Genomic DNA, 72,089 nt, shown 5'->3' with positions numbered 1-72,089 from the left:
GGTCCCCCCTCGCCAAACTTTCACAAAAAGCATTCGTCTAGCCAAAACCACTATCAATAATTTCCCATACTCTTTATGTGTGCCTAAACGTAAACGTAGATTCCATGAACAAAGCTTCTTTCTAGAATTGCACATCTGTGGAACTCTCTTCCGATTGCCTGTTTTCCAGCTGACTACAATCTGATTGTCTTCAAGTCCAACATAAACAAGTTCTTGATGAACCATCCCCCTATATAATCCAATTTATAAAATTTCCACTACTTATGTTTAGTACGCTATAATCACATTGACTAATGTATATCCACTAACCATTATCCTTGATGGCCTCCAGGTCTTGATAGGTGGTGATTTCTGTATAAAAAAAAAAGACTATTTTCTATTTTTTGAAAGATATTGCACCATGTTTTATATAAAGTTAATACTCAGTCATTATGAAGGCAAAGTTTAGAATGATAAATTTATCCTTCAATTTGAGAGTCATTTCAATGATTAATACACAATAACTGAATAAAATGGGTAAAACATCTTTGTTTAGAGATGCGCAAGTTCAAATTGTTCCAAAGGATAAATAGTAGTCTTAAAAAATCGTTTTCATAAATCACAGACATTGTGTACATATCGATATGATAACAGAATTTTTTAAGTGAAAATTTAAATAAGTTGTGGCAATAAAAAAAAACTTGTACAAAGGTCATTATTAAAGTTAATTTAATTAAATTTATTAACACATTTTTGCAAGTACATAGATGCAGATCTACTAAAAAATGTACACCTGGAAATTATATGAGAGTGTTCCTTTAAACTTGGAATTTTGTTTTAAATCATTTAAATGAGCTCCAAAACACAAGTTTACAATTTTTTATGGAATCCATCTGTTTAGTATTTGCTAAACTTTATGAAGTATGAGCACTATGAAAACTAACATTTTTTTTTAAGTTGAAAGCCTATGTAGTGGTGATGTACACATTTAGCAGAGAAATGATTTCTTTTTAGTATCCGTCATGTAATTTCTAAATTATGAAAAATGCAGCAACAAAAACTGTATTGCAAATGATTACTCTCTTATTTTTTTAATTTTCTTTTTGTTTTGATTTTCTAGCTGCCAAACATTTAACCACTACTACAGAAACTCTGAGAGATCATTTAAAAATTCTAGCCATCCTCCTAAGTACAATTGTTTAAATCTCTCTTGCACTTGGTTCACCGGTTATATTCACCAGGTAGATTTTAAGTTCTTTTTCTTGAATCTAGTGGCTCTTATGATTACTAGACAGATCCAAATTTTCCTAAGGTTTCGGTACCTTTTCAAGTACATAAGATATTATTATTTTGCTTTCTTCTTCCTCTCAGTTGTGTTTAAGCCAACATATTTGAGGATACTGACTTTAACTAGAGTTACTACTCTTTCCACCTTGTCCCATAAACAATATGTCAGGTTTAAGAATTACGTTTTTGAAGATTGTAACTGTTAAGATTGCCATCTTAGTGGGTAGTGTAGGAGTTATTTCCTATGTTTGTTTTTTTTTCTTCAGATATATACTGATGAGCAACGAAAAAGTGTGGAAGAAGGAAGAAATCGATTTTTCAATATTTTTCCATTAATTTTTGTTAATTTTCGCTGAAAATTTCTATTTTGCAGATCATGATTATTATAGCATATAATAAGAATTGGAAAAATTAATCCTAAAAATGGTAAGACCATATCTTAGCAAGAATATAAAAACCGAATTGCAAGATTAAGGCAGTCCAAAATGACTTACAAGCAGATTTTTGATATTTTAAGAAAAGAAAATGTGAAAATATATCTTTCTGTAGTGAAGCGAATTGATCAAATGTTCGAAGTCAAACGCTTGGAAAAAGGGAAATCTGAATCTGGTTGCCCTTGAGCATCCACTTTGAAGGACGGCCACAGGCTTAAATTAACTGTTTTGAAGGATCGAAAGAAAACATATGTTGACTATAGCAAAGAATTCAAAACAGGGGCTGGAAATTCTCTTTCTAGCATACAATATCTAGACTAATGAAAGAAATGGGTTTTTCCTCTAAAAGGTGTGCAAAGAAGCCATTTTTATGTAAGAAGAATATCAATGATAGAAAGAGATTTTTCTCAGATTATGGTAAGAAAGATACAGACTGGTTCAGGAAAGTTTTCTCGTTAGATGAATAAGGATTTTGTCTTGTTAGTGATGCTTCCGATGCTTCCAAACGGTACAATAGAAGAACTGGAAAAGGATTCTTGCCAAGTTGCATAAAATCAACAGTAAAACACAGGAATGGAGGGATAATGGCATGGGGAACTTTTACTGCAGCAAGAGTTGAGGAACTTCTTAGATGTGAGAAGTCAATCAATGCAAGGACTACATTCGAATATTAGAAACAGGACACAGGACTGTTACTAAGTATCCAAAAGCTGAGAATATCCCAGAACATAATTTTTAAACATGATAATGCCCCTGCATACACTGCTAAAGTAAAAAAAAAATGATTTTCTGATAATTCAATTGATGTGATATTTTGGCCAGGTCAAAGCCCCAATTTAAATCCAATTGAGAATATTTGGTCCATAATATCTCGTGCATTGGCTGGAAGAACTTTTGAGAACAATGACAAACTGTGGGAAGCTATGCAACGCGAATGGAAAAGCATCTCCTCTTCACAGTGTTCCACTTTGGTTAAGAGCATGTCTAAAAGGATTGATCTTTTAAAGAAATCAAAAGCGAATGAGATTCTATCCTAAACATTTATCAAAATGTCTTGTTCTGTGTTATTAGTCTCGTTTAAGTTTCATTGTTCAATTGTTCTTTGTTCAATATAGCTTTTAGTGCAATAAAATATATAAAATTTGTTTGGCCCATTTATTTTTTGCTCACGAGTGTATGTTCCCAGGACTTGTTGATACACTTAACATTCAATGTTTTGAATATGATTTCACTCTAGTGTGTACATGCATGTGTACTGTTAAAAATAAATTGTGAGTAAATGGAAATGAACATATTTCACAGTAAAATGGTTTCTCCCATTTTTTTTTAAATTTTATAACAATTAGTTTTAAGAGATCAAGAGGCTCCCTCTGAAGCTAACAATTTAAATTTATATCCAAGGGCTCTTTTAATGATAGATGATGTTCCCTTTATGGTTACTAACTGTATTTCATTACAGCTCGGTCTTCCAGGGATTGCTTCTAAGTATTTCTGAAAATTCTCTTTTATCAGGCCAGTTGCTATCATACCTGGTATGTTTATTTCTTTCAGATACAATATAATTTTGAGATCATTCTTTAGGTGCTGATCTTTGTTATTTTTTACCGTTCAGCTCTATTAAGGCCATAGTCATTTGGGACTGTGACATCAATATAGAACGCAGTTCAGGTTTGTTCCATATTATAATGTCTGGTTTGATGGCTTTGTCTTTTATGTATCTACCCACATGTATGTCTTTGTCACAGAATACTGTTACTTTTTGTTTTATGTTACTGATGATGGTTCATGTTCCCAGATGTTCGACGATATCAAGTTACATCTACTTCACAGATATTCCAGTGGAGGTATTTACATATTTTGTTGTGGTGGACAGTGTAAAGTCCATCTGCTAATAAAGATTGGGCATCCAGATATTAGGTGGCTTGGCCTCTCAATTGCTGAGTGGCAAAATCTACACTGGCCATTTGCTTGTAGGCCAGCCATTTTTTTTTTTTTTTATCGATTTGTGAGTAAGCCCTGATCTTGACTGGCTACAATGAGTCTTTCTTCATCAAGTAAAAGTCTCCTACTCTCAAACCATTGGAGTGAAAGAATCTCTGTCTATATACTCCTGGTTAAAGCTCCTCCAGGAACTTTCCTGCTCTTTTTGTTCCCATCCTTGTTTTCTTGTGTCTATCTCGATTTCCATGTATTTTTTCTTTTTTTTTCTTGCATTTGATGTACTGTTCCATACTTACTATAGTGGCTAGATATACATGTTTTATTTCAGTGAGGCTTTTCTTGATAGGCATATCCTGTCCATACACCAATTTCAGTATATTATTTGATGTAAGGTTAGTAATTTCCTGGTCTTTGTATCTAGCCTATTGATATTGTATTGAGGCCAGTCAATAATACCAAAGTCATAAGAAATGACGGGATTGCAAGTTGGTATATGGCAGTAATTTTGTTTTGGGAGCTTAATTCAGACTTGAAGATCTTTTTAAGGCGCATTATGTACTCTTGTTCCACCTTAGGTCTCATTTTCTCATTTTTGTACTCAGTATCACATCTTTTAAGAAGCTTACTAAGTTGATCAATTGAAAGGTACAAGAGCAATGGTGACAGGCTATCTCCTTTGAAGATATCTTGCTGGATACTGAACATTGGAAGCGGTATTGTTCCTTACATGTGGTGTAGAGCAATGAATGTTTGCCACATGGTCATTTGCTTTATAAGGAATGTCCTTATGTTCTCACTAGCATAGATACCTGGTATTGCCCTGGTCAAGATGAAGTTCTATTTGGACACACCTGCTATACTAAGAATATTGAGCACTTTCATTGTATACAACTCTGATACCCCCATAAAATAAAAGAACGGAAAAAACACAAAAATGTAATCGTCCCAAAAAAGAAGCATGTGACAACTTCCTCACCAGATATTTTGGCAGAAGGGATATGAATAGAAAAACTGTTCTCTGGATATTGAGCACATTTTGTTGTCCATGCGCTGGAAAAAAAAGCCACTTGCCCCACCACCAATTAAAAATAAATGAATCAAAACAACTTTTCTTTCAATATAGCAGTATCCATGTGACCACAAAAAAAAAAAAATGAGCCGTTCAAATATGAGAAAGGGGAAGAAAGCAAAAACTTACAGATAAATGCTTTGGGCTACACAGTCATGAATGCTTATGACGTCATGACGTTGCAAAATAAGCTTTTTAAACAGTTTTATTTTGATATGCATGTGTGATTTGTGAAAAAAAAACGATCCCTCCTTCCAAAAAGTGGTCCAGCTGACTGGCACAGAATGGATTTTTTTTCTAATTTTCACATATGATGCATTCGGGGCATTGCTCTTTCAGATGGTACTGGTTTCAACCCAGTCTGATGTGAATGACAAAAGTTTTTAGCAGACATACAAACATACACTAACACACAGATGGCTCTCCTTTATATAATAGACTAGTGGGGGTACTCGATGCTGCCCGGGTGTGTCAAGGTGGTGAAGTAAGAAACCCAAGGGTGGAGAGAGATTTAAAAAAAAAAAAAAACAGTTGTAGTAGCGGGGTGTGGAGATGGAAAAAAAAGTGGAAGTAGGCAAACAAGTTTGAACCTGTGATGCGAAGTAGGAAAAGAAAGCAAAAAAAAACGCAACATTAGCTGATGCATCCATCATGAAAGCGAAAGTTGTGAGCATTGAAATTAAGGGTATTCAATCGAAAGTAGACGATGACTTGCAAAAACATTGGTGAAGAAATCAATCCCTCCTTGTAGAAAACTGCCCAGTTGAGGGTGAAGGAATTAATGTTTTGGGACAATTTTTTTTATATTTGTCGTCTGAAAGACCGACCTTTAAAAAAATATTGATTTTGTCACATTCTGATGCATCCGTCGGACGGTTTTTGAAGCCATCCAAAAACACAAACACACACACATTTTGCCTTTTATATATTAGACTAGTGGTGGTCCCTGGAATTGTCTGTTTGTGTCGAGGAGGTGTAGTAAAGAACCCCAAAACAACAGAGGTGTTAAAAGTGTCAGTAGCAGGTGGGGATCAAAACACAATAGGCAACCCGGGTGGAGAGAGGTGTTTTAAAAAAAAGTGGTAGTAGGTAGGACGGCTTGAACCCGTAACACAAAGGAGGAAAAGAATATGTAAAAAATGTAAAGTCTTAGCTGCTGCGTCCATAGCGAAACTAGCAGTCGTAAGCATTGAAATTAAGGCTAGTCAATTGAAAGTAGACGATGACTTGCGAAAGTGTCAACAAAAAAAGCAACCCGTCCTTGTAAAAAACTCCCCAGTTGAAGGTGAAGAAATTAATGTTTTTAGCCAAGTTTTCAATATTTGCCATACGAAATACTGATTTTGTCATGTTCTAGTGTGTCTGTCAGAAGTTTTTGCGAGACATACAATCACACACACACACACACATTTTTCCCTTTATATATTAGACTAGCCTAGGTGCCTGGCGTTGCCCGAGTGTTTGGAGGTGTGTATTGAGCAACAGAAAAAAAGTAGTAGTAGGTAGGTAGGCTCGAACTTGTACCACAAAGGAAGAAAAGAACATTAAAAAAAAAATGTGATGTCTTTGCGGCTGTGCCCATCACCAAACCGGAAGTGGTGAAGGTTTAAATTAATGCTAGTCAATCGAAAAGAGGGGATGACTTTCGAAAATATTGGCAAAATAAATGACCCCTTCCTGTAGAAAAGTGCCCAGTTGAGAACAAAGGTATCAATTTAGCAAAATTTTTATATTTGTCATCTGAAGGGTGAAGTTTCAAAACGATATTGATTTCATGAAAATACGTCAACTCTGGCGAAAGTTTTAGGCAGACATACAAATATACATACATTTAAACAGGTGAGATTTATACACTGCTGATCAAAAATTAAAGACCACTTAAAAAAAAACTTTTTTAAGGATAGATTTTAAACTCTTCTGACTTAAGGTTACCAATACTACAATCTAAAAGGTTATGGAAACAAAAAGCTACATTCCAAAGATTTATTTTTAAAATTTACATTTTTATTAAATTAGGCTTTTTACACATGATCAAAATTATAAGACCAGAGACAAAAATTCTATTAAATTGTACAAAAAGTGTATGAAAAGTGCATGAAAACATTCAACAATCAAACTTAATAATGAGTTCTACCACCACTGTTTTTTATGACTTCGAAAATTCTTTGGGGCATGCTAGATATAAGGGTTTCCATTAAGGTGCGGGGGATCTTGCTCAAGTTACTGAAGATGACTTAACGAAGTTCATTTTTTTTTTAAATATTGTTTGCCATTTCGATAAACCTCTCTTGTCATCCACCCCCAAACATTTTCAACTGGGTTCAAGTCCGGTGAGCATGCAGGATGCCCCAAGAGATGGACTCTATTTTCTTGTAGAAAGCTCAAGGTCCATCTTCCAGTGATGATTACAGCATTATCCTGTTGGAATAACTATCCATACTGACACAAACGATGACCCTCAATCATCAAGATGCTTTTTGTAGCATGCTAACATAACCAGCTGCTGTCTGACGACCCTGCACCACCTGGAGCTCCATCATCCCTCTGTAAGAAAAGGCACCCCATACCATTATGGGCCCTCTACCACTATGATGTGTGGAAAAAGTTTCAAGGGGCATGTTTTTGTCATGCCAATATCGCTGGACCATCTAAATTGAATTTTTTCTCATCAAAAAACAGGACTTTCTTCCACTTCTCAATGTCCCAGGTTTGGTAATCATGACCAAATCTTAAGCGGTCCACTTTGTGACGTGGAAGCAATCAACTTTGTTTACGCTTTTTATTTACCATGCCTTTTTGTTGTGTTCTCTGATGGTTATTGAACTGCAATCAGCATCTGTAACCGCCTTAATTTACCAGAAGAAATTTCTCTATTATTCATAACAACCCATCTGATTCTTCTACTCAATGCAGGAGAAATTTTTTTTGGGGGGGGGGAGGGGGGGCTTACCAAAGGATTTTGCTTTTCCATAATTCTCAGTGTTCTTTAGAAAGTTGCAAATAACAGTTTTACTGCAATTTACCTTAGTTGCTATCGCTCGCTGTGACAACTTTGCTTATGGAATCCTAGAATTCGAGTGCTCAACTTCAGTGAGTTTTCTTGCTTTAGGCATGGTAACACCTTTACACAATGATTGCTAATCTCTAACTGAACTAAAAACATTAGAATTACCATAAATCTAAAAATCTTAGTCTTATAATTTTGATCATGTGTAAAAAGCCTAATTTAGTAATAATGCAAATCTTTAAATAACATTTTTGGAATGTACCTTTTTGTTTCCATAACCTTTTAGATTGTAGTATTAGTGACCTTAAGTCGGAAGAGTTTAAAATCTATCCTTAAAAAAAGGTTTCTTTTTAAAGATTTTTAAGTGGTCTTAAATTTTTGATCAGCAGTGTATTAAGATAGACTATACAATAGATGGGCATTATACAGCTCCAAGCACTGCAATATCCAGAAGTGAAGCACATTGTCAAATGTCTTTTTATAGTCAATTCAGGCCACTGATTTTTTTTTTCATTTTTCTTAAACTTTTTCTTCTAGAGGATGGGACATCCAACCAGATGTCTGACATTTACCCCTATTTTAGTGAGTCCAACCAAGAGATCTTTTCAGGATTCTAGCCGTCTCTTTCAGTGCAATCGTTTGTATTTCACTTGCACTTGGTTCACCGGGTATGCTTGCTATGTACTTTTTAAAGTTCTTTTTCATAAGCCCAGTTGCTCCTATGATGACTGGTATAATTGTGTGGTCTTTCAAATGTGATTGTTGAGAAAATGAGAGCCACATATTTCACAGGAAAATGGTTTCTGCCTTTACTATTTATTTTACTTGAGTAATTTTTTAAGAGATCAAGAGGCTCTCACCTGGAGCTAACAATTTATTTCATTACGCTTTGGATTTATACCCGAGTACTCTTTTTAGAATTGATGTTGTTCCTTTTAGGGCTGCAATCTGTAATTCATCACAGGTTGATCTTCTAGGGATTGTTTCCAGGTACTTCTTAAGATTTTTTTTCACTAGGCCAGTTGCTTCTATCACAACTGGTATCATGTTTATCTCTTTCAGAGACCATATCATCTTTAAATCATTCTTGAGGTGCTGATACTTTGTTATCTTTTCCCGTTCAGCTCTATTAAGGCCATAGTCATTTGGGATAGTAGCATCAATAATGAGCACAGTTTTTTCAGGCTTGTTCCATACAACCATGTCTGGCTTAATGGCCTTTTTTTTCTTATTTTTTTACATAGGCATCATCACTTACAAAGGCCCAGAGACCACTTGAGGATAAGGGTTAAGAGTGTACAGTAGTCAATTGAACAATATAGTAATTGTTAGTAATAGAAATTAGGTAAATTTGTTAACTAAGTGGAACAGCTCATTAAGAACTTGTTTATATTGGACTTGAAGACAACCAGATTGTAGTCAGCTGGAAAGCAGAAAAACGGAAGACAGTTCCACAGGCGTGCAGTTCTAAGAAAGAAGCTTTTTTCATAGAATCTATGTTTACGTTTAGGCACAGATAAAGTGTGGGGGGAATTATCGATAGTGTTTTCTGCTAGACGAGTGTTTCTTGTGAAAGTTTGGCAAGGGGGGACCATAGATTGAAGCTCAGTCGAGCACTTGCCATGAAAATAACAATAAAATAGAGACAAACTCGCAACATCTCTTCTGTGAGATAGAGGTTGTAGAGAAGAAAAAAGGACATCTACGGGGCTACGAAGTCTATTTTGAACTCTATCAAGACAGGACAAGTGCTTTCTAGCAGCTCCTGCCCAAATGTGGCAACAGTACTCCATCCTTCGATGTACCTGGCAAGATATAGAGAATTGTGTCAGCAATAAGATATCTACTGGATCAATAGAAGTATCTGACCATTTTTTCCAGCGGCCTTGGCAACAGATTTAATATACGTGTTCCATTTCAGATCAGGAGTAAAGGTCAAGCCCAGAAGCTTATCAAAAGCTGAGGCTTCCCCAAGACGAGAACCATTCATTTCAATTGATGCAGATGGGGATCAGAACGTTGATGGTGTAAAGATAGAACTTTGGTTTTAGATGCATTAAAAGTAACCAGCCACTCCTTTCCCCATTGTACCACATGCACAAGATCAGAGGAGAGAGAATCGGAGAGAACTTGGTCGTTTACAATCTTAGATGTGCTACCATATATAGTAGTGTCATAAGCATAAATATCTACAAATGATGTAAGGATGTGATTTGGAAGATCATTAATGTAAATCAGCGTCACATCACGTGACCTCCTTGTTTACCTTAAATACCCTCTTCATATGAAGAGTCGAGTTCGTCTAACAACTCGCTACACCTCGACGTCTCGTCTCTGACATAAACTGTTCTCCTGTGAATTATTGTTGAAACCTGCCTTATCCCCGGAAAGGCATCTGACCACATACATACGTGGTGGCAGCGGCCAAAAATTCAAAAGAATTCAGCCTCCCTCAATAATACGTTTTACAAACGGAAGCAAATAAGTGCCCATTGACTAGGGGTCGGTGTACGGTAAGACTTTCTACAAAAAACAAAAAACAAAAAAAAAAACAATTTTTACTCTCACTCATATTACAGCAAAGATTATTAGAAATCTGAACTTTTATTTTCGTTTATTTTTTCTAAAAGCAATTGAATTTTTACACTTTTCCCCCCTTGACATTTCTACAAAAAAAAAAAAAAAAAAAAAAAAAACATCACATTTCTATTAGTAACATAACATACATACGTATGTTCTTGCCGAACGAATCTTACCTTAAAGCTTAAAGAATTAATTTAATCAGACTGTTTCTTCACTTTTATTTTCTTTCAGATATTGATAGAAAATAACGGATGCCATTTGTTAATTCAAACGTTTTCTTTACTAAACTTTTAAACTATTGAAAGGACGAAAGTAACAACAAAAAAAAAAAAAACACAATTTTTACTCTCACTCATATTACAGCAAAGATTATTAGAAATTTGAACTTTTATTTTTCGTTTATTTTTTCTAAAAGAAATTGAATTTTTACAATAGTCGATTTAATTATATGTTGTTGTTCTTATAACAACACACCTTTGAGTGAGTAAAAAAAAAAAAAAAAAAATCTCCACCCTGTTCTTTGATTGAAGTTTTCTACGGCTATTTTTTCAACTTGTTCAATTTCACGGTGATTAATTTGGAAACTTTTAAATTAAAATTAAAATAAAAGGATGTCTGCCTTCAGCACTAAACAAAGAATCCTCACTGAACACGAATCAAGAGGCTCGCTCGAAGCCTGGTATGAGCAGTTATTATACCATATCTCAAATGAAGATAAATTCGAACGCTATTTGGAGGACCTTAAAACCTGGTGCAGTGTCGCAAGTGGCATCCCCCACAGAGGCTTCATAACCGATGAACAAGAGGTTAATGGGAAAAGATTCTCGGCGGAAAAAAAAGCCATTAACCTAAAAGTACTACTCGGCTTTATAAGCATCCATGCCCCTGTTGTTAGTAGTACCTTCGTAAAAGAAGAGGCGCACAGTATTGACAAAATCTTTGATAGACTCCGTCAATACTATGATTGTCGTAAATCCGGTACGACCATAATGAACATGTTTAAATTTAAATGTGGCGCCAATGAAACAAGAGAGGCTCTCTGGGAAAGATGCTACTCATTTATGGAAGACAGCTTGATTACAAAATCTTCAGCCATTAAACATTGCGGATCAAAATTAGAAAACGATGAATGCCTAACCCCTACATTACAGAACATCACGGTGATGATCTGGCTTGATGCAATCCATCGAGAACTACCATCCATTGTTAAACAAAGATTCGCGATCACTCTAAGGGACTCCACTCTATATTCTATTAGGGCGGAGATCAGTGATGCTATACCATCCCTATTGCAAGAAATAGGGGACAGAGAAGGGAATATAGCATACTCTTCCATCAACAGAAGTAGAAGATCTGGAAACCAGAGAGGTCGCCTGACAAAAAGACCGAAATGTTGCCTCTGCGATGCAGCAAACAGACCAGGTGCAGAGACTCACTACTTCCAAAACTGCCCTTTTATGCCAACATCAGATAGAAGATTTCTTCGATCTAAAATTACTGATATTGAAATCTTATCGGAATCTGAAGAAGAAGACGAAGACTTCGAGTACCACGAACCCAACAGTAGGATGGTCCGAGTTAAACAACCTCAGAACCCCAAAATCAACAAGGTAGATATTGTATCATCACCGTGTATGGAAGTAGAAACAAAGAAAACTCGATCATTATACTGGACACCGGTGCGGAAACTAATTTAATTAGGAAAAGCGAGGCGAGACATCTAAAACTAAATATCCTGCCCACCATCCACAAAGCTAACATGGTGGACGGTGTCTCCCCCATGGAAATAGAAGGGGAAGTACACTTCAATGTTTCGAGAAGGTGTCCAATCACAAATCAAGCCCACTGCTTTCGCTTCGACGGACTTGTAGTTAAGGACCTGAACTGTGCCATTCTGGGTGGCATGCCATTTATGGACAGGAATGACGTTTACCTTCGCGCAAACACCAACCACGTTTACCTCGGTGATTGCTGTGATTTCAAATACCTCAATATAAAAAGACACGCTAATGTTAAAGCAGCAACTATATTGCGCGTCCCACGACAGACCTGCCTACTACCTGGTTCCAGCGTTGCCTTATCGATACCACCTGAATACCAGGATAAAATAGTTTCAGTAAAACCTAGATGCAATAACAACCAGAATGAATGGATCCAATGTGAGCTAGTGAAACCGGATCATGATATAATAACGCTCACCAACAAGTCCACCATACCCATACTCATCAAACGCCATGAGCAAGTATGTCAGATACGCCACACGACCCAATTATCACTATCCAGTGATACTTTGAAACCGACTCCAATAATTCTTACCAATGATTCCAAACAAACGGACAGGTCAGCAGAAATTTCTGTGGACCCCTCGAACATCCTTAGCCAGGAAGAAAAGACCATCTTCTTCACGACAAATAAGAAATATAATCAGGTATTTTCACCGGTAATCGGATGCTACAATGGAAGATCAGGAAATTTCCAACACAGGATTAATGTTGCCGTATCTCTACCACCACAAAGAAAGGGACGCATTCCATTATATAACCGGACAAATCTAGAGCGACTCCAAACCAAGATTGATGAACTATACGAACAAGGTGTCTTCGTACGCCCACAAGACATAAACATCACAGCGGAATATGTAAACCCTTCATTCCTTGTTACCAAACCTTCAGGAGGCTTTCGGTTAGTGACTGCATTCACTGAACTGAACCAGTACACCAAACCACAACCTGCTTTCATGCCCAAAGTAGATGACATCATAAGACATATTGCTCAGTTTAAATTCTTAATTAAAACTGACTTAAGTCAAGCATACTTTCTGTAGCAGAAGTAGCAATAACTAAAATGAGGGGAAAAAGAGCTTACCTCGGGTACGTCTGTTGTGTCACCAGTTGGGGGGAAAAAGAGAATTCCAAGATGGCGTCCGGGGGTTTTTATTAGCATTTACCCCATGCAACTCTCGGAAAATCACGTTTCTGTCTCATGTGATTATGCAAATGGATAATTCCCGGCCACTATAAAAGCAGGAGGCTAGAGACGAGTCGGCAGTGTCCTGCAAACTGTGTGTGTGGGTGTTTCTGGCGATTGGAGTGTGTCTTCTTTTACCACGGTTATCACGGACAGGAATTCCCTCTCTTCTGGAGGTGGGCGATATTGACTATTTTGAAGTTGTACTGTTGCTGACAGAACATTTATTTATTTTTTTTTGTTTTGCCTACTACATTTTTGTTTCAAGCTATTTCGGCCCGAATATGGCAAAGGTGCGGATAAGCAGTGATATTATCAAGCTGTTCTCTGGCGAGGGAGACGTTGTAGCGTGGCTGAAAAAAGTGAGACTTGTCGCACAACTTCAGCAGGTGGATGACGTAGCGAGTCTGCTACCTTTATACCTGGAAGGTGATGCGCTGACCCTCTACATGGAAATGGAGGAGGACGATCAAAAGAAAATAGACCAGATTGAGGCTCGATTAAAGGAGGCATTTACTGATGACGCGTTTGCAGCATATAGAAAAATAACCATGGTTAGATGGGCTGGTGAACGTGTGGATGTGTACGCCAACAAGATCAGGCAGTTGGTTGGATTGGCCGGATTCACAGGAGAAAGCTCAGAGAGACTCACAAAATTAATTTTTGTCACTGGATTCCCTGACACCATCTCAATTGCTCTTCAACAGGTGCCGAACATCAAAGCCCTGACCATGGGGGAGCTAATGTCAAGAGCGAGAATTTTGACGACGACTGGCAAACAAAATCAGGATGTGGTTGCGGCCACACGCTCACCCAACAACAGGGCCCAGAATAATCCTGTTAACGTGACCTGTTTCAAATGCAATGTTAAAGGCCACCTTGCAAGGGACTGTCGAAAACGTGGAACACGGTGTTACCGTTGCGGTGAGAGTGGACACTGGGCTCGGAACTGCTCGGGAAACGAGCAAGGGGAGGACGCATAAGCGCCAGTCTCCTTCCCAACCAAGATGTGAACACGACGCTCCCGGTGATAAGCATCCATGTTGACGGGGCGCGATGTTTGGCGCTTATTGATACAGGATGCTCCAGGACAATTTTACATGCAGACCGGTGCCGGTCTTGGAGAAAAACAAACGTAAATGTCAACACAATTGGTGGAATGTCCCATGCGTGCTGCGGTGTTGGAACGGTCTCTGTATCCACTGATGAAGGTGTGTCTGCCAGAGTCGATGTGTTGGTGGTGCATGGCAAGCCACTGGGATTTGACTTGCTTCTAGGGATCGACGCCATAAAAGCTCTAGGAGGTGTCGTTGTCAAGCCTACAGGATCAGTGCGGCTGGGCGCCAGGAAAAGTATTAAATGCGCAGCCATTTCTATCGATGAACCAGATTTCACTGCTACCTTTGACCATCAAAACCGAACGTGGACCGCATCGTGGAAATGGTCTGTGGACCACCCCCCTGAAAGGCTGCATAATCGAGTGTCAGAGTACCCAGTGCCAGCAGAAATTCGTGAAGAATACACGCAGGAGCTCCACACCTGGATAGATAATGGTTGGCTCGTGCCATACCCAGAGGATAAATTGGGACCCCCCAAAGGTCTAATTCCCCTGATGGCTGTGATACAGCAGAACAAAGCCAAAGTGCGCCCGGTAATGGACTACCGGGAGCTAAATCATTACGTAGACGCATTTACGGCCAACGCAGATGTTTGTGCGGCTAAGCTGCGTGAGTGGAGACAAAAAGGTGCTAACGTGTCTCTACTGGACCTCAGAAGAGCATACCTACAAGTCCGGGTCCATGAGACACTGTGGCCATACCAGACTGTGGAAATCGATGGGAAAAAATACTGTCTGACCCGTCTGGGGTTTGGTTTGAATGTGGCTCCCTTGATAATGAGAGCAATTGTCAGCGAAGTACTATCTCAGGAAGAAGTTATAAGCCGCGCAGCATCTGCTTACATTGATGACATTTTTGTCAATGAAGACATGGTGCCCGCGACCCGTGTGAGAGAACACCTCGCACAGTTCGGGTTGGAGTGCAAGAACCCGGAGCAGTTGAAGGACGGTGCACGGGTGCTGGGATTGGCAGTCAGGATGGAACGCAATGAACTGCGGTGGAAGCGAGGAAATGCAATTCCGGAGGCTCCCAGTATTGTTACGCGACGAACAATCTTTTCTCTGTGTGGTCGACTTGTCGGGCACTTTCCGGTGTGTGATTGGCTTCGTGTGGCTTGTGGAATACTCAGAAGGAGAGTAAGTTCGGTAACGAAGGGCTGGGATGATGAAGCAAAGGACGCCGTACTACATCGTATGATGTTTGAAACCTTAAAATCTGCACAGCAGAACGATCCGGCACAGGGAAATTGGTGTGTGGACGGCAAAGAGCTGAATGTATGGGTCAATGCTAGCTCCCTAGCAATTGGGGCAGCCTTGGAGATGTGTGAAACTGTGCTGGAAGATGCATGTTGGCTGCGACCTGAAGATGACTCTCAACATATCAACTTGGCTGAACTGGATGCCGTATTGAAAGGCATCAATTTGGCTCTCCAGTGGCAGAGCAAGGTGCTACACATAAAGACAGATTCTGTTTGCGTATACCATTGGGTCTCGGACACGCTAACTGGAAAGGCGCGAGTACGCACCAAAGCAGCAAGCGAGATGCTTATTAGGAGGCGATTAAGCACTCTTAAGGAGCTCGTGAAAGAGTACGGGCTGACAGTGGATGTGACGCTGGTTCCATCAGCACGAAACATTGCTGACCGACTGACACGAGTGCCACAGCGGTGGTTTGAGGCAATGAAAAAGAAAAACGGTCTTGACCCAGTGATAGGCGCGGTCCACACAGACGAGCTGGATGAGAGTCAAATCATGGCTATTCACAAAGATAGTGGACATCCGGGGGTGCGACGCACTACCTACTTTGTCAGGAGAAGATGTCCAACCACGACAAAAGCAACTGTCAGAACGGTCATACAGAAATGCGAGGAATGTCAGTCCATTGACCCAGCGCCAGTCAGGTGGGAAAAGGGAAAGCTGGAAGTTAACGAGAATTGGCAGAGAATTGGAATGGATATCACGCATTATGGCACCTTCCATTTTTTAACTTTAACAGACTGTGGTCCATCGCGTTTCTCCATTTGGAGGAAATTGGCAAGGCAGGACTCGGCAAGCGTGATTCATCAGTTGGAGGCAGTGTTCCTCGAGCGTGGCACGCCGCATGAACTCCTTTTAGACAATGACACAGCTTTCTGCAGCAATATGTTCCAAGCATTTGCATGTAAATGGGGAGTTCACTTGCGATTCCGTTGTGCATATGCTCCAGCCGGGAATGGCATAGCGGAGCGATGTCATCGTACAGTGAAACGAATAGCGGCTAGAATGTGTTGTCCCATACAGGAGGCTGTCTACTGGTATAACATCACACCAAGAGACGACACATCTCCCTCCACTGCGCCTGCCAACAGGATTTATCAATACGAAGTTCGAGTAAAGGAGACCAATCTCGCAACTGCGTCCCCAGGTCCCAAGAACTGCTTTTACCAGGTTGGAGATCGCGTATGGGTCAGAAGACCGCAAAATCGATGTACCACGAGGTTCGGCAAGGATCAGCCCTCAGTCGATTTTGGTGGACGGTGTGCCTCGTCACGTGAAGGATTTGCGCCCTCGCCATTATGTTGTTACATCGGAGGAAGAGGGAGACTCAGACAGTATGATGTCTTCTGAAAAGACAGAGAGTATGATGCAGGACGACGAAGAGGATTTTGAGCCATATAATGTACATACTGAAGAAGCGGAGGAAGGACCACCCGTCTTGCCTCTACGAAGGAGTACCCGACAGAAACGAATACTGCCCCCCTGCCTTGATTGTGAAACACTGCCTATGGAGCAGACTGGTGGCAATAATGGCGATGAGGAGGATGGCAGGGAGGAAGTGCTGCCTCCGGTTCTTCGGAGAAGTACCAGACAGAGACGACTGCCCCCCTGCCCCATTTGTGATCATGAGATCAGGGGGGAGTGTAGCAGAAGTAGCAATAACTAAAATGAGGGGAAAAAGAGCTTACCTCGGGTACGTCTGTTGTGTCACCAGTTGGGGGGAAAAAGAGAATTCCAAGATGGCGTCCGGGGGTTTTTATTAGCATTTACCCCATGCAACTCTCGGAAAATCACGTTTCTGTCTCATGTGATTATGCAAATGGATAATTCCCGGCCACTATAAAAGCAGGAGGCTAGAGACGAGTCGGCAGTGTCCTGCAAACTGTGTGTGTGGGTGTTTCTGGCGATTGGAGTGTGTCTTCTTTTACCACGGTTATCACGGACAGGAATTCCCTCTCTTCTGGAGGTGGGCGATATTGACTATTTTGAAGTTGTACTGTTGCTGACAGAACATTTATTTATTTTTTTTTGTTTTGCCTACTACATTTTTGTTTCACTTTCAAATACCCTTGGCCAAATCATCAATGAAATATGTCGGCATCTGTACACCATTCCGTGGTGTATATGTTTATACCAGAGCGGTGATGGGTCTTCCAGGCTCTGAATCAGCTTTAGAACAATTAATGTCCAAAGTCCTAGGCGATCTAATGATAAAAGGATCGGTGGTAAAATTGGCTGATGACCTATATGTCGGGGCCAACACACCCCGGGAACTTAACAACGTATGGGAAGAAGTATTACAAACACTACATAAGAATAACTTGAAGTTATTCCCATCTAAAACGGTTTGCTGTCCAACATCGACAGAAATTCTGGGTTGGCGATGGACCAATGGAACCCTCAAAGCTACAAGTCATCGTCTAAATACCTTGGCTGCCTGCAATCTCCCTGAAACCATCAAAGAAATGAGATCATTCATAGGATCTTACAAATTCCTAAGTAAAGTTATACCTAAACATTCAGATTTTTTAGCACCTCTAGATAAAGTCTGCGCAATGGGCTCGTCAAACGACAGAATCAAATGGACATCAGATCTGGAAGACACATTCCTCAAAGCCAAAGAACACCTTAAACAAGCCAAAATCCTAACCTTACCTAGAAGAGAGGACCAACTACAGATAATCACGGACGCAGCTACAACCTCTGCCGGCTTAGCGGCATCCCTTTTCGTATTAAGAGGAAACAAACCCCACCTCGCAGGTCTATTCAACGCTCGTAAAACATCCAACCAAGCAGGTTGGCTAGCTTGTGAGTTGGAAGCTCTGGGCATAGCGTCGGCTATCAAACACTTCAGCCCATATATAATTCAATCAGAAAACATCACCGAAGTACTCACGGATAGCCGACCCTGTGTACAAGCATATGAAAAACTCCAACGCGGCGCATTCTCCGCAAGCTCCAGAGTCACGACGTTCCTCAGTGTCATATCTCGATATCCTGTCAAATTATCCCATTTACCAGGTAAAAATAATATATCGGATTACGCCAGCCGAAATCCTATCCATTGCGAAGGAAAATGCCAAATCTGTAAATTCATCAGTGTCCTAGAGGAATCCGTGGTTAGAGAAGTCACCGTAAAAGACATACTAGCTGGTCACTGTCCTATCCCATACATGCCAGTAAACATCAGTTAAAACAAATCTTTAATATGGGATTCTATGCACTGGATACAGATAAAGCCATCAATCGCACCGTAGATAGTTGCCACACTTGCATATCACTAAAGCAGGTACCAAGTCAGTTCAAAAATCAATCGTCAACAAAACCACCTGACAAAATTGGGAGCTGGTACGCTAGTGATGTCATCAAACGTGAAGGACAACTGATATTATTAGTTCGAGAAAATGTTTCTTCCTTGACACAGGCAACATTATTACTATCGGAGAGCAGTCAATCTCTTAAGGATGGCCTAATCACGACCATATCAAGATTCCGTCCCCCGTCAGGAGATGAAGTAAAAATCAGGGTCGATGGCGCTTCGGGATTTCAAGCCCTACTCACCGATAGTTCACTGGAATCGTTCCATATTAAAATAGAGGTTTGGAGAAATAAAGAACATTAACAAAAACCCTATTAGTGAACGTTCAATATCAGAATTCCATACAGAACTATGCAAATTGAAACCAAATGGTGGCAAAATAACAGACACTGAATTGGCCATAATAATTTCCAATATGAACAGCAGATTCAGAGAAAATGGCTACTCTTCACTAGAAATTTGGACAATGAGAGACCAATTCACAGGAGAAAAACTACCAATAGAATACAAAAGCCTGATTTAAGAGAAACACCGAAATAGATTAAAAAGACATGAATCCTCAGCTAAATATAAGGGCCAAGGCAGAACTACCGAAATAAAAACCGATACTAAAGTTGGAGAGATCGTCTATCTATACCAAGATAGAGTTAAAACCAATGCTCGCAACAAATATATGGTGATGGAAGTTGAAGATCAGTATTGTACTGTACAAAAGTTTACAGATAAACAATTTCGGGGAAAAAGATATAAAGTGAAGAAGTCTGACATTATCCAAGTTGAACAACACCCTAACTACCACACCATTGATCAAAACAATACCGAAAGTGAATACGAAATAGATAGTCCCATACATGTCGAATCCGAATCATCAATAGATGAACAATCGAACTCTTCCAAGCACAGTGACACAGAAAACACACAAGATGACAGTATAGACCATAAAGATCCAACCGAAGAAACCCCCCTGGAAGTAACTCCCGAGGAAATTACTTATACGCGTCGTCCGTCATGGATCCGAAGACGTCCGAAGTTCTTGGAAGAAAATTATATATTATAAATTAGCTCAAACAAGTGCGTAAATTCGGATCATACCCGTACAACACAGAGGAAGAGGAAAGAAAGAAATAAAAGGACTCCGTCACATCACGTGACCTCCTTGTTTACCTTAAATACCCTCTTCATATGAAGAGTCGAGTTCGTCTAACAACTCGCTACACTTCGACGTCTCGTCTCTGACATAAACTGTTCTCCTGTGAATTATTGTTGAAACCTGCCTTATCCCCGGAAAGGCATCTGACCACATACATACGCAGGAAGAGAGTTGAGCCCAGGATGGACCCCTGAGGGACTTCAGCATTAATACTGTGAGCTTCTGATTTCTGCCCATCAACTACTATTCTTATGAACCTATCAGAGAGAAATGATTTAATAATTGAGAAGACATTTCCAGCTATACCATAGCTGGAGATCTTATGAAGTAAATCTTTATGCCATACCTTATCAACGGCCTTTGATATGTCAAAAGCAATTGCCCTAGAAAGGTTGCCTCTGTCGAGCAATTCACTCCATTCCAGGTCACTGTCTCCCCAACTGTACTGACATGCAAAAGTTCAAGTGCAATGTGAACCAACATCTTGCTGCCTAAATGCCTACATAGTACCCCAATAGTTGTTTCCTCTGATAGTAGCCCTCTATACCAAAGTGGCAATGTGCTTTGTTTGGGGTGAAAATGTAATAAAAAATTTAAAAAAAAATGATATTACTGTAAGCACATTTGCTGTAGATCTAGCAGAATGGAAACCATATTGTGTCACTAAGAAGGTGATTTTTGCTTAGATGGTTGATTATTTCTCTATTTAACACAGATTCCAGCAACTTACTCATGATGCATAGGAGACTTATTGGCCTGTACTGAGAGGGGGATGAGCGATCACCTGAATTCTTAAATACAGGGCATACTGATGAGATTTTCCAGGGAGATGGGAAACTATTCTCCTTAAGACAACGTTTAAACAGTTTTGTAAGTATGGGCGCTAGTTCAGGTTGAAGTTTTTTGAGTACTATAATTGGAATACCATCAGGGCCAGTTGCTTTACTCGAATCAAGGTTTTTGATTAGCTTGGCAACATCACGTACAGATATACGTATACCACATAGCGTGTTTTCTGATACAGGAGGAAATATTGGGGGTTGGCGGTCTTGGTCGCAAAGGGTAGAATTAGCTGCAAAGTTCTTGACAAAGAGTTTGGCTTTGTCTGATGCTGACGAGATTACCTCAGGTCCATTGATGATGGTTGGGATAGAAAACATGCTTCTGTTTAGGATCCTGTTTGCTATTTGCCAAAACTGGTGGGAACCAAGCTGCTGCTCAGCTACTTTAGATTTAACAGATGGAGCATATAACTCTCTTGCATTTTTTATTACTCTTTTACAGTGGTTGCTGGCAGTCCTGAAAGCAGCTTTAGTCTCAGTACATCTATTATGTTGGTAGCTATGGAAAAGGTGATTTCTGTGCACGATGGCGGAAGCACATTCTGGGGAGAACCATGGCTGGCTGTTAGGTTTTTGCTGGAATGTTTTGGATGGTATGAATCGGTCTATACCTACAATTAGCCATTCCGTCAGGTCTGATACTATAGAGGACAAATCGTTTTTAAACATGGAACGCAGAGGTAGATCTGATATAAATGTATGGAAGCTATCCCAGTCAGCTACAGAGTACGGTGGATAGGTATATCTGAAGACTTATTACACAGTACGGTGGATAGGTATGTCTGAAGACTTATTACATTTCATTTTTATCTTAACTGATACAACTGAGTGGTCGGAAGATCCCAGAGGAGATAGAATGTAACACGAACATAGCTCAGGGTAAGTTGTGAGAAAAAGGTCTAGAAGGCTGTCATGCTGACCATTAGTATCGGGCACACAGATGGGTTCGTGAACAATCTGAGTGAGGTCATAAGCAATGGAGAAATCATGACAGAACCTCCCCTCATCATCTGTCTTATTTGAGTGGGTCAACCATTCCACATTGTGGACATTGAAGTCAACACAGATGTAAATGTTAGCTGATGTTATTAGTGCTGGTTCATATTCCCGTATGTCCAACGATCTGTCGAGCTGCATCTCTCCACAGATCTTCCAATGGAGGTATTTACATACTTTGTTGTTGTGGGCAGTGTAAAGGTCATCTGCCAATAGGGTTTGGCATCTTGACATTAGGTGGCTTGGATTTTCAATCGCTGAGTGGCAAAACCTACACTAAGCATTTGTTTGTAGGCCAGTCATTTTTACAATTCATTTGTAAGCCCAGTGTATTCATGCATCTTTTCAAATCTGATTGTTGAGAACATGAAGAGGCACATATTTCTCAGGAAAATGGTTTGTCGCTTTTTTTATTTTACTTTGGTTATTTTTAAGACGTCTGTCCTGGAGCTAACACTTGATTTCATTTTGATTTGAATTCCTATCTGAGGGTTCTTTTAAGAATAGATGCTGTTCCCTTTTTTTGGTGCTGTTTGTATTTCATGTTAGCTTGGACAACCAGGGATTGTTTTCAAGTATTTCTTATCACAACTAGTTTAATGTTGGTTTCTTTAAGTGACCATGTCATTTTAAAATCATCCTTTAGCTTCTGATATTTTGTTATCTTTTCCCGTTCAGCTCTTCTTTTTTTATTTTTTTTACTTCAGTAAGTTTTAAGAGATCAAGGGGCTACCTCCTGGAGCTAACAATTGATTCTGTTATGATTTAAATTTATATCCGAGGGCTCTTTTAAGAATAGATACTGTTTCCTTCGTGGCTGCTATCTGTATTTCGTTACAGCTTGGTCTTCCGGGGATTGCTTCTAAGTATTTCTGAAGATTCTTTTTTATTAAGCCAGTTGCACCTATCACAACCGGTATAATGTTTATTTCTTTCAGAGACCATGTCATTTTTAGATCATTTTTTAGTCCTGATATTTTGTTATCTTTTACCGTTCAGCTCTGTTAAGGCCGAAATCATTTGGGACTGTGAAATCGATAATGATTGCAGTTCTTTCAGGCTTGTTCCATATAACAATATCTGGTTTGATCGCCTTGTCTTTTATGTATCTGCCCGCCTGTATGTCTTTGTCATAGAACACGGTCACATTTCTGTTTGATGTCATTGGTGATGGTTCATGTTCCCAGATGTTTGGCGATCTGTCAAGTTGCATCTCTCCACAGATCTTCCAATGGAGGTACTTGCATACTTTGTTGTGACGAGCAGTGTAATGGCCATCTGCCAATAAGATTGGGCATGCAGACATTAGATGGCTTGTGCTTTCAATCACTGAGTGGCAATACCTACACTGGTGATTTGTTTGTAGGCCAGACATTTTTCTGAATCCATTTGTAAACCCTGATCTTGCCCGGCTACAATAAGTCTTTCCTCATCAAATGGAAATCTCCCACTTCTCCAGTGTGTGTATGCATGTGTACTTTCAAAGATAATTTGTGAGAAAATGAAGATCCACATATTTCACAGTAAAATGGTTTCTCCCCAGTGTGTATACGAATGTGGTCTTTCAAATGTGATTGTTGAGAAAATGAAGAGCCACATACTTCACAGGAAAATGGTTTCTGCCCAGTGTGTACATGCATGTGTCCTTTCAAAGATAACTTGTGAGAAAATGAAGCTCCACATATTTCACATGAGAATGGTTTCTCCCCCGTGTGAATACGCATGTGTCCTTTTAAATGTGATTTCTGAGCGAATGAAGAGCCACATACTTCACAGGAAAATGGTTTCTCCCCCGTATGTACACGCATGTGTCCTTTTAAATGTGATTGTTGTGAAAATGAAGAGCCACATACTTCACATGAAAATGGTTTGTCTCCAGTGTGTGTATGCATGTGTACTTTCAAAATTGATTGCAGTGAAAATGAAGATCCACATATTTCACAGGAAAATGGTTTCTCCCCTGAGTGCATATGCAAGTGCACTTTTAAGTTTGATTTTTGAGAAAACGAAGATCCGCATATTTCACAGGAAAATGCTTTCTCTCCTGTGTGTATATGCATGTGTCGTTTCAAAGTTGATTTCTGTGAAAATGATGATTCACATATTTCACAAGAATATAGTTTTTCCCCTGTATGTGTTAGTTCATGCCTTCTCAGATTGCACTTTGCTGAAAAGGAAGATTCACAAAATGTACAGGAAAATGTTTTCTGTCCTGAGGACATGCTTTTTTTCAAATTAGATTTCTGGGAATTATCTTCATTGTGTATGCACATGTGCTTTTGTAAATCCAATTCTTTTGAAAAGGTAAAACCACACACTTGACACAAAAAGCTTTCCTCTCCTGTGTCAACTTCCATGTCGTGTGAAACAATTTTTTGCGCAATACTCTTAATTTCAATTATATAAAAGCACTGACTAGTCTTGTCTTTAGTTTTTACTTGTAGAATTTAAAAAATGCGTTTTTCCATAATTATTTGAATCTGCAAATAAAGAAAAGATGTTATTAGTACAAAGGTTTTTAATTATATTAACAATTTAAGCTTCGGTCAACTGTAGTATAGTGCATACAGAAAAAAATAAATGCTTCCACAGCTCACCTAAAATGTTAAATAAATGTTGTATAAATATCAAATATTTGGGACATTGTATTTTACAAAGAATGATACATCAATTGTACATTTGGTTTCTAATATCTTTTATGACAGGGGTTTTAAAATTTGCTTGTTCTACATGCAAACTTAATAGGTTAAATATTTTTATATATAAAATTCATTCCAATAACGTTTTCTATTTTTAATCAAAGTTTTATTAGAATTAAAACAATTATAAACTATTTTATCACTAAATAGATATAACCCCCTATGTTCGTTCACCACAGTTAAAGTAACAGTAAGCAGTTGGCACTGAAAAAAAGAGATACAGATTTTCATGCTTTTTTGTCATTGCTGTTAAATATTTCAGAACAATTCTGTGACACATACATATTTTTCTCTCCTATGAAAAAACTTTTTCCAAGGGATTATAAATTAAAACAGGACATTACAACTGTAAGTACAGCTAACATGTTTTTAATGCAGAACTGGTATGAAATCAGTTTCCACACCTCTTAGTCTAAAAAGAATAAAACTTTGTTAAACTGAACACGGTTTACATAAAAAAGAATTGTTATCAATCATACAAGTATAGAAGCGCTCCAGGCAGCTATAGAACAACTAGGGAAATTGCGAATTCAACAAGAGCTACAAGAACTACTAATAAAACTACAGGTCCATCTATATGAAATTCAACAGCATATGGAGAAGTTACCTGCTCAAGTGTAATTTGATATGCAGTAATTTGCATATCAAAATCTATACGCCAAAATGACGTAAAAAAGACCTGAAATCAAGATAGTGGCAAGTCATGTTTGGAGAATCAGACTGAATGGATTGGGAATTATAATAGCGGTCAAATGCTGAGAAGAGTCCAGTTGGATTTGATTACAAGCTATTTTGGTGAAGAACTTTGAAAACTGAAAATGTCGAGAGAATGGGAATATTATATGATACGCATCAGCTTTTAAGTAAGAGGCAGAGAAATATAAAGGTTTAAATGATTCATGTAGAACTTAAAAAATTAAAAGTGTCGAGAGAATGGGTACACATTGAATTTTTAAAGTTGAAGGCATTGAAAAAGGAGAAAGATTGAATGAGTCATGTTGAGGTTTGGAGGTGTCAAGAAGAAGAAAGATTGAAATAAGTCACGTCAACCTTTAAAAAAATTGAGTGTCTACAGAATTGATGTTGAATTTTAAAAACTCCCGGTAGGATTCATTGGATTTGCTTTTTTAATTGTCATCGTGACTCGTGAAGTGAACGTGTTGGAATATGATTTGATAAAATGCTGGAGGCACATTCAGAAGTCAACGAAAAAATTTGCCATGCTATGGATAATTTAAAATATGCGCATATTTATTTAAACACTTAATTGGTAGCTATTTTCATAAAAACATTAAATGTTCAATAGCGTTTAAATGTAACATGTTTTAAATATTTCAATACACTTTGGGCAGAAGTTAAACGATTTTTTGTTAATATACGATTATTTGTTTGATTGTTAAATGCGCATTTGAAAGTCAAAGTGAAAATTTGTCATGCCGTGTATAATTTATATACGTATTAAAAAAACAGACTTTGCGAAAATTTGATGCTATGGAGAAGTTAAATAAGCATTCAAAGCTTGCATGTGGTGATATTTTGTCGGGCTATGGAGAATTTTTATATGCAGATGCCAGTCAAACTTTCAAAATTCATTGTTTTAAAGAAGTTTGAATGGCAATTTGAGTTATAGACTCTGAAATTCGGTTGTATTTGAAAAAAAAATTGTGGTTTTTAAACAAGAACTATTTTAATTAAAGTACAATTCGAGTCAGATTTTTTTTTTATTTTTGAAAAAAAAAATCGTTTTCAAATGAGAAATTTGGTATGCTTAGCCGGTTAATGAGGACTAGCTAGGATAGACTAGTAGGGGTCCGAGTGGATAGGGTAGAGACTAGCAGGGAACCGATTGGCTAGGGTAGAGACTAGCAGGGGACAGAGTGGCTGAGGTGATCTTTAAGGATCAGGGGGAGATGTAGTTTCACATGCAGTAATTTGCATATCAAAATCTACATGCTAAAATGATGTAATAAAATATCTGAAATCAAGATAGCGGCGAGTCAAGTTTGGAGAACCGGACTGAATAGATCGGAGATTATAATGGTGGTCGAATGCTGACAAGGGTCCAGTTTGATTTGATTACATCAAGTCATAAAAAATAATGCATTAACTGAAAATAATACTGCATTTTCACAAGACTCAATATAGAATGCGATTGACAACTTCTGATATGCATCAAAAGATAAATCATTTTCAGCTTACTACAGCAAATACGAGGACTTCTTTAGTATAGACTCTTAGCATTGGTCCAACCATTAAAAAGTTTGTTTGCTATTATGTAAATTGGAGACTTTGTGGATTTTTTTTCCATGAAAAACTAGAGCTATCTTTTGATGATATGGTGGAACTTCTTAATGAACTGTTTAGCCCAAAAGTCTCTTTATTCCATAAATGATGGAAATGTTTGAATCTGGTAAAAACGATAAAGTTGACTTCATAAGATTAATAAACACTGCAATGAATTTAAACTATCAGATCTCAGTACGGACAATTTTAAATGTCTAGTATTTACACAAGGACTTACATCAGATAGAGATGCTGAAATTAGAGGGCGTGTTTTAACAAAATTAGAGACTGAACAGAAGACTGTGAGAAAATAGAAATGATTAAAAAAACACTTGAAAAATACCAAATCTGGCATGACATATATAAAAGGTAGCCATATAAAAAATACTAACAAATAAAACACAGGCTAGGACAAATGGCCACACATATCTGCTCACATCTAAAAAAGAATTTTCAGAAAGGAAAATTCCGTCCCCTTGTAATCGATGTGGAAACCTGCATTGGGTAAGAGACTGCTCATATTTGTCAAAAAATGTTTGGCATGTAAAAAAAAATAGGTCACAAAAGTTCCCATTGCAGGAATAAAATTAAAAATAAAACCCCGGTGTGTTTAATAGGAACTAAAAAGAGTAAAGGTTTACACAAATATGTGATAGTAAAAATTCTAGATAAAGAAATTAAAATGCAATTAGACTCAGCTTCAGACCTTTTGATATTAAATTTAAATACATGGAAAAAATTGAACAAACCCACAATGTTGAGATCCAACAAAACAGCAAGGCCATTAATTGCACATAAAATAATTCTGAGGGAGAATTTTTGACCAAGGTTACACTATTTTGGGAAAAACTAAAGTTAGAAATCTATATTCTAAGAAATACCATGATCTTTTTTGTTCAGACTGGATGGATTAATTTAATTTATGAGACCTGCCAATATTCACATTCTGTAAAAGAGTAGAATCAGTTTCATAAAAACAAAAAGACCAAACAGAATGAAAATTAAGACTCAGTCTAAATCTTCTGACCCAAATTCTCTTAACACTCAACTAAATCAGCTTTAGGAATCCAAAGCAAAGGGGAAAATATCAGCAACCAAATGGTATCCATTTTCCAAAAAATGGTAAAATCACAGCAAGTCAAAATTTCAAAGTTAAAAGAAAAATTCTACTGGCAAGGTAATGCCTTCCAATGGTTTCATATAAAACCTTTGAAAAATACTAAACTAAAGGAAACCTTAAAGTTAGGTGAGGAAGGTATTCCTGCTCTTAAGAATGTTAATCAAAAAGACCAAAAAGTCACATTTATTTTAGGGAAGTTTGCAGTTAAATGTAAATCAAAGAAATGACTTAAGAAAAGATAAAGAAAAACATTTACGGAAAACTAGAAATTTTTATGTTGACTTATTAAAATCGAAACCCTTAGAAATTAACAAAAAATATTGAGGTCATTGGAAGAAAGGAGTTTGGCTTTTTATCAAATCATTTCATAAATATTTAAAAAAGGCTTCCAATTCTTCTTGATCAACTGCTAAAGCTCAAAGAACAGGAAAATGTTCTATCAATCAATAATATGGAGAACAGTCATTTGGTATGAAAGAAAGCCATTCTGATCTTCTCAAATCACATGGGAAGTCAATATCCAGTAGACCAAATTAGATTGTTCCTCAGCTAGAAATACAACCCTCACTTTTGTATGTTCTTGTTAATATATTTTTCTACTCTCTTTATGTGTTCTATTTTATTTGTAACCCTTTTAACAGAGTTATAACAATATATATATATGATTGTTTTGTGTAATGACTTAAAATACACATTACCTTGGAACATTTCTACATGTGAGCTCTATATTAGGGTCAGTCAATTTTTCGCTTATCTTTGAAAATAAACTTGGCTAGGCCCTGGAAAGCTGTATATTAGTATAATAAATACTCATATCAAAACTTAGATCGCTTACTTGCATAGTTATTTGAGAGAATGACATTAAAGATCGTCTATATAAATAAACTGTACTTGCAATAACCCTTATCCCTGAGTGGCTTCCGGGCCTTGATAAGTGGTGATCACTGTAAAAAAAAAAAAAAAAACTGAAAATCTTTGGGTTTTGATATATTTAGCATCTAATTCCAGAAAAGGTTGTCATTTCGTTTCATTAAAATAAAATGAATAAGATTAAACAAATAATAGAAATAAAATTGAAAAATTCTCTCCCCTCCCATTACCATTAGCTGCTCATTCTGCATGCTACCTCATTAATTAGTTGAAACAGTGATAACATTTTAAAAGATTAAAAGAACAGGTAATTGTTTTTTGTTATAAAGACAAAAAATATGTATCCTCCTAGATTAAAATTAGGCAATTATTTTATTTAGAAACCACAATTTTAATTTTAACATCTTTCAAAAACCCATGGGAGAGATTTGAAAACATGTGCCATCCAAAAAAAAAAAAAAAATGACTATTAATTACCGAGCTTGAAAATGTAAATTATGTCTATTATAAAATGAATTGTGTACTGCTAACATATTATATCAAAATTGCTGCATATAAGATACCTTGGAAGCAAAGTCCAGATTTTACAACACAACACCTTTGCAAGAACGAATAAACAAACATAAATAAATCTGGGTCGGCATTTTTTCTTTTATTTAACACAGTCATTTATTACTGTTATTTTCCTGTCTCAACACCACATTAAAAGTCTCTCATTTCTGCTCCACTACATGCTGGCTGTAGACGGCCATTTCTTATACATCCATCTTTGTTGATTGCACTCTTTCTTCTCCCTTCATTTTGCACGTTTCCTTCAGCATCAGCTTTGCTTTTTTCTGACCATGTGGTGTCCTTTTTTTTTTTCTTCAGACGCAAGACTGAGCACACTTGCTAATTTGCATATGCATTCAAATGCGTGAATGCTTGCCATCTATCCTTTGGCTGCTGCTGCTATTTTCATATGTGCACTGTTACAATCATACAATCATGCCTTGCTTCAAACCTTACAAAATTTCAGAAGCTTCTGTTAATTTAACTGTCCTTTTAAAAGTTTGAGAATATGAAAGCAAATCTGGAAACAAGTCTATTCATCACTGACTCCAAAAGTTAATCTGTGTAAAAGAAGAGGTAGAAAAAAAGAGTGTGGTGAACGAAACAAACAACGACTCGGTTGAAAGTAGAGTTGTAACGAACACAAGCTATTCCGGCATGACATCAGGATTTGACCCCAAGCTAATTCCCCTGTTTGATGGCAGTAGCACTGATCACTCAGTGCAGGAATGGGTGGAAAAAGCAGAATTAATATGTCAGCTCAGTGGGGTGAAGCGTATAGAATGTGTGGTCCCAATGCGCCTCACTGGGGGAGCATATGCAGTATACCAGCAGTTGGCTGATGAGGAAAAAACAGATTTTGCCTACATCAAGCGCGCCCTTTTTGTTAACGAGCATCTACCCCCCCCTCTCTGGTTTTCTTACTCTTTCTATTTTCTCTCTCTCTGTCTCTATAAGAGAATAGAGAGGGAGAGAGAGAGAGAGAGAGAGAGAGAGAGAGAGAGAGAGAGGTGGGTAAACGTGGAGGTAGACACGTTTACCAGAACCAAAGGTCAGCTGACCAAATTACGTATGTGTGACGTGGTTGGCTAGATCTGTGAGATTTGATTTGAGCTTTGAAGAAGACGGACGGTTTTTTCCGTGGTCTCCCCCTCTTAACTAGGGAGGGGGGAGACGAACGCTGACGTGTGTGAAGAAGAACTAACACAAGCCGATTTCACTTCCACTTCTGCAGAACCTCTGGGGAAAGTGAAATAAAAACTATAAAACCATTTCATCGTCTTGGAGTGATAAATCTTCGTCAAACAGGTATCAAGTCTCCCTCCAGGATGAGAAATTTCCAGATGGTTCAACAGCGAGAAGAAACAAAGGTATGTTCAGAAATTACATGTCACACACACGATTCCCTTTATGATAATCAAACACACAACCATTTATATTAGAGACAATCACACGGAATCTTTCTTATGTTATATAGAAAACGTAAAAAGTGCCCCTAAATGAAGAACTCTATATAACATATTCAAATGTAACGAAATTTCAATTTGGTACTCCTCAAGGATAACTTCGATGATTGAATATATAACATATTCGTTTTGGTGCTCGTGACTAAGTCGCATCACCGATGCGATAATCGAACCTGTGTTTAAGAAAATACAATGTGGAAGCATGGAGATTTAGTGTCAAGAAAAAAGAAATAGACTAAAAAAAAAAAAAAAAAAAAAAAGGACAAGAAAAAACAATAAAATGTATGGAAAAAAAAGAAAAAGAAAGAACAGTAAAAAAAAAAAAATAGAAATCAACACACACACAACGTAGGGTCCATTAAAACACTAGGCGAATTAGAAAAATAATTAAGAAAAAAAAAAGAAAGAAAAAAAAAGAAAAGCAATACACACATACAACCTTTTCACGAAGAAAGAAAAGGAAGACATACAGACACATAGATGTAAAACTTTATATATAGAAAATAGTTAAAAAAAATGTTTATCGTATTGGGAATTAGCTCGTTATGAACGAAGAAAAATATCACTTAATGTCAAAAATTAGAAGAGAAAAACAAAGAATGGCGTTATTCTGAAAATTTTTAACAACAGCCAGTGAGAAAACCAAAAAGAAATAAAAAGAAATAGAATATATGACTGTAACGAGCCTTTACCACAAAGATAAACATGTCAATCACAAATATGTTGTTATGAATATTTTGTGTCATTTTTAAACTGTGAACTAAATGTAACTTTTAATGAAAAACAATATGTACTTTTGATGAAAAACAATGGATAGGTTCTGAAATGTGATTTTTTTTTCCTTTTTTTTTCACTAATTGAACGATTTTATTTCTTAGGAATTTTTTTTTTTCTTACATGGACAATTTTAGTTCCATCGAGTTGTCTGAGACTTTATAAGTGAGTCGTTTTATTTTATTTTAGAAACGACTGTATTTTAATTGTAAATGTCTAGGTATTTTTTTGTAAACAACTGTGATTTTTCTTTAATTTTGAATTCTGTGGAATGGTAAAAGATGATGCACTATGCAGCCGACCTAGTTGCTGACGTGGACAAAATTTTGTTGTTAGTGAGATGGGACTTTGTGATTGCTGATAGGATATTTTTGTATTTTTTAATTTATTATTTTTATGTAATTGATGTGTTGTCAAACGGTATTGGCAGAATTTTCTTGTTCTTTGACATGTATTGTTTTTTCGCAGAATGGTGAGGTGAAATCTTTGCTTGTGGGGTCTATTGAAAGAATGATTAATAAAAGAAAGAACGTGTTAATTAATTAATTAATTAATAATCATAATAGTAATAATAAAATAGGGAAAAGAGAAAGAAATAAGATTTAAACAGTGTAATAAATGATTTTAAAAAAAAAAAAGTTTCGGAAGAGTCAAAGGTTCAGTCGGTATTAATTTCAATTTTCGAAAAGTAGAATAAATGTTCTATTCGACATGAGTGACGTTTTGACCACATAAGTAAGGGGAAACAAAAGGATAAATATAGGGTTAAATAAACTATATGAAGAAATGAAAGAAAAAAGTGGGGCGTGAATGGAATTTAAATTCTGTGGCAAGCATGTTAGAATTTTGGAGAGGTGTTGAATTACATGGGTAGTTATTAATTTCATTATTCTCGGGAAATGATTCGAATTTTATTTTTTTTTATCGTGATTTCTGTTGATTTCGAGTAGAATCAACATGGAGCAAGTTTGAGTACTTCATGTGTGGAAATCCGATGTTTTCCGTGAAGCTATGTGTCTTCAAGGCATATTGCGCTTACCGACTTTGGAAAAAAAAAGTTTTTTCTGACATAGCAGTAAACGGAATGTATTCTGTCCAGCGTGAGCGGATCTAGTTGTAATCAACTTCAGAGAGCAAATGAAATGCCCTCTGACATGGTGTAAGGGGCAGAGGGGGTGCAATGGCTGACGTGGCCATTATGTTACGAATCGCTCAAGAGAAGATGAATGAAATATGTATGCAAGTACTTAGGAAAATAAAATGTTACCCTATTGTGAATTAAAGGTACCAAAATTTAAAAAAAAAAAAAAACATGCTGGGTGAATTTAATTGGTATTATTAAATTAAATTATTTTGGAATAGATTTGGTTGGTTTAGTTATATTTTAGGGACGTTTAGCGCGTAGTTGCATTTTTTTCATGAGAATTACAAGGCGATTAGGCTGTAGAAAGCAGTTTTTTCTGTTGTTTTATTTTTTTTTATAAGCCACGGTATTGTCACAAATTAGAAAATTTGGCAGGGGAAATACTATTTTAGAGTAATGAGTACCCTGTTAAAACAATACTAGTGGTTCCAGTGAGTTGGAAGATGCCACGTAGGCCCAAGCAACGGCAATAAGTCTTGTCCAACAAAAGTCTGGCGTGCGAGGTCGCGATAATTCCTCAGGGTACGGAGCGACTGGACAGTCGGTACCAAGCCTAATCACGGGAAGATAGAAGAAAGGGAAAGATGCAGATTACGTAAGGGACAAGATAGAGCCTTATTATTTTTTTTATTTTTTCAGAGGAATGTGTGAGGGATATCTGGGTTGGAATCTTGGGACTTGCTGGGAATGCGGAAAAATCACAAAGGGAAAGCTACTTAGTTAGAAATCGATGCGCAAGTAAGCTTTGCCGCATTAGTTAGGGAGTGATGATTCCGTATCTTGTCGGGTTCCAGGAACTCAAACAGGCTCCGAGTGAATCAGTGTGAAGGTGTATCTTGGCTTAGACCAACCAAGGGAGTTAGTAGAAGAGCTTTGTGAAGTCCCGAAGTAGTAGATAGAATAGAACAAAGCTCCAGTAATAGGACCACTCAGAGAAAGACGTCAGGGCATTACAGTAAAAGAAAAAAACTGGGACTTAGGCCTATGCTGAAAGTCGAGAACGCGAGTGGGATGGTTGGGTCGGTAGAGCATCAGACTTTTAATCTGAGGGTCTGGGGTTCGAGTCCCCATGCGATAAAGCTACCACCAACATGGAGCATCCGACGTTCTGGTCGTAATTGCGATATGCTGGCCCCATTTCGAAAAAGTGATCGAAAATGGAGTCTCCATTTGTTTGGCCAAGTGGTACAAATAAAGAGCAGAGTCAGTGGAAAATATCCAACAATGCGACCGCCTAGACAAGATGTATATCTGCAAAGCTGTATCTTTGTCTAACTTGGAAGCAAGTTAATGTCGAGGAGAGACTTTCGAGAAGCAGCAGAAGAGTTGATAGTGTAGTAGAAGAGTACTGGTGCCTGATCTTTCTTGGAAAAGGGGTGAGTCCGGAAAGTGAAAAAATAAAGATGTACTTCGGACATAATTATTTTTTTTTAGTTAGTTATTAAAAATGTATGGCTTGCCATACATTTTGATAAAAAAGAGGTGGAGGAATGTTAACGAGCATCTACCCCCCCTCTCTGGCTTTCTTACTCTTTCTATTTTCTCTCTCTCTGTCTCTATAAGAGAATAGAGAGGGAGAGAGAGAGAGAGAGAGAGAGAGAGGTGGGTAAATGTTGAGGTAGACACGTTTACCAGAACCAAAGGTCAGCTGACCAAATTACGTATGTGTGACGTGGTTGGCTAGATCTGTGAGATTTGATTTGAGCTTTGAAGAAGACGGACGGTTTTTTCCATGGTCTCCCCCTCTTAACTAGGGAGGGGGGAGACGAACGCTGACGTGTGTGAAGAAGAACTAACACAAGCCGATTTCACTTCCACTTCTGCAGAACCTCTGGGGAAAGTGAAATAAAAACTATAAAACCATTTCATCGTCTTGGAGTGATAAATCTTCGTCAAACAGGTATCAAGTCTCCCTCCAGGATGAGAAATTTCCAGATGGTTCAACAGCGAGAAGAAACAAAGGTATGTTCAGAAATTACATGTCACACACACGATTCCCTTTATGATAATCAAACACACAACCATTTATATTAGAGACAATCACACGGAATCTTTCTTATGTTATATAGAAAACGTAAAAAGTGCCCCTAAATGAAGAACTCTATATAACATATTCAAATGTAACGAAAGTTCAATTTGGTACTCCTCAAGGATAACTTCGATGATTGAATATATAACATTTTTACAGCATTTGCATTAGATCCAATTACTGCATGGAAGGAATTCATGGCCCGAAAATTACATCCCGGGGAAACGGTGGATGTGTATCTGGCTGAGCTAAAAAAGCTATCGCTCCTTTTTGGAGGGATGTCAGACAAAGGCTTGGTGTGCGCCTTTGTTGCAGGATTACCTAAGAGTGTGGAAGATCTGCTCCGTGCCTCATCCCAAGTGGACGAGATGGACATATCGGAAGTATTGGCACGGGCACAAGCAATACTAAAGAAAAGCGGGAAGAGAGACGATTTTGAGTTACGAAAACGAACGGACGTGTGTAAAAGAAGAGGTAGAAGAAAAGAGTGTGGTGAACGAAACAAACAATGACTCGGTTGAAAGTAGAGTTGTAACGAACACATAATCTTTAGAAAATGATTCTGGAATTGTCAGTTTGCAAAAACAGCTCAATAAATCAACACAACCAATTTAATCAATATTATATGCATAAATTGTTACTTACCTGATGGACAAGTTTTTTAGCAGTTTTCTCCTCACTGCTATCTCATCTGATTTTACCATAACATACAATACATTTCAGGCAGTAAAGCAAAAGCATTATGTTGTAAATTTTGTAAGGTAATGAGTTAAATTTCAAGTGATGGTTTCTTGATCATATTGAAAATATACAGTTGCTGGTTTTGGAACTTATCCCTTTTTATTTCAAACCAGTTAATTGGATATACTTCAATTATGAACCTAATAAGGCTGATAAGCATCCCATGTCATAAGTACATTAGTTTGATGGACAAAGTTAACCATCTTTTCTGATTTATAGAAACAATGTTCCAGATAGCATATTTAGAGTCAACATTTCTCTAGAAATACCAACTGCATATTCTAATAGAAGTCTTTGGTCACAGGTTAGTTTGCTTATTTCCTCAGCAGTAAAAAAACATTCAAAGAACAACCAACTGGTGTAACTACTACTTGGGTTAATTTGCCCAGAGGACCAACGAAAGTTATAAGACTACTTGTGGTTCCATCTATATGTCTAAAAAAACGTTATAAATAGAAGTTCATTTTGGTGTAGAGAGCAACCAATGGTGTGTAATTTTGTCTGTAGTTTTTTTTCTTTATAAGTGTTACAAGTCCAACCTTACAACCGGTATTTGTATTACTGTTGTCTTCTAGAATAGCCTCAATTATAGATACAGTATTGTATTCTTTCAAAACTTCAGCAATTTCCTGTGCAAGAACATCACCGGTTGCAACAGTATTAGGGATAACCCTATGAGTGAGATATTCATTTTTATGTTCCATCTCCTTTGTGAAAATCAAATGGCCTTCTGGTTTCTTTGTTTTTTTTATATTTTCTCTCTATTTTGCCCCCAAATCTTTTTATACAACAGTATGTCTTTATCATTTGTTTCATCAACCACAATACAAAGAAGGTTTTCCACTGTTTCATCAAATCTTTGATGGGCATTTTCTTTCATTCTTACGATTGTGCTATTTTACATTTATCAATAATATCTTATATAAAAACATTAGATTTGAAGAGGGCCTATGACTTTTAAGTCTAAAAGCAAGCCATTAGCAGAGCAGGCTCCAAGGTTGAAAGAAATTTCCTTCCATAGTATATCGAAGAATTTGAATAATGTAAGATCCTTGGAGAGGTCTCTCAGACTCAAGGTATTCAACTTCTGTTGAATGACTATTAGGCCCGGAGTAAGAAAGAATAGTATCCTGATTTTTATATATACTGATGCATCATTAGGTGATGAACATAATTCTTTTGTTGTTCCAATCTTTCTGCTTTTTTTTTTTTTTTTTACATTTTTTTATGTCAGCTTTGTCTATTTGATCAAGCTGGAAAATACCCTGGGGTCCATTTTTTTTAGGGGGGGACTCTCTCAGTTTTCAAATATTCCCTCTCTTCCACTGGGATCTGAAATATCAAGTTTTATATTCTTTACAAATACATCAATATCAAAATATTTCAAAATAAAACTGTAATAGTTTCTTTTTACATATGTTTAAATATTAAATGAAAGTATGGAAATCCATTGAATTTAAAATGTATTATTTTGTTAACTGAACATATTTAAAAAAAAATAAAAACAAAATTTTACCTTCTTTTCCACAGTACAAGTACAAAGTATTGCTCATCCTATCAACGTTCTTTGTTGCACTTCACATTTCTGTAGTCACAGCTTAAAACAGGCAGTTTGCATGTACAAGAAGCAATGTCAAACAGTGTTTCTAGTTTTTCCCATAAATGTTTTTCTTGGAATGCAGAGAATTTTTATTTATTTTGCTTTCTGGAAACATATGATTTTCATCTTATTCACAATAAACTTTTCATTTACTTGAGGTAAACGAGGGTAATCTATTTTCCAAATGCCAATTATATCCTTTGCTATTAATTTAGAAATAGCAAACTTTTAAGTTTGGATATGCATTTAAAAGGAAATAGCTGTATTGGATTAGTTGCCAAAAACTTGGTGGTTGTTTTATCTAATAGGGCAGGAGAACCTGATAATTTTCTGACATCATCACTGCAAGTGCAAATGATGGTGGGTCTTCTTCCAATTATTTTTATTGAGATATCTAAAAAAAAATATAGTGTAATATATTATCAGAAGTTATACAAATTGAATGAACATTACCAAATTAAAATTGAAAATAGGAAAGCAAGGAAGTAACATAACATCCATCCATTTTATTAATTTCTATCTTGGAATGGCTTATGACTGTGGTAATGCATTAGTATACAAAATTAAACATTACCAGTGATTACTTTATTCTATAATAATCAAGTGTATTTTAATAACAAATATATTTTCTTAAAATATGCAGAATACATCTATGAAAACGTCTTGTGAATGAAAAACAATAACTTTTACATCAAAATTTACAACACCCTCTTTTTTAAAAGTAATTGTCATTATATACTCGACTCCCAATGAGGTTAAACTTAGATACATGATCAGTTTTTCATACGGGGGAAAAGAAGAGACACTACATTAGAAAAAAATTAATAATTGTCTTAGGCTAGGAGGATCTCTTTTCAGTGATCAAGAACTTTGAATTTTAAGAATAAAAAACAATAACTTGGAAAATATATAAAGATTAAAACAGAGCTTATTAAAACATTTTTTAAAATAATTAAGTCAATTTTGATTAAAAGAAATAGATGTAATTAAAATATACCACCTGTATATAAACAGAAAACCGAATAATTCAGTGTGAAACGCTCTGTGCACGAAAATCACATTTATTAAAAGTTTCTTTATTTACTTACATCATACTAAGGGTAGAATTAGATGCCAAGTCGTTTTTAATGTGATGAAAGGGAAACTCACAATAGATTTTTACTTGAAAATAAACTTACAAGTTATTATTAAATATGTTTATTTAAAATAAATAAGTTTATTAAAACTTAAAAATATAATATATTTGTTTTGCGTTATTAAATGATGTCTTATAAAGATTCACTTTCTCAACATTTAACAATGTAAATGATATTAAAGGAAGATAATTACAGTTGACGGAAATAATTCTCTTGATATAAATTTGACCAAATTTTGAAATTTGTATTTTAGATTAAATATTTTATAGTATCTCATTTTTTTTATTAACTTTTACTCGATTTATTGAATTAGTACTGCACATAAATCCATATCCTTGCATATATTTACTGAATTTATTTGCTAGTTTCAATTTTACTGCCTGATTACTGGTCATTTAATGTCAAAATATATTCCTGTCCTGATGTCACATTCATTCAAGGTGGATTGAGTCGATCTCATTTGAAGTAGGAAGTTTCTAGGGAATATTAAATTAAAAAAATAGTCCCCAGGAGCATGTGTATCCTGATCAAAGTCTTTTTTTTTTTTACACAGTGATCACCACTTATCAAGGCCTGGAAGCCACTCAGGGATAAGGGTTATTGCAAGTACATTACGTTAGTGTGGAGATTTGATGAAGTGTTTACTTAAGGGGGCGGTTCATTAGGAATTTGTTAACATTGGACTTGAAGACATCCAAGTAGTAGTCTGGAGGGAAGCAGGCAGACGGAACAGAGTTCCACAGGCGTGCAGTTCTAAGAAAGAAGCTTTGTTCATGGAATCCGCGTTTTGATTTAGGCACAGATATAGAGTGGGGGAAATTTTTCACAGTGGATTCAGCTAGACGGGTGTTTTTCGTGAAAGATTGGCGAGGGGGGACCAGGGATTGGAGTTCAGACGAGCACCTGCCATGAAAACAACGATAAAACAAGTAGATAATTTTGATGTTATGTTTTCGTAGGTAGGTGTAATCATCATTCGGTGTACATAACCTTGTATTATGCAAATGATCACCTACTTGGCACCTACCAGGTTCAACATCAATTAGCTTTGGTGATCCAATAAATGTCAGCATGATGATGCCATATATGATACATTGTAAAAATAAATGAAAGTTCAAATGCAGGGAATTGTTTTAGTTGTATGTGTTTGCTCATTTGAAATTGCATAATTCTTTTATCAAATAGTTGCCTGGGTGTTTGGAGGTGTGTGTTGAGCAAAAAGACAGTGATAGTAGGCAGACAAACTCAACCCCATACTGCAAAGGAGGAAAAGAGCATGAAAAAAAAAAAAACACAATATCTTTGCTGTTGCGCCCATCGCCAAACTGGAAGTGACAAATGTTTAAATTAATGCTAGTCAATTGAAAAGAGGAGATGACTAGAAAATATCGGTGAAAAAAGCGACCCCTCCCTGTAGAAAAGTGCCTAGTTGAAGGTGACGAAATTAATGTTTTAAGCCAAATTTTCGATATTTGTCATCTGAAGAGTCGAGCTTCAAAACAACTGATCTTATGAAAATCCGTTAGCTCTGTCGAAAGTTTTAGGCAGACATACATACATTTAAACAGACTGGTGAGATTTATATTATAGACTATAACCTAACAAAGACCGTAACAGGTGTTCATCTGTATAAGAATTTGAATCCAGGTGTATTCGGAATGACAGAACACTTTAGACAAAATTTGACAGCTATACTGGTCACCCAAATAGCTCACACATTACCATAGTTTGGCCATAATCGATCCACGCGAGGATAGGTTGGTCGCTTCTGGTTCTTTTGCTCTCTCCCTGAAGAGTCCACAATATGAAGAAATCAATGTTCTCAAGTCAAAGAAAGTGGCACATGCTCATATTGTGATTCAGATTAGATCCGTGGCCACACCCTCCCACTTGGTGCTGGTTCCTGCAATTTAAAGTACATTAACTCTGAGAGCAACAAAAGAAAATAAGGATCAAATCCTTTAGTTGTTTTCTATAACAGGGTGGAATGATAACTTTGTCGCCTTACAGAAAACAACACTACAGATTTATTTTAAAATTTTTATTGAAAAAATCAATTCAGGTAACTTGATTATGTAGTAGAGCTGCCATTATTCAATGTAGCTGCCTTCAGTCTCAATAACCACCTCAATATGGGTCCAGAAGTGGGAGCATGCCTTTTCCACAAGCGCCGGTGGGAGCTCAACAAATGGGAGCAATCGAGCTTGCTTTGGTATTGTGGAAAGTTATGTTGGTGATGTCTTGATGTATGACCATATGAAGTAGTCCAGCAAGTTTAGGTCAAGGAGAAGGGGGGCAGTGAGAAAAAAGTATAAAGTAGAACTCCTTCTGAAGCCAGGCCTCGGTCTCTTTGGATTTGTGGGGTGGTGCAAAGTGCTGCTGCCACAGCAGGGTCTGCCAGCAGCCACCTGATCGATCATCACATTCTTCAGCACATCCAGTTATACTAGAGTTCTATCTTGCATAGGATACTTTGCAACCAGAGAGTATAGTTGGCATACCCAACCTGGGGAGTCCTTTTATCAGCAGGCAGCAAGAGTTCGTTCCAGACTTGTACTCTGTTTTTCTCTCGACTCTCTTACTTTTGTACTCTCGACTTCTGCACTATCGAAATTTGCTCATGTACATCATTTTATAGATAGTTAACAGGTAGGGTTAGATGCTATCGAGCATACACTCCAGTTAATAGGAAATCGCCCCGCCTCAGTCATACTCATTCCAATTGGTCAATAGTCAATCACACGCAAGCATCTCCCATGGGTAATTTTCAAGGAGGTTCTCATACTGGTGGGTTTTGCGAACAATGATTTAGGGGTCATCGTCATCCAAAACCAAACAATATTTTGAATACTATTCCCCCAGATATCATTGATTCATTAGCAAAACAGTATTTGTATTAATTTGTTATTGACAACTTGAATCCGTTCAGGTGAAGATATTTTCTCTTTGCTTTGAGTTGAGTCACAAACCAGCAAAGTGGAGCCAGCAAGGCAATAAGAAATTGTGCAGTATTCTTCACCAATAAAGGCTTTAACTAAGCTCTGTTATAACAATAATTACTGTTAGATCTGTTCTCACAGGGGTTGAGTTATAATATTGATCAATATTATTCTTTTTCATATGTCGTGCTTTGCTTTTACTCTAACACAAATATGTTATTAACTCTGAGATTGAAAACGTAAAGACTAAAAACAGAAATTAGAATTCTTTCTAAGTTGGTTAAATTATAACAACAACAAAAGTTTATTTTTAAAATATTTAAAAAGTTTAATGCTTGTCATTTGTATATTGTTTTTTAATATGGACAAGTTGGGATTTTTATTTCCTTAATACATCACTATTTTTAAAAGTAGGTAGCAAAATGAATAGCCGATGCTCAAAATGTATAAACATTTTGACCTAAGTCTTTACTTAAAAACTCACAAAAAAATCAGGAAATTAACCAATTTTAATGAAATGTTTAGTATTTATCAAATATTATCACAGAATATAATGAACTCATTATTTTTATTTGAATCTTAGTGGAAATGTATTATTTTATTTAAACAAAAAAACACCTTTACTAAAGTTATGGTTTTCACTAGTAAAAAAAAAAAAGCATGAATTTATTTTTGCTTTTTTTATGAAAATAAAGCATCATAAATTGTAATAAAAATAAAAAAGCCCCTAAAGTCTGTATTAATGAATTCAATATAACTTGAAGAAAAATTAATTTCTCAAACTACCGATATTATTGAATTAAACATTGTTTATTTTAGTTTCACACAAAAATATAATTGCAAAAAATATTTCTACTTTTTTTTTTAGATTGCACATTTCGCATAATTTTTATATGTAAGATTCTAATATTTTCCTTGCTTGAATAAATGTTAAAATTTTCAGCGTAACATAATTTTTATATGTAAGATTCTAATATTTTCCTTGCTTGAATAAATGTTAAAATTTTCAGCGTAACATAATTTTTATATGTAAGATTCTAATATTTTCCTTGCTTGAATAAATGTTAAAATTTTCAGCATAACATAATTTTTATATGTAAGATTCTAATATTTTCCTTGCTTGAATAAATGTTAAAATTTTCAGCGTAACATAATTTTTATATGTAAGATTCTAATATTTTCCTTGCTTGAATAAATGTTAAAATTTTCAGCGTAACATAATTTTTATATGTAAGATTCTAATATTTTCCTTGCTTGAATAAATGTTAAAATTTTCAGCGTAACATAATTTTTATATGTAAGATTCTAATATTTTCCTTGCTTGAATAAATGTTAAAATTTTCAGCGTAACATAATTTTTATATGTAAGATTCTAATATTTTCCTTGCTTGAATAAATGTTAAAATTTTCAGCGTAACATAATTTTTATATGTAAGATTCTAATATTTTCCTTGCTTGAATAAATGTTAAAATTTTCAGCGTAACATAATTTTTATATGTAAGATTCTAATATTTTCCTTGCTTGAATAAATGTTAAAATTTTCAGCATAACATAAATTTATATGTAAGATTCTAATATTTTCCTTGCTTGAATAAATGTTAAAATTTTCAGCGTAACATAAATTTATATGTAAGATTCTAATATTTTCCTTGCTTGAATAAATGTTAAAATTTTCAGCATAACATAAATTTATATGTAAGATTCTAATATTTTCCTTGCTTGAATAAATGTTAAAATTTTCAGCATAACATAATTTTTATATGTAAGATTCTAATATTTTCCTTGCTTGAATAAATGTTAAAATTTTCAGCATAACATAAATTTATATGTAAGATTCTAATATTTTCCTTGCTTGAATAAATGTTAAAATTTTCAGCATAACATAAATTTATATGTAAGATTCTAATATTTTCCTTGCTTGAATAAATGTTAAAATTTTCAGCATAACATAAATTTATATGTAAGATTCTAATATTTTCCTTGCTTGAATAAATGTTAAAATTTTCAGCATAACATAATTTTTATATGTAAGATTCTAATATTTTCCTTGCTTGAATAAATGTTAAAATTTTCAGCGTAACATAATTTTTATATGTAAGATTCTAATATTTTCCTTGCTTGAATAAATGTTAAAATTTTCAGCGTAACATAATTTTTATATGTAAGATTCTAATATTTTCCTTGCTTGAATAAATGTTAAAATTTTCAGCATAACATAAATTTATATGTAAGATTCTAATATTTTCCTTGCTTGAATAAATGTTAAAATTTTCAGCGTAACATAAATTTATATGTAAGATTCTAATATTTTCCTTGCTTGAATAAATGTTAAAATTTTCAGCATAACATAAATTTATATGTAAGATTCTAATATTTTCCTTGCTTGAATAAATGTTAAAATTTTCAGCATAACATAATTTTTATATGTAAGATTCTAATATTTTCCTTGCTTGAATAAATGTTAAAATTTTCAGCATAACATAAATTTATATGTAAGATTCTAATATTTTCCTTGCTTGAATAAATGTTAAAATTTTCAGCATAACATAAATTTATATGTAAGATTCTAATATTTTCCTTGCTTGAATAAATGTTAAAATTTTCAGCATAACATAAATTTATATGTAAGATTCTAATATTTTCCTTGCTTGAATAAATGTTAAAATTTTCAGCATAACATAATTTTTATATGTAAGATTCTAATATTTTCCTTGCTTGAATAAATGTTAAAATTTTCAGCATAACATAATTTTTATATGTAAGATTCTAATATTTTCCTTGCTTGAATAAATGTTAAAATTTTCAGCATAACATAAATTTATATGTAAGATTCTAATATTTTCCTTGCTTGAATAAATGTTAAAATTTTCAGCGTAACATAAATTTATATGTAAGATTCTAATATTTTCCTTGCTTGAATAAATGTTAAAATTTTCAGCATAACATAAATTTATATGTAAGATTCTAATATTTTCCTTGCTTGAATAAATGTTAAAATTTTCAGCATAACATAATTTTTATATGTAAGATTCTAATATTTTCCTTGCTTGAATAAATGTTAAAATTTTCAGCATAACATAAATTTATATGTAAGATTCTAATATTTTCCTTGCTTGAATAAATGTTAAAATTTTCAGCATAACATAATTTTTATATGTAAGATTCTAATATTTTCCTTGCTTGAATAAATGTTAAAATTTTCAGCGTAACATAAATTTATATGTAAGATTCTAATATTTTCCTTGCTTGAATAAATGTTAAAATTTTCAGCGTAACATAATTTTTATATAATCTTGAAAAATAAAAAAAATGTTATTAATTAAAAGCAGGAACATAGAAAAATAATTAAATTAAAAAATGTTAAAAATTATACAAACGTTCATGATTAGAATGTATGAACGCACAGCTGGGGAAGGGGGGATCACTCTAACTACCTGACATCACTTTCTTCCATTTTGGGTTTGCATAAAATCCACATTTGGATTATTTTTCATTTGTGCGATTCTGTAAAGCTAGAATCTCTCACTTTTGGGGGCTAATTAAGCTACTTGTTGTACAAACAAGGTGTTTTTTTTAAATTTAATTCAATGTCTTAGGACGCTACTTTCCTAATTATCTTTGAAATAGATCCAGAAAACTAACAGTTATCTTTTAAAGGATTTTTACAATGAATTTATTTACCTTCAAAATTTACTTGAATTTGTCAGTTTCCAAATGTCGCTGTGAAAACATTTTTCATTATACCTTTTTTATTTCACGTGTACAAATACTTTTTCCTTTTGGAAATTAAATTTAGGCTTTAATCTTTCAAATACTATCAAAAAGTAGTGTTGCATAAGAGTGTTATTATAGACGAAAGTACCACTTGTGCGCATATGTTACGTGAGTTCTTATTTAGTGTTCTTGTTTGTAAAGATAAGCGTCTTAAGACTGTTCCTGGAAGTAAGAGATCTTTGAGGTTCATGTGTGTGATCATGTTGTGTAGATATGGAGACATTAACATTGTTAGAGAAGAGATGTGGACATATAAATAAACTTTGAGAGGTGATTCGCTATCTAGATAGACAGACTGATAATTGAGAGGTTTGCATTTATGCCGATGGATTGACAAGTTGGCATTTATGCTTTGACAGTTCGTATGAACGGGAGTGTTTGTATAACATAAATAGACACATATACTTTCTAACACATATATTTTTTAGATGATGAATTTCAAATAGTTTGTACACATAAATAGACAATACCTTTTTTATGTAATGATGGACACAGGAGACGGCAGTTATAAAAACATGATGAACATTTATTCTTCCACTGACCGGCTGGTGGCTTTGCGTTCAGGAATTCAAAGCTTCACATATTAAGTTTCAAAATGACTGTCTCGCTTCTAGACGTTCGAATTCCAAACTCCAGACTATCGTCTGTCGTTCTCAAACTCCCTCTGAGTCTCTCTGAGTTTCTCACTAACTAACTAACTAACTAACTAACTAACTCTCACGTCCTATATTGAGAAATCCATGCATGTCCGGCCAACGTGACCACAATTCACGTGCCATCAACATGCGTGACCTGCACGTTTCCGAACATTCTGATTTCCCATTTTTTCTTTGTTGTTTTCACAAAGGAATTCAACCTACCTATCTAATTCATTTAACCCATATTTCATTATCCACATTCTTTCTAACAATTGAATAGTTTATTTATTATTTATTTTATCAGTATTAACAATTTACTGGACATTCCATTTAAACCTATTGTTCTTTAAAACTTATATCCAGGGTTCGATTCCTGCTTTCTCTCATTTTATTTTCATTTTAACTAAATCTCTCTATTTTTATACTTACATGAAAAGGGGACAGCCCTTATCATGTAACAGTAGTCGGAGACCTACAAAAAAAAATTATGATAAATTGACTTTCAAAACTATGTGCCCCTAGCTTTTTTCCGCCATTTTCGCCCATACCTATTTTAAAAAAAAAGGAAAACCAAATAACAATATTAAAGGGTTATTTTTTAAATTAAAGATAAAAAGATTGTAGTGACATACAAGAAACATTAAAATGGATGGATAAGGAACGTTTCAGTTGCTCGTACATTTGTTGTATCCACCCATACAAATTGTGTGGACATAAAAACTAAAACTCTGCCTTTTCACATGGGCGTAGTATACAGCAGTACCACATAACAGGGTGTCTACTTTTTATCCAATCGGTAGGCGTATCAGAATTTTTTAGGAATGAAATCAATTGAATTTTACAAGTTAAAATCTTTTCAATTTTTAAACTTTAAAATCTATCAAAATTTTTCTATTGGTTCAATTTTTAAGATATTTTCAGGTTCAATGTGAAATTTTATGCTCTTTCCAATAAACCGAATATAATATTCTAGACATACGTTTTTTTCTAAATTCACCCCCCCCCCCCCCGATTTTTAAATGTCTATTAAAATGAAAATAATTAATTTTCTCACCTCAAATTTATATATCACAATTGAAGATAAAAGATCAATAAATAAAATAAGCTAATTTAAAACAAAAAAAGAACAGTTATTTGCAAATTTACTTGTAAAGTCTAAAGTTTAAAATCTTTTTTGTTAAAAAAAACGTTGAATTTTTTTTTAAGTGAAGCCTTCTAATCTTGTGATATTGTTCAGAAAATTTCGTAGAATTATGACTATTTTTTCTATTTCAGTCAATGTTTTTTCTTTTAGATATTTTTTTTTTTTTAAATTCACTCCATAAAGAAGAAATGAAATATATTAAATCAAAAGCTCATTTATTTCTTTATGAGAATAAAAAAAAATAAAAAATCGGTTGACTGGTTTTTTTTTTTATCGGCAAAAATTGATAAGTTAAATGGGACTATTTTTTACCTACGGTGGCCCATATTTACTAACTTTTGTTTACAGCCAGCAATAGAAAGGGAGATTAATTCTGGCGCTTAAGGCCACCGAAGTTCTAAACTGGAAGAAAAGATGGCATTTGTCTCCCTTTATTCTAGTTGTGAAATATCTCATGTTGCGGTATTTTTTAATACTCGCTTAAAAAAGTATTTTATTTAAAAAGGACATAGAATATAAAATATGAATATGGATAAATTCTTAAAAATGAAGAATGGGAGTACCCATTGAATAGTATTTTTATAGGTAAGTGATTTTTTGGAATTTATATATACATATATTTTATTGAAATAAGTTAAAATTCGTTGATTTTCTTTAAATCTTTTTTTAAAGAAATACGATTTCAAAAAAACAAATATTGTATAATTTGCTATTAAACCTGTTATTATTTTAAAATTTGGTCTTTGCTTCTTTAATAAAAAAAAAAATAGGGTTTCAATTACATTTTTCAAGTAGTTATAAGCTTCGAAAGATAGGAGGTCGAATTATTCAATTTTTATCACGCATTTTTAATGGCGTTTTCTGACATTGCTATCCAATCAGCGCTCAAAAAAAAAAAAAAAAAACACTTATTAAATTCTTTTTCTGACAGCCTTCGCTGGAGCTGGTTTGAAACCTATATAAAGACACTGCGCACCAAATCCAAACCAGTTCCAGTTCAGCCTTGTTCACAATGCAGTTTCCTCCGTAAATAATTTGCTGCTTGCTCCGTCGAGATTCGACATAAAACCACCAATATAATTTCGCGTGCATACATCTAAATTCACAGCATGGAAGTACCATATTAACGAGAATTAATCTTTTCCTTTTATGTTAAAAAAAGAAACATTTTTCTCTAAAAAAAGACCATTCTTTCCCAATCGAAGAAAGATTTCTCTTTTCTACTTTTCATTACATTTTTTTTTATTCAAATCCTATCAGTCTCTATTTAAGAGAAAAATATATAAAGTTCTTGCAAACCTGACATTTATTCAAGGACTCGGTTTCCAAGAACATTTCCACGTGTTGCTAAACAATGGACGATTCAATCTTTCTCCCGTGTGTTAAATCGATACACGCATATAAAAACACAACATAAAAATTATTTATTTTCTTTCTATTGTTAAATAAAAATCATGGTACTCATGCACTCATTGATCCGTGCTGAAATAATAACGTCATTATTTAAAAAGCCATTCTTAAAATGGGGAGGGTGTTTTGTACATATTCTGTACTTTAACCTTACAATTGAATAAAAAACATATCATAAAACTTTAATTAAACTTGGAAATACGATTTAAAAAATAGCGCGGATAAGTAAGTGCATTAGCACCAAAATCATATTATGAACGTTTAAATTCGTCTTCGGTTTAATGTTGATTCTGACACCTTTTAATGTTTTTTGTTTACATCGAGGTACTAGAAAAACGTTATCACATTACCCTCGTAACAGTAACACTGGTGACACTCTCCGTTCATCTGGTCCCTCGTCATAAACAAGATCATAGACAAAAGCGTTTCTATTTCTTCAATGGCAGATTTCAAGGAAAACGAGGAAGATAAGCCAGTTTGTTATACAGAATTGGTCCCACAACTATTCCACATAAAAAAAATAAATAAAGCCCCTTTTTTCCACAAGTACTGAATACTATCGCTAGTTTTTAGGACGGAAAAAAATATTTGGAAAAATGTTCTTAGCAAACAATTTACAAAATTGAATAAGAAAATGGAATTAAGTAATACTCACTTGTTTTGTTGCTTTGTTTTTAGATTAAATATCTACTTAAAGACAAACGACGTTACATCAGGTAAGGGGGTACAGTCGAAATTTTAAGATAGTGACGTGACCGGAGAATGGGGAGATAGGTCCGCAGAAGAAACTGCCGCTCGCCTGGATTGTTATTTCATTTATTTTAATATTTTATAATATAATAATTATTATTTTATTTTTTTAATATTCGAATTAATTTATTTAAAAATGAAGGTCACCATCTTGTACTGAATGCGTATAGTAAAATAGTGAATAACATGCGATCAGCGTTACTAGTCGTTTTTTTTTTTTAAATACGGTCTAAGAGGAAATAAATCTTATTGAGAAAGTATCTCAATTACCTCCCTTGAATACTCTGTTCCCATGTGTTCCTCTTTTTAGAGATTAGAAGGTATATAATTCCGTTAGAGTAAGTAAAATAGATAATTTATTGAAGAGACAATTTAAAACGCAACTGAGACAGTAGTTGTCGCGCTTGTTTAAAACTTATTAGAGACAGTGATTAAAAATATGAATATTTATTACAATTAATCAAACAATGAGACGTTATTAGACAGCAATCAATACAACAATATCTGAACGTAGCTTAAACACATCTTTTTTCTTTCTTTTTTTTTTTTAATACAATACGCATTTTTTACTTTTCATAGTTAACTTAATCCCATTTCCACACTATTTTTAGGCGATTTTCCGGACCATTCTAGCGTTTTATCTTTGGTCCCCGAAAGCAACAGCGATGAGACACTTCCTGTAATGATTGATTCGGTTCTTGTTGATTTTGTGGTGGGAGTTTAGTTATGTGCAGTTCTGGGAGGTCCACCCTCCCAAACCTTGCTTTCCCTCTTTGAAAAGAGGTTAGTTTATCAGTAGTCGCTTGAGGCGTCCTTACCGGGGAATACCGATGGATTTGCCGAGAGGATGGTCGGATTATGTAAGAAAACACTGCTAAAGGCACGAGAAACTGGGCAAGACAGTTATCTAGCAATGATGCCATATAGAGCCACACCCATGTCTGCAAACATCAAATCGCCAGTAGAATTGCTCAATAGCTGACACAACTAGTATCTAAGCAGCAATTTTATTGCTGTAGTGCTCTTTTTGTCTGCAAATCACTAATGTTATGAAGTTGAGTGTGAGATCTCATTTCGATTCGTGAAGCTTTCTTGCAAAGAAAACAACAAATTAGCAGGAGCATCCAACATACAACTGGCCATAAGTAAATCAAGGTGTCTGAAGATTAAGTCCAACAACTTTGAGGCTTTGTTCTTGAGCTTTATTTATAGACATGGCAAAACCAATTTTTATTAGAAATTGTAATCTCTTGAACTGTAATGGCATGTCAGAAGAAAGAAGAGGAATCCGAAGAATTAACAGTTTCGCCCTAAAAATTTCCAGTTATTATGGCTTCCAGAACATTATACAGTTCCAGTGGATCAAGATTTATTAATAATATAACCGGGGCTCCTTCCCTCAATATCAGGTCATGATGTGGCATTCCAAGAGGTTTAATTCTACAGCAAATTCTACTGCCTGGTCTTCATCAATAACACAATCAATGAATTGATAAGAATGCTCTAACCCAGGAAACTCTTGCAAAAGATTATAATTGATCATATCACCATCATTTCTAGGGGACAAGATTGCTCTTTTATAAAGCCGTGTGAGAACCTTTAGCAATACCTGAGAAAACCTTAGTCATCAAGCCACCAATTGAATTTACTATCTGTCCATGTGGTAATTTGTGCAATTGAAGATCTCTATTCAATGTTATTGAACCATTGCACAGGGAAAGGAAGTGCTGCAGATCATCAAATAAATGTGTCCTCATAATAATATTCTCCAAACTGAAAACCAAAAACGTGGTTATGACACAGTATTGCAAAAGTGCTAGATTTTCATATCACATTTTAAATGGAAAAAAATTGAGACCGAATCAAACGTTCGGTTCCAAAGGGCAGCAACATATTGTTTTATAGATAAACAACTTATTGCAAAATATGTTTTGTTAGGCCTATCTCTTTTTTACCATTCTAAGGGTAAGTTATAGTAATATCATAATTAAATATTAATAATGTGAAGTTCTGGTGCAGGATGATTTCGGAATGTAAAAAGAATATAATTATACTTGCAATATTGTAATGACTTGACACTTCTCCCGGTGCGGGGTGGATGAACATAAACTTTATAAAATTCATTTTTTTTTTTAACAAATTCAAATTTTGTTGAATTTCGTTTAAAAATAATGGGCAAGAGAACTGTTTATGTTTGAATGATTGTTTCCGTGTCAACTTTTCATTGGTTAATTTGTAGTCCCGTGGAGGTGTTTGGCTTGTAAACATTTGTAAACAACAATTTGGGGATTTGAACGGATTTTCGTCAAATAGGGTTTCGATGGTGAATAATTTTTTTGTATTTTTTTTGTTTTGTTTTTGTTGTTATGAAAATTGTATTCACGAAAATTAAATATTCTCGTTTTATGATATCTGGATATGAAGTGTTGAAGATAACTGATTGCATTTATTTTATTATATCTTTAAAATATAAAGTACCTGAGGCAATTGATTTGTTTAGGTATGAAATTTTAACTTTAAATTTATATTAAGAAAAACAATATCCAAATGTACCATACATTTGTTAAAATATCGAAATATTATCCAAAAATTTGTATTTTAGTCAGAAAGATCAATTATTTTAAAATGTTATTAATATTTGTTTATCTAATCGATAAATGAATTTTAAAAAAATGATAGGTATGTCCTCGTATATTTAATTTAACGTCAGTAGCTCATAAATCCTTATTTGTTTACAGAAAAATAAAATTATTTAGAGGAAAAAAGAGAAGTTATGTAAAGTAAAGAGAAGAAGTTATTTAAAGTAACGTAAAAGTTATTTAGAGAAAAGAAAATAATCTAAAGGGAGAGATAATTAAAAAAAAATAACAGATTATTAAAATTTGGATAAACAAATATCTTTATTTGCAGCATTTCAAGCAAAAACTTAAAAAAAGAAGAAAGAAGAAAAGAAACGCAGAAATCTGAGATTAGCCAAAGTAACCTTTTCTATCAAAACCTGTATTTAGAATTTGTCCCATTTTGTGCAAGATTTCCTTTAAAAAGCATGCACTTTATTCATTGAATTTTGTCTTCTGTCATGAGGGATTTCATTCATTCATTCATTACACACAGTAAAGTTGTAACTTTGTTACAAGAATTGAAAAATTTGGAAAAATAAAATAGTTTTCTTAAAATTGATTATTTATATTTTATTAGTTATGAAAATTTACATTTTGCAATAAAATAAACTTCTGTTTTATGTTGTCATAATTTTCTTCAATTTATTTGAATTCAGTAAATGTGCAAAGAAAACTTCCTTAAAAAATACAAAACACAGGCATTCGAAAACTTCAGAATTTTGGTTTGAAATGAATATTTGTTTTGTCTAATCGAAAAATGAATAAATAACGACATATAGGTATGTCTTCGTATATTTAATTTAACGTATGAAAGTCATAAATTCTTATTTCTTTACAAAAGAAAAGTAGAGTTATTTAAAGAAAAAGAGAAAAGTAATTTACAGTAAAGGAGAAGTTATTTAGAGAAAATAAAATTATTTAAAGGGAACTGGAGGAATAATGTAAAGAAAAATAACATATTATAAACGTTTGGCTAGACTATAAATATTTTTAATTTCAGCATCTTTAGCAATATTTACGTATTATTTGAAAAAAGAAGAAAAGAAACGCAGAAACTTGACCTTAACCCAAGTAAGTTTTTGATCAAAACTGTACTTAGAATTTGTCCTCTGTTGTGGAAGATTTCCTTAAGAAAAGTACGAATTTTTTAAACAGAATTTTGTCTTCGGTTGTTAGGGATTTCCAGCAAAAAAATAGTTGTTGTCAAAAATATTTATTGTCTTTTAAAAAATGTGTAGGAATTTTTTAAAAAGTTTTATTATCACAGCCCCTAAATAAACATTTTGCATTTCCGCTTGCCTTAAAATACGTTTAAATATATTTAAATTCATGCAGATTTTGTATTTATTAATACAAAGACATAATTTCAAATATAACAAAAAAAATGACTTCATGCCATCAGCTAGAATCGAAACCAAAACATTAAGCGTTCCAACTGCGCTCTCTACCGATATTGTTATCGAAATAAAGCTAATAAAGTATTAATATAAAACGAGTTGAAGAAATGAACTGAATTTGAGCATGCGCAGAAAGAAATAAAAGCCCATCGGCCAGTTAAAATTAACATTTCGCATTTCAGCTTGCCGATATATGTCCATACGCGTTATTCACTTATACAAACAAAGCTTTTAATCGTTAGAAACCATTGTTATGAGAGTAAACCTTAGCATCCTGAGTTATGCCCCTTTGGTTTGAGAACTCTCCCCTTAAGGAGTCATGTTTCTTTCTTTTCGTTGTTAACCTTCTTAAGATAAAGACGTCGATAACTCGTCTCCACGTGTGGACCTTCCTTTACTGATATCGACCGCCACATACATTTAACATGTCTCACTTAACAGGTTATGGCCCCAACTGACGATGGCGATGGCGATGAAAATAATTATGAGATGTTCGAAATTAAATTTATGGGACACCTTCACAGGCTAAAATTAAAAGCCGAGTTAAAAAAGGAAGATGATGAAATTGACTCACAGAGAAACGAGGATATATTCGCGGAACTTATCCAAGTTCTAGATGATAGAAGTTTGGCATGAATTATGCGAGACGCGAAAGATGATGGAAGGGAAGCTTTTAAAATTTTAAGAGAACATTATTTATCCCAAGGCAAACCAAAAATCATTGCCTTGTATACCGAACTGTCTACCCTCCAAAAACACGAGGACGAACATGTTACCGGCTACGTTATACGTGCTGAAAAAGCTATAGCTGCTTTACAAAATGGTGGAGAGACAATTTCAGACGCATTGGTGACAGCTATGCTACTAAAGGGGTTGCCGTCTACCTTCAATACATTAAAAGCCATAGTTACCCAAAGATATACACCACAAACTTGGATGGAATTCAAGGCATCACTACGATCATATGAGGAAAACACGAAGCCCAAAATGGAAGACGCCATCATGAAGACAACAAATAAAAAAGAACCTCCGACGTGTTTTCGGTGCGACAAATATGGCCACTTCACAAAAAACTCTAACAAAAACAGGTGGTATAAATTTTGCGAAGTAAGAACTCATGATTCAAAATTCTGCAGAAAAAGACAAACTGAAGGAAACAACCATTCATACTACAAGATAGGAATAAACCCTCACATTAATTCTGATAACTTTGAACTATTAGTCGATTGTGGGGCTACTGCCCATATTAATTAATGATAAAAAAAAATTGTTGCATTTGAACATGACTTTAACCCAGAAGAACATTATATTGAGCTTGCTGACGGGTCAAAAAAATAATATAGCGTTAAGAAAGGAACGGCCAAAATAACGTTACACGATATTTATAAAAAGAGAAATAATATTTATTTAAAAATGTTTTATTTGTACCAACATTTACACAAAACGTATTGTCGGTACAAGCCACCATAGGGAAATGCTGCAGCGTGGAATTTGCACAAAACCATGTTATGCTAACCACCAAAGACAGCGTTAAATTTAAAATAAAGAAAAGGGGGAAACTTTATTATTTAAATAAATGCATAACAAATAGTATTTATAACACGAGGCGTGACTTCGACACGTGGCACAAAATTTTCGACAATTGTAATATTTCCGATATTTTGAAAATGCCAACTATTGTTGAGGGAATGACCATTATTGAAAAAGACAATACCATACCGCCGTGTGAAACTTGTACTTTTGGAAAAATGAAAAATTTGCGATCAAGAAAACCAGACGAAAGGAGCAGGTTTCCATTAGAACTAGTGCATTGTAACTTGGCTGGGAAAATAGAACCTATTAGTATGAATGGTTACAAGTATGCCATAACATTTACTGACGACTATTCAGGCTATGTGATGGCATATTTCCTCAAGAACAAAAGCAACACAGTCGACGCTACAAAACAATTTTTGGCCGATAGTGCTCCTTATGGAAGGGTTAAGAGATTAAGAAGTGATAACGGTTCTGAATTCACATCAAGAGAATTCAAATCACTTCTTGTTCAACATAAAATCTGACACGAGACCTCAGCCTCCTACTCACCGCACCCAAATGGAACCGTGGAACGAGGATGGAGAACGTTATTTGAAATGTCGAGATGCACGCTAATAGAGTCTCATGTAACCCACGAGCTGTGGCCATATGCTTTTCTGTATGCCACTTATATCCGAAATAGGTGCTATAATCACTGAATAAAATTGACACCTTATGAGGCACTAGAGGGAAGAAAACCAAATGTTAAAAATATGAACATTTTTGGTACAACATGCTACGCTTATGTACAAAAAAATTAGATCCTCGGTCGGAAAAAGGAATTTTTGTAGTATACGACAAATATAGTCCAGCCTATTTTGTATATTTCAATAAAGAAAAATCTGTAAAAAAATATGATTAGTGACTTTTACAAATGAATTTAACGATGCAAGGGAGATCACTCAGGACATTACAAACCAAAATAAATATATTAATCCAACTTTAATTCCATCAATAAATCCTAACAATTTCAGTGAACATATAGTCGATGAGAATAGAACAAACGAACTTCTACCCGATCCTTATGAGAGAAATATAGATAATAGCGACAGCCAAACTAGCGAACAGACAAATAATAGAACAAATAACAGGTCTGAAAACAGAAATCCAAGATACCCATTGAGACAGAGAAAACTACCCACTTATTTAAAATTAAATAACAATAGCCTAAGTGATGACGATGAAGAATGTATAAATTCTCGTGAAAATAAAACTATCCCTGTATCATATCATAAAGCCATAAATTCACCGGAGCCTGACAAATGGAAACTGGCAATGGAGAAGGAGATGAATTCCTTAAAGGAAACCAATACTTTCACTGTGACAACCCTCCCTGAAAACAAAAATTTAGTTGGGGAAAATGGGGGTATAATATATATAAAAAAAATTATGACAAAAATAACGAAGAATACAAAGCTAGATATGTTGCCAAGGGGTACAGTCAGATAAAGGACATAGACTACCATGAAACATATGCACCCACCACAAAAATAACCACTATTCGAATTCTAATGCAATTTGCTGTGCAGTATGATTTGATCATTCACCAGATAGATGTCAAATCAGCATACCTAAATACCAAAATAGACTGTGATATTTTCACCCAACAACCCGAAGGATACATTGCTCCAGGCAATGATGGGCTTGTTTGGAAATTAAACAAATCACTCTATGGCCTAAAACAGAGCTGTAAAAATTGAAACGATCTACTGAGTAAAGAACTTCTACAAGAAAAATTTAATAAAATCACTATCGACCCATGCATGTTTGAAAAAGTTGATAAAAATAAAAGAATTATTATTCTTGTATGGGTTGATGATATCTTGATTGCCGCAAATAACTTAGATACAGTAACAGAAGTCAAGACCCTACTCAAACAAAAGTCTGACACGAAAGATTTAGGTCAAATCTCAAGATTTCTTGGTGTGGACGTCCTAGTCAAACCAAATGAAATTGAAATTAATAAAAAAAACATACACTGAGAAAGTATTAGAAAATTTGAATATGCTAGACTGCAAACCCAGACTAATACCCTGTGAACAAAATTAACTTTCTCTAAGGAAGCAAAGTCCTTTGATTCCAAAAGGTACAGAGAGGCTATAGGAAGCTTGGTTTACTTATCTACTTGCACCAGACTCGATATTTCATGTGTCGTAAATAAATTATTACAGTACAACCATACCCTCACAATTGAACACTGGAATGCAGTGAAGCATGTATTTAGGTATCCGAAAGGGGCTTTAAACTTGTTTATCTTTCAGGAAATGTGAAGGCGGCCTGAAGTTAACAGGATTTACCGATGCTGATTGGGGAAGCTCTGAAGACAGAAAAAGTACGTCGAGTATTATTTTTCCCTAAATGAAAAAGAACGTTATTGCCTGCAAAAGTGCAAAGCAGTCTACTGTAGCTCTATCTACATGTGAGGCTGAATATACGGTAATGACACCAGCCATACAGGAAGCACAATATCTACTGCAATTAATAAACGATATGAACAATACAAAAGAATGGAAGCAAGCAACAATATATTCTGACAACCACAGCGCAATCTGCATTGCAAAACCTCTATCACAAATCAGCAGATAAAACACCAAAATATACAATGGTACAATCGAACTGAACTATGTGCCTACCGGCAAAAATACAACAGACTGCTTCACAAAATCCCTGGCGAGGACCCGCATATAAACGCATCACTACGCATAGGCTCAACGCATCCACCCGTCCAAAAAGAGAAAAATAATGACAATTAATTAGCTAATAAAGTTTTAATCTAAAACGAGTTGAAGAAATGAACTGAATTTGAGCATGCGCAGAAAGAAATAAAAGCCTGTCGGTCAGTTAAAATGAACATCACATTTCAACTTGTTGATATATGTTTAACCCTAACCCGATAAAAATACATTTAAAACCCAACGTGTCTGTGGGAGCCGCCGAAAAAAGAGATAAAAGCCTGGGATTTTTGTAAACGAGGGAGAAGGGAACTAGACACCAAGGGGACAACACACAGGTGCAGTCAGGCGAGAAGTCAGCCCGCTTCGCAACAGCAAATCCTCTTTTTTACCACTACTTGACCAACAAAAAAAAAAAACAAGAAATAAGTAGTTTTTACGGACATTCTCCTTTTTTCTTCGTTTATTCTAACGCCTAACTTTGTACTACTTTAAAAATGGACGACACATAAAAATGAACCTTTTTGAACACACACATTCAATCCATGCCTTTGTTGATGATAAAAGTTCCTATTTACAATGCCTCCCCACGGGACAGAGTTAGACACCAGGGTCGTTTTTTAACGTGGAGAAAAGGAACAAAAATAAAAACTGTCTCAGTCGTGAAGGACTTCTCCTTCACTGACAGAGAACAAGAAATTGAAGTGCAGCATCTGAAGAACAGATACTACTCTGTGATCTTGTCCCGAAGGCCAATCCAAAATGCTCATAGTTTCTTTTGTAGAAATGGAGTTCTATTTCATGCTTTTCTTATGTTGTGATACCCACACAATCCAAGCTATAATTCTTTCTTTGCACAAACAAAACAAACGAAGTCGTCTAGACATGGATTTTACGGAAGCCCAAAATGACAGAAAGTTTAAAAATAAAAATTTAAAAAAAAACTCTGAAAATTACGTCAGGTGTTTTGGAGGGAAGTAGGGAGGTAGGGAGTGAAAAACCGAATGGTTTTATTTTTTGTATTCCCAGCCGTACATCCGTGCATTCCTATTGTGAACGTTTATATAATTTTAACATTTTTAAATTTAATTATTTTTCTGTGTTCCTGCTTTTAATTTTTTTCATTGTTTTTGTATTTTTCAAGATTATATGAATATCATGTCACGCTGAAAATTACACATTAATTCAGGCGAAAAAAATATAAGAATCTTACATATAAAAATTACGCAGAATATGTAATCTAAAAACAAAAGCAAGAACATTTTTTTGCAATTATAATTTTTGTGCGTGTGAAAATATTAAATAAACACTGCTTAATTCAATCATAATATCGGTAGTTCGAGAAATGAATTTTTCTTCGAGTCATATTGATTTCGTTAATACAGACTTTATGGATTTTTACATAATGTAACTGAAAAAATTATTTTTTCTATTTTTTATTGTCACAATTTACGATGCTTTATTTTCATAAAAAAAAAAACAATAAATTCATTCATATTTTTTTAATATGTGCGGTTAAACACACCTAAAAAAATGCATTCACTTCTTGTTCTAAAAACAAAAATTAAATAATTAAACCCCATGTTGGTACGGGTTTAGGTTCTTCCAAGTCCCAAAACTACCGCCCAGCTTTAATAATTACTAAACGTACAACAAGTATAAACGACAAGAATTTATTAACAAACATGAAAACATGACAACACTGCAATTCAGAACATTAAGGTAAAAAGATTACTCACTTCAATAGTTGGGTTTACGGGAGGAGTGAGGACTGTATTCTAGAGTTGTACTCTACCTGTCCAACATTGTCTTTTAGGAGAAGAACTTTTTGCGTCCGTGCCTCATGTGTACGGACTCTCCTCTGCTTTTCTCAAGGGACCTCACTCCTTACCCTACACCGGTAATCCGGTGCTCTTATTTATTCCCCTACAGTACCCCCCCCCAAAAAATACGGAGTACCTGAAATAAATGGGCAACATTTTTAATTTTATTTAAACCGTCACAAAATTTTTTAAATGTGCTGGCCATCTGACATGTCTACCTGACCGTGTCTTTTTCTTTTCTACTTTCTGAAGCGTCATATCTTTGGGGGTGATACTTTCAGATATGTCTCTTCCAGTTCTGCGGGTTTTAACCTGTCTACCGAAATGTTTTGTTCCTCATTCTTGATAAGCACCTTGAAAAACTTATTTTGTCTCTCCACAACCTTAAAGGGGCCACGATACGGCGGTTGCAGGGAATGCCTCCTTTCCGTATCACGGATAAAGACGTGCGTGCAAGTCTCTAAACCCTTAGGTACATATGGGACCATGTTCCTATTCGAGCCTGAGGGAGAATATGCCATCTTGGCCATTTTTGTTGTTAGCCGGTCGACAAACGCTGTCATGTCCATAACTTTTTTTGGTGCTTCAAAAAAATATTGTGCTGGCAACCGCAATGTGGTTCCATATAGAGCCTCCGCTGCTGAGCACTCCATATCTCTTTTCACCGTTGTCCGCAGTCCCAACAATATTAGTGGCAGATGTTCTAACTACCTTGTATTGTCCGTAAGCTGTGCCAGTAAGGAGGCTTTCAGACTGCGATCTAGTCGCTCGACCATGCCGTTTGCCTGGGGGTGATAAGCCGTGGTGTGTATACTCTTGGTGCCCAAAAGTTTTGCAAGTTTATGAAAAAGGTCTGACTCAAACTGTCGACCTCTGTCTGATGTAACATTTTGTGGTACACCGAATCTGGCCACCCAGCCAGCAAGGAATGTCCTGGTAGTTGTGTATGCCGTCATGTCTGGCATCGGTAGAGCTTCAAACCATCGTGAGAATCTGTCGATACATGCCAGCAGATAGCACTGACCTTCACATGTCGGAAATGGTCCGGTGATGTCGATATGAATGTGCTGAAATCTCTCATCTGGAACTGGAAACGTGCCTAGAGGAGCCCGCGTGTGACGACCGACCTTGGCTTTTTGACACTCCACACACGTTTTCGCCCACGCTCTTGTATCAGCTTTTATTCGCGGCCAGACATATCGGTCTGTTAGTAGCCTTACAGAAGCATTGGCCCCTGGATGCGATAGACCGTGTACTGCCTTAAATATGTCTTTGCGTAGCGATGCTGGAACGTATGGTCGCAGTTTGTTTGTGCTTGTGTCACACACAACTTTTGTGTGGCTGGTAGGGTTGGTAATTGTCACTAGGTTCAATGAAGTTGGATTATTCTGCAGGAGATTTTGTAAATGTTCATCCTTCTGTTGTTCTTTAGACAAGGTGTCGACGTCAATTGCCGGCTGCAACAGGAAAGAATTAATTCCCCGCGATAAGGTGTCTGCTGGGATGTTGTCTGCTCCCTTGATGTGCCGGATATCCGATGTCAATTGAAGGATATAATCCATCTGGCGAATCTCTCTGGGAGAATATTTGTCCGAGGAAGACTGTAAAGCGCCTAACAGGCGTTTGTGGTCCGTGAGGATATGGAACTGCTGACCTTCCAAGAGCTGCCGGAAATGGCGTATCGCGGAGAATGCAGCTAACAGCTCTCTGGAAAATGTACTATAGCGTTTCTCAGTCTCTGTTAATTTTTTTGAGAAAAAGGAAATGGGTTTCCAGTCCGAATCACATTTTTGTTGTAGGACCGCTCCAATTCCAATTGCGGATGCATCCACTGCTAGGCACAGCTCCTGGTTGGGTTGGATGTGAGACAATTTTGCAGTCTCCTGCAACATAGCCTTGATCTTGTTGAATGCTTCTACCGCGTGTTCTGAAAATACAATGTCACACTTCCTCACATTTGTCAACAAACTTGTCAATGGTAAAAGTACTTGTGCACAGTGAGGTAAGAACCTACGATAAAAGTTTATCAGCCCCAAGAATTGACGCAGCTGCCTCATTGTGGCAGGGATAGGGAAATTTTGAATGGATTTGACCATCTCTGGTGATGGGGATATTCCTCCCTCTGAAATATGGTGTCCTAAAAAAATTACTTCGGATTGACCAAAAGCACATTTTAATGGGTTTAGGACTGTCCCATATTGCTTCAAACGTTCGAAGACCTGTCGCACATGACCGATGTGTTCCTTTCTAGTTTGGCTAGCAATAAGTACATCGTCAATATATGCACAGACGAATGGCAAATCTGACAACACCTGGTCTATGAACCGTTGGAATGTTTGTGCTGCATTCCGCAACCCAAAAGGAACTCGCATGAACTCGAACATCCCGAATGGGGTGATGATAGCCGTTTTAGGAATGTGTTCGGGCTCCACCGGTATTTGGTGATATGCTCGAATTAAATCCAATTTTGTAAAAAAACGGTTATTTTGAGCCACTGCTGTCACGTCCTGGACATGTGGTACTGGGTATCTATCTGGTTTAGTGACTGCATTCAGTGTTCTGTAGTCCCCACATGCCCGCCATGTGTTAACACCTTTGTTGACAAGATGAAGAGGTGAAGCCCATTCGCTCTTTGAAGGGCGAACTATGCCTAACTTCATCATTTGCTGAAATTCAGCCTTGGCCGCTGTTACCTTTTCTGGTGCTAAGCGCCTAGCTTTGCTATGAACGGGCGGACCCTTTGTTTCGATATAGTGTGTGGTGGAGTGTGGCAAAACGTCCCTATGGAAAGAAGGCACTGAAATTGAAGGGTATTCTTTCAAGAGACTCAGAAAATCGTTATCCTGGTTTGCATGTGCCACTGCTGAACACAATGGAGTACCAGTCCTAACTACCCCACACGCTGTGAGATGCGTTTCTGGATCTTTCAGACACTGGCCTGTTATATCCACCACCAAACCGAACGCCTGTAAAAAATCGGTACCTAAAATAGCACTGTCTACATCCGCCACTATAAAAATGTGGGTAAATGTTCTATGCAGGCCTAAATTAAGGTCCATACACTTCTCCCCATATGTGTGTATTAACGAGCCATTCACAGCTCGTAGTGTGAATTTACAGGGAGGGGATTTCTTGTCGGCTGCAGTCGCAGGAATGAGAGACACCTGTGCCCCGCTGTCCACCAAAAAGGACGTACCTGAGTTTTTGTCCACCACATACAATAGGCGGCCTGAACGAGATGCACCGACAGTTGATGCCGCATTCTTCTGTCGGTTTAAGCTTTTCCCGAACTCTTGTAACTACACGGTGGGATACAGGGATTTGCCTTCTCCCCAAATCTCTTGTGCTTCCAGCAAATGGTCCTATCCTGCCTCCGTTCTCGGGAGTGGCTGCGCCCCCCCACCGCCTTTGCTTATTCTCGAGGGTAAGTTTCGCGATGTCCTCCGCCATTTTGTTCATGCGAGCTTCCAATCTGGTCTGTCCCTCCATTAGTTTGGAGAGTAGCTCGTCTTTCTCCGATGTCTGAACGTCAGCCACCGTTGACGACCGTGTCGACATTATATCGGCAATATGGTCGGCTATCTCAGCCACTCGTTCCACTGGCATAAATTCATCTTTTGCAGCTATTACCACCTTATACTCGGTTGGTATGCGCTGTAGGAAGATGTGTTTGACAATATTATTGTCCATTGTCCCTTCAGCCAACTTCTGCAGGCGCTTTAGAAACTGTGACGGCGTGCTATCCCCCATCGTTTTCTGTTCTAATAATTGTGAGATTCGCCTGTGTGCTGAAACTGACACAGCAGTTGTCACTCTTTCTCGTAGGGTGTCATATGGTTTCTCCGTGGGAGGAGATATAATTAGGTCTCTCACCTCGACGATAATATCCTGAGGTAATATAGTCGCCACATGGCAAAACTTTTCAGTCTGTCCTGATATCGTTTTCTGCCGAAAATATAAATCTAGCTGTGCGAAAAACAAACCAGGGTCATTCCGTACATCCGTTGGAATCAGACTGAATGTGGGCGACGCCATTTCACATTTATTTATGATTTTTATTATTATTATTTATTTTTATCTTATTTATTTATTTATAGCGACAGTTAGCTAGATGACACCGTATAGTAGTAATAGTAGGGACAGAGCAAGAGGAAGACGAAGTGTGACGTAGTGTTCACATCAGCCAATCACGAGACTGGCGCCGCGTGCAAATTGAAGAAGACGCGGTCGGCCATATTTGTTGTGCGAGAAAAATGTGAATATCCCGCTGAAAGGGTAACGATACTTGTATAAAATAAATCTCGGTACAAAAACGTAACTAGTCATTATTTATTTTTTTTTTTTATTTTTAACTTACGTACGTAAATGTTTTGTTTATTTATTTTTAACCACTCTGACGCCGGGATTCATGTTATGGATTATTTTTATTTAAAAATAAACTTTAATTTTACGCATTTTCCTTTTATTATTAAAACATAAAAAAAACGTTGCTTTGCGTATTCTATGTTGCTAGTTGGGGTCACCACTGTTGGTACGGGTTTAGGTTCTTCCAAGTCCCAAAACTACCGCCCAGCTTTAATAATTACTAAACGTACAACAAGTATAAACGACAAGAATTTATTAACAAACATGAAAACATGACAACACTGCAATTCAGAACATTAAGGTAAAAAGATTACTCACTTCAATAGTGGGGTTTACGGGAGGAGTGAGGACTGTATTCTAGAGTTGTACTCTGCCTGTCCAACATTGTCTTTTAGGAGAAGAACTTTTTGCGTCCGTGCCTCATGTGTACGGACTCTCCTCTTCTTTTCTCAAGGGACCTCACTCCTTACCCTACACTGGTAATCCGGTGCTCTTATTCATTCCCCTACACCCAGTTACACGGGAAAACAAAATATAAATTTCAGAGGCGTCAACATTGAAAAAAATAAAAATAAAAAAATACGCCCACGCAAATTCTGCGGGGAACAAAACTTAAAATGCGTTTTGTTCGGTGGACATAGTTGAAAGCATACCACGTGACAAAAGAGTGCACTTCTCGGCCAATCAACGCCCAAAAAAAGATTTAATTTTGACAACCTATTTTCACACATCGCCTAGGAGCCAATTGACAAATACTTAAACGAATTCACTTACTCATTTATTCTCACTCGACGCTCCGCACTTTGCGTTCCCCACTCTTTGCTCACCGCTCACTTCTCTATTCACGTCAACGACTCTGTTGCTACGTATTTTTCCGCCATCATGGCAAAACACGCTTATCCACACGCACGTACACACACAGAGAAGCACTTATCCACACGCACGCACGCACACACACGGCGAATAATGCAGATATTCAGCCACTCGCAAGGACATTTACCTTCTTCTTTATTTCTCCTAGCACAAAAAATTAAGCCTGTTTTCTCGCTGAGAAAACAAAGGACCCTCTCTGTTTTTTTTCTTATGAAAACAATGAACAGTCTCAATAACTTCCATATTTGCGAGAACTGTCTATCCAGACATACTTTTTAGACACAAAAAATGATCCGATTGTTACTTGTTATTTTTGTGTAAATAAAGGCTGTTTATTTCACATGTTTTATTTTATTTTATTTGTGATGGAAAAAAGGATCTTATGAGACCTGAGTTTGGTAATCCGACGTTTACATGGACAAGTTGGTGATTTCCGTCATTCAAAAGGTTCCTACAAGTTGGTGACCATGAACGTGAAACAAACACACACGACTACAAGTCAACGAACCTGAACGAAATTCGAGTGTGCAACCCCCTCGTACAATTGTCCACTACAATTTCTGACATTACTTGGCAGTTTAAAGACCTCAAAACTACAAACTATTGCAACCAAATCAAAACCAAAAATTTTCGACCTCAACAACAAGCGTCCCGAACTCGAAACGGAACGACCGACAGTTTAAAGGCTTCAAAATCACTTTCATACACCACTAAAGGAAAACAAAGAAATGGAATCACCGCCGACTCAGTCACCTCTGGCCACGTTATCACATGGTTCGTACAAATGCAGGCATTTTTCGACGCGAAACGGATTACATCCCACAGAACCAGATATTGTTGCTTAATCGAAAAGCTACCAACAGACGTCATCGACGAGGTGACGGATTTACTGGAGAATATACCGGAACACAGCCCGTACAACCGGCTTAAGAAGCCGATATTGAAACGGATTGGCTCATCCAACGAGACAAAGTTGCGCAATCTCTTCACACAGGTCGAATTGGGAGATCGTACCCATCACAACTATTACAGCATATGCGAACATTGGGTGACAACAAAATGTCTGAAAACATCATAAGAAGTCTATGGACGGACAAAGTACCCGATACAACTATAGAAATTCTCGCCCCCACGGCGGAAGAAACAAAAACCGAAAAACTAGCGGACATTATTATTATTATTATTATTATTATTATTATTATTATTATTATTATTATTACTTTGTTTGAAGTGTCTCTTGGGAAGAAGAAAAACTGAACACTTTTAAACGGAAATTACATAATCTATATCTATTCCATTTTCATTTTATTCGTAATTATGGGAGCAGAATTTATCATCAAATATCTTAAATTTCGAATTAGAGCGACGGACTTTACTAAGTAAATATTAATAAGTCCTTAGATCCCCCCTTCTTTTTAAAATGGAGAGTAGACAACGAATTGTGGATGCGTTATCGGCAGTTTTCGTTACTCTCGCTTCCTCTTATTTGGCCCTTAGTTCTCATTTTCAATGAGTGATGTTTCTGACAAAGGGTGAAGAAAAAGCTGCTCTCCAGAACGACAGTACTTCGTGAACAGTAGCCTGAGATGTCGGAAATTTTCTGCTCCTATGTCTATCATTGTGGCCATGTCATTAGTAAGGGTGCTGGAGGTAAACGTTTCATCTGGGCTGACGTTATCCGCCTGATAGTCAAGGACCCGAACCTTGGATTTATGGCGGTTACCATGATGTAATTCTTGTTGGGTAGGTCACCATTTCGGCGGGTCCCCCTTTTGGGGAGTTGTCGAAATTAATAAGACGGGAGTAGAAACCGACCTGGGAATAATAATAAAAAAAAGGAACTTCTAAACGAAACAGTTTTATTTTCATTTCAGCGTACAAGTGGTATCGGGTTTTAGAAAGTTCGTGATTTTCATTTTTGTCCCCTGACTCTGGAACCACTCGCGTCTCCGTCTTTTTACTTCCAACACTTTTTGTATCTCTCTTTTTGTCTTTCCCACCAGAACTGTTCTCCGTCCTGATTGGTTACAACCTCTGGTCACATCTTTGAGGAAAGGGGGAAGGAAGGAAGGAAGGAAGGAAGAGGGAAAGGGAAGAGTAGAGAGAAAGAGACATGCAATGGAGAAATAGTAGTCTTGGCTTCACTACAGATTAACCACTATGGAGGCCACCCTATCAGCAGGTGCAAAATACTGGGGCTGCTGTATTGCAATTTGATGAATAGACTCTGAACCATGCAGTAGTTTCTAGTGAGGCCTCTCGATGCCATACTAGTGGGTAATTGTTACGGCTTTACCTTATCATGGCTACAAAAAAAAATTCTCTTCTCTTTTTCTCTCTTACTTTCCCTCTCTGTCCTGCCCTTACCAAGTCTGTCGACCTGTTCCGCAAACCCCAATCCTCAACATGAAATACCTCCAGAAAAATAACATGTATAAACATAGAAGCCCATCCTCCAACGTAGACCCCTACTACATTGTCTCCTTTTCCAACATCAGGGGTCTACGTTCCAACCTTCTAGAGGTTGAAACCCAATTACAGGAGACGAAATCGGACATATTCTTCCTAAGCGAAACTGGCATAAGGCCGACCAGTTCCCTTGACGAATTCATAATTAAAGGATACCTTAACTTAATATCTAAATCTGACCTTCAAGATCGCCACGGACATGGAATATGTGCCTACATTAAAGATGGCTTTCCGTGTGGTAGGGATATCTCCAGAGAAGACCCTAATATACCTTATGTGTGCTTCGGGGTTGCACTTGCTTACACCACTGCATTTATATTTGCTCTCTATCGCCCGCACCACAGCGGAGTAACTATCTTTAAGAGCATATCTGAAAAAATTGACCACATCCTGTCTGCTCACCTTTCAGCTAACATCCACATTTGTGGTGACTTCAGTGTCCATAATGTGGAATGGCTGACCCACTCTAACAAGACAGATGATGAGGGGAGGTTCTGTCATGATTTTGCCATTGCCTATGACCTCACCCAAATTGTTCATGAACCAACCCGAGTACCCGATACTTCCGGTCAGTTTGCTAGCCTTCTAGACCTTTTTCTCACAACTTCCCCTGAGCTATGTTCAAGTTCCGTTCTGTCTCCTCTGGGATCTTCTGACCACTCGGTTGTATCAGTTAAGATAAAAACGAAATGCAATAAGTCTGGAGATGTACCTCTCCACTGTACTGTATATCGATACTCTACCGCTGACTGGGATAGCTTCCGTACACTTATATCTGATCTACCTCTGCATTCCATGTTTAAAAAGGATGTGTCCTCCATACTATCAGATCCGACCCAATGGCTAATTGTAGGCATAGAGCGATTCATACCAATCAATACATTCCAGCAAAAACCTAACAGCCAGCCATGGTTCTCCCCAGAATGTGCTGCCTCTATCGCGCACAGAAATCACTTTTTCCATAGCTACCAACGTAATAGATTCACTGAGACTAAAGCTGCCTTCAGGACTGCCAGCAACCACTGTAAAAGACTAATAAAAAATGCAAGAGAGCTATATGCTCAGTCCGTTAAATCCAAAGTAGCTGAGCAGCGCCTTGGTTCCCACCAGTTTTGGTAAATAACAAACAGGATCCTGAACAGAAGCGTACGTTCTATCCAAACCATTATCAATGGATCTGAGGTCATCTCGTCAGCATCAGACAAAGTCAACCTCTTTGCCAAGAACTTTGCAGCAAATTCTACCCTATGCGACAAAGGCCATCAACTCCCCGTATTTCCTTCTATAACAGACAACACACTCTGCAACATACAAATATCTGTGCGTGAGGTCGCCAAGTTAATCAAGAACCTTGATTCCAGTAAAGCAACTGGCCCTCACGGCATTCCAATCATTGTGCTGAAAAAGCTTCAACTAGAACTTGCTCCCATACTTACAAAACTCTTTAAGCGCTGCCTTAAAGAGAAGTGCTTCCCAACACCCTGGAAAACCTCATCAGTATGCCCTGTATTTAAGAATCCAGGTGATAAGTCATCTCCCTCTCAGTACAGACCAATAAGTCTCCTGTGTGTCATGAGTAAGTTGCTGGAATCCATATTAAATAGAGAAATAGTCAACCACCTTAGCAGGAATAACCTTCTTAGTGACACACAATATGGTTTACGCTCTACAAGATCTACCGCAGATGTGCTGACGGTTATATCCCACAGGATTAGTGAATCTCTTGACAAAGGCTTCCTTTCTAGGGCAATTGTTCTTGACATATCGAAGGCCTTCGACAAGGTATGGCATAAGGGCCTACTTCACAAGATTTCCAGCTACGGTATAACTGGAAATGTTTTCTCGATCATTAAATCATTTCTCTCTGATAGGCTCATAATAGTAGTGATGGGCAGAAATCAGAGGCCCTCAATATTAATGCTGGAGTCCCTCAGGGGTCCATCGTAGGCGCAACTCTCTTCCTGATATACATCAATGATCTCCCAAAACACATACTTAAATCATTCGTTGACATCTATGCTGATGACACGACCATCTATAGCAACACATCAAAGGCTGTAAATGACAACGTTCTCTCAGATTCTCTCTCCTCTGATCTTAAGCGCGTGGTACAGTGGGGGAGGAGGTGGCTGGTTACTTTTTAATGCATCTAAAACCAAGCTCCTATCTTTACATCATCAACGCTCTGATCTTTACATCATCAATGCTCTGATCCCATCTGGCATCAATTGAAATGGGTGGCTCTCGTCTAGGGGGAAGCATGTTTTGATAAGCTTCTGGGCTTGACATTTACTCCTGATCTGAAATGGAACACGTACATCAAGGTTGCTGGAAAAATGGTAGGATCTTTCTACCGCTCCAGATGCAATTCTCTATCTGTATAAAAGCCAAGTACGTCCAAGGATGGAGTACCTGGGAAGGAGCTGCTAAAAACAGCCTATCATGCCTTGACAGAGTACAAAGTAGGCTTCGTAGCCTAGTGGGTGATGCCCTTTTCCCTTCCCTGCAACCTCTTTCTCACAGGAGAGACGTTCCAAGCCTGTCTTTGTTTATCGTTACTACCATGGCAGGTGCTCGTCTGAACTCCAATCTCTGGTCCCCCCTCGCCAATCTTTCACGATAAACACCCACCTAGCTGAAACCACTGTCAAACATTTTCTTCACTCCTTATCTGTGCCAAAATCAAAACGTAGATTCCATGATAAAGCTTCTTTCTTATAAGTGCACACCTATGGAACTATGTTCCGGTTGCCTGTTCCCCACCTGACTACAACCTGGATGTCTTCAAATCCAATGTAAACAAATTTATGATGAACCGCCCCCTTAAGTAAGACACTTTATCAAATCTCCAACACTAACGTACTATACACACAATAACCCTTATCCCCGAATGGCTTCCGGGCCTTGATAAGTGGTGACTACCTTGTAAAAAAAAATGGCAGATCGAATACATGAAAATCTTCGGAACTGCAAAGTGAACTCGGTGCAATCACAACGGTTACAAGTAAAACACGAGGAATTTAATGAACTTAAGTCTACGGTTGAAAAACTTTCACGGCAGTTACAAGATTTGCTACAGACAGACCGTCGGTACCCACTCAATAAAGAATCGAGCTATAGAAGACGAAGTCTTAGTAAAGATCGAAGCAACACACGGGAGAGAATGAGCAAATATTGTTATTATCATGAAAAAACTGGTACCGAAGCGAGACGTTGTACTTACCCTTGTTCCTTTAAAAATAAGAAACAGGGAAACGAACATTCCAGCCAGTAGAGACGACAACTGTTGCTGGATTTTCTACTAAAGGTCGTCTATTTTATATTCGTGACAACACTAACGGTTATAACTTCTTAATAGCCACTGGAGCGGAGATAAGCGTGATACTACAGCCGCCAAATGAAAAAATTACTTTACAGTCTTGCCACCTCCAAGCAGGTAACGGCACAAAAATACCGACGTATGGAGAGAAATCCTTAAATATTAATCTCGGCATGCGACGGATTCTTTTCGTGGATTTTTACCATAGCCAACGTGACGACGCCAATATTAGGGGCAGATTTTCTAGCCAGGTTTAATTTGTCTGTAGACATGACTAATCACACAGTAACGGACAATCAAACAAAAGTTGTGATTAAAGGTATCACCACGAGATATCAGTCTACCGGACTCAGTTCTGCCTTACCCGAAGATACTCACATTCGCCAGATTCTTCAAAAATACTCACAACTCTCTCAGCCATTCAAGGACACGGATACTATAAGCATAATGCAAAGTATTATATTAACACGAATGGACAACCCGTTTACACCAGCCCCAGACGTTTGAAACCCGATAAATACAGGATCGCGAAAGATGAATTTCAACGCATGTTACAGCATGGAAGTATCCGACCGTCCAAAAGCGCTTGGTCTTCTCCTCTACACATGGTACAAAAAATCAGACGCGACAACATGGTGTCCTTTCGGCAATTTTCGGAGATTAAATGCACAAACCGTATCGGATAGTTACTGTGTCCCACACATTCATGATTTCGCAATCGGATTACAAAATGCCACAGTATTTTCCAAGTTGGATCTAATGGGGGCATATTACTAAATTCCAGTGGCAGAAGAAGATATGCATAAAACAGCATTAACCACACCATTTGGACATTACGAATTCGTCCGAATTCCTTTCGGAATTAGAAACGCTTGTCAGACCTTCTAGAGGTTAATAGAAGAGGTTTTAAGGGACCTGCCATTCGTATTCGCATACATTGATGATGTCCTAATTGCTAGTAGGAAACCTCGACGAAAATAGACAACACTTAGAACAAGCTTTCCAGATACTGTCCCACTACGGGCTAAAGATAAACATTGGAAAATGTATCTTCAACCAACAGGATATTAACTTCCTCGGACACTCAATCGATAAGGACGGAATATCACCATTACCCGAGAAAGTAAGTGCCATTTCAAATTTCCTACAACTTACGTCTGTGGCACAATGACGTAGCCCCTTTTTATGGAGCTGGGGGCTTCTACATTAATAAATCTTGTGCCTAACTTGGTCTGTACTTGTGAGGTGCAGATGTGTTAAGCAGGTGTTTGTGATTTTGAAAATGTTCTGCTATGACTCAAGCCAAGTATGACAGTTTGTTTATAATATTGAATCAAGGCAAAACGATATAAGACCTTAGAATTTGAAAGGTCAAACCCAAAAGAACTCATGGATACAAAAACAAAACAATCTTTAAACGTTATGTATGAATGTCTCTCTCTCTCTCACACACACACACACACACACACACACTCTCTCTCTCTCTCTCTTTCACTCCCTTTTTCTCTCTTTCAATGAAGAGAGACTTAAATATAATTTCATTGTTTTAAACAGTTGACACTTGCATTCTGCAGTCGGCGGACGCGACAGACATAGTATGCGTCTGGTTTCAACTGGTCTTTAGAAAACTATATTCCTCATTGTTAAATAAATTATATTTTTTATAAAAATGCATTTGTTCGCTATTTTTGTATAAGTGTTAAATTCCAGCATGCCATTAATGCCGACGATGGAAAGATGCCTGTGACGACGCAATGAAGAGAAGAAGCGATCCATCCCAGCTGGTTATAGCCAACGACATCTCGACCCGTTTTTTGTTGATGTTTCCAACATGTGCCTATCGTTTAGATATCTTTGGATATCGTTTATTCCCCCGGTGAGCTAGTTGCGTTCCCAGGAAGTTCCTCAACCAAGTAATTCTCCCTGGGAAAGCGATAGTATCATACGTCTATTACCG

General features: G+C 36.4%; 1 protein-coding gene across 2 annotated transcripts; it reads right to left on the bottom strand.

The window, feature by feature from the left end:
• Positions 1–17,654: 17,654 nt before the first annotated feature.
• Positions 17,655–49,210, bottom strand: LOC145270536 (uncharacterized). 2 transcript variants are annotated; one of them, XM_080126185.1, is made up of 3 exons: positions 48,924–49,210; positions 35,531–36,958; positions 17,655–24,428 (listed from the first exon to the last, which is right to left on the bottom strand). In XM_080126185.1, exon 3 carries the CDS (start codon positions 24,303–24,305, stop codon positions 23,361–23,363), a length of 945 nt encoding a protein of 314 aa, XP_079982311.1. In that variant the 5' UTR covers positions 24,306–24,428; positions 35,531–36,958; positions 48,924–49,210; the 3' UTR covers positions 17,655–23,360. The 2 variants fall into 2 exon arrangements, with proteins under 2 accessions (XP_079982311.1, XP_079982316.1); XM_080126190.1 differs by lacking the exon at positions 35,531–36,958.
• Between the last annotated feature and the right edge of the window lie 22,879 nt (positions 49,211–72,089).

Source organism: Euprymna scolopes, chromosome 4 (assembly GCF_053919585.1).
Source record: "Euprymna scolopes isolate OS-2025 chromosome 4, ASM5391958v1, whole genome shotgun sequence".
NCBI classification, from domain to species: domain Eukaryota; kingdom Metazoa; phylum Mollusca; class Cephalopoda; order Sepiida; family Sepiolidae; genus Euprymna; species Euprymna scolopes.
The sequence above is the reverse complement of the archived record's forward strand: the minus strand, read 5'-3'. Positions and strand labels throughout refer to the sequence as shown.

Bases quoted from the DNA above. Each gene is read 5' to 3' on its own strand.
- LOC145270536 (XM_080126185.1), bottom strand. From the start codon at position 24,305: ATGGAAGTTGACACAGGAGAGGAAAGCTTTTTGTGTCAAGTGTGTGGT.